This window comes from Cucumis sativus, chromosome 1, assembly GCF_000004075.3.
Source record: "Cucumis sativus cultivar 9930 chromosome 1, Cucumber_9930_V3, whole genome shotgun sequence".
In the NCBI taxonomy this organism is placed as follows: domain Eukaryota; kingdom Viridiplantae; phylum Streptophyta; class Magnoliopsida; order Cucurbitales; family Cucurbitaceae; genus Cucumis; species Cucumis sativus.
In genome coordinates this window covers 11,587,513-11,659,601 of record NC_026655.2, presented here as the reverse complement: position 1 = coordinate 11,659,601, position 72,089 = coordinate 11,587,513, and the positions used below count along the sequence as shown (strand labels likewise).

Below are 72,089 nucleotides of genomic sequence, written 5' to 3'. Positions count from 1 at the left end.
ATATTTAAGGAAGGTAGTGGAGATTTAAGAACACTGAGAATATTACAATAACATTATAAAATCAAATAAGGAATGTGATTAGAAATCAAAATTTAGTATTATTATATGTAAACCAACTCTACGACTTTTGTTCCAAAAAATATTGTACTCAACTTTTCCATATTCTTGAAATTGTTGGATTTCTTCTACAACTTCCTCCACCAGGTATGATAGTATTTATCACCTTCTTAATTTATGCACTGTTCATGTTATGCTATGTTAAATGGAGAGCAATAATAATGAGTAACTGAAGATTGTTATCGTTAATCACGCTTGTTAGATTCTCTAATTTTTATAGATTTAAACTATAACAAAATCTTGTGTTGTTTCACAAGTGTAAATCTCTACAAACCTACACAAATTCTTGAAAACAAAGAAAATAATTCTAAAGATTGCAAAGAAATCGGCACTAACAAATAATTGGAATGACGCCATAAAAAATAATTATGAAAATTTTGGTGAAGATTGTACAATTAAATAATTTCATGACTTAATATGGACGGGTGTTCATCTCTTGAATATTTATTTTCATATTAGATTTAGGGTCATTATGGCAAATATAATACAATACAATCCATAACTCTAATTGAAATAACATAAATAACTTTTTTTATTGATGACCGTAAATTATTTACATTTACTAACATAAACAATTTAAGATTTACCTGAAAGTTTATGAAATTAATTCTATTTCTAATAATTACATTAATTATTGAAATTAATTCTATTTCTAATAATTACATTAATTATTGAAATTAATTCTATTTCTAATAATTACATTAATTATCGATAAATTTACGTAAATATAACAAATATGGAAATTTAAGATTTAAGAAAGCCAATTGCTTTCTTTTTTTTTTAATTATAAATTTCATATTTTTCCTTGTTGAATTTTAATTATTGGTGTACTTTTCAATTCTTTTTTTTTTTTCATTTTTTACGATTTATTTTTCCAAGATTTAAATGATATTGGTACATGATAGAAATAGACCACAATCAAAATTGTTTTATATTATATAAATATTTCACGTCATTATCCTATTTTTAAAAAAAACCCTAAATTATTTGATATTTTATTATATGTTTATATATGCTTTTATATAACAAATTTTGTTGTTTTATTTTTTTCTCAGAATAATTTGTTTTTTCCTTGTTCAAGAAAAGTTGTATTGGTTTTTGTTGGTTCTTTTGAAATTGATTTTACTTACCAATACAACTTTTGTTGAACAACATATTTGATTTTATTATATAATCAATGAAATTTAATTTCATTCACATTCCACGCTACATTTCAAAATGAAAATTAAGCACATGGAATTAACAGGATACTAGTAATTCTAAAAGATACTCACACATTCCTTCTCTATCGCTATCTATTATATAATCTTTTTATTCAATGAGCATTGGACCTTTTTAGTACAATAAAACTATGACCAGAACAAATCCTAACATTGTTGAATATTTAAAAAGAAGACATTTTTGTGGCACCATTTTCTATAAAACAAAACAGTTATTTAAGATCCACATATTTTTGGATTGGATGCATTATGTCTTACCCATTTGATTTCTATCATTAGGTTTAACTTCAAGCAACATATATTTTAGTCACATGTAATGGGAGAGAGTGAAACCATATGCAGAGTAGTTGCCACCAATATAATGTTTCTATTTATTCAATAAGCAAAGGACAAAGATCCCAAACATTCAATAACCATTAAAAAGAAGAAGAAAGAAAGAAAGAGAATTAGCTAGTACACGTAGTTATTGATGAAATATATGTAAGAGAAAGCTTAGTTTGTGCTGCCATGGAAGAGGATAAGGTGGTTTTGCTTCTTCAGATCAGTGAACACAAGGGTCCCATAGGTTCTGCTTACAGTTCCCTCGAGGGCAGTTAATCGTAGATCGTAGTTTGTCCCAGCAACAATCTGCAATTTTCCACCGATCACTTTTTGGAATTTCAGTTCAGTTTTGGCTTGCTTATTGTGTTCATTCACTGCGAACTCCCCTAAGCTTTGGATGTATGGATCAGCTATGTCCTTTATTGGTTTATAGCCACCAAGCAAATCCAACTGTGCCCTTGTTGCTGCGACGGATGACATCGATACAATGAAGAGGAGAAGAGAAGCCATGAAAATAAGAGACCTAGCCATTGTGATCAAGGTTGAAACTGACGAAGCGTTATTTGATGGGTTGGTGGAGGAGGTTGGTGGGTATATTTATAGGAATGGATAAGTGCACATGAATGGGAGGAGATTACAAGTTTGTCCCTACAATAGGACTGTAAACGTGGGGATAGACAGATACGCATGATCAGCAAATTAAGTTATTTGTGTGCTAAGATGGCAGTAAATCATGAAAGGATTATTTTGCGGTATTAGAATTAACTATGGAAGTGGGAGATGACATTGAGCCAAAATGCGCAATTTACTCATTTCAACCAAAGCTAAGGCGAGAGACTTTATTTGGCCAAATGAGCTCCACTTGCCAACCTCAGCCTCAAAGGCCAAGGACAAGGCGAGTCTCTTTCTATCCCAAAAAGCTCGCTTCTCAACAGCCATAATCCATAAGTCCTTCTTCCTACTTTAATTAGTTGCTATGAACCCTACCTAATTACTGTCTTAAGCGTCCAACCTTTTGTGGCATACACCATACCCATGTTTTCCTTTATCTTATAAATCGTCTTTCTTTTAGAAATTACAATCTAATTCAAAAGGTTAGATGAGTATTCATGTCCATATTTTGTCATCAATAGTCACGGTTGGAATGAAATATTGGATTCGTTAAATGACACTACGAACAACCTCGAAAGCTCTTTAGTCTTTTGTAACGGTGTAAATAGGTAGTTATTTACGATTTTGACCCTAGGTTTTAAAGAATACTTTAAATGCTTTTCAATTAATTAAAATTCATTTTTGTTGAGATGCTGAGAATTATACGTTAGAGAAAAATCAAGGGGACTCGCAATTCTTATAAGATAAATGAGCTAACTCCTCCAATTTTCAATTGATTTTGAGATATAGGATCATATACTATCAAATATGGTATCAAAGTTGATAAAGTCCAAATGGGCGTTTGGTCCAATACAATGAAATTGAGATCCGATTAAGATTGATGAACTCTTTGAGACACGATCGATCTCGAGAAGACATATGTTGAGATGTAGAGACGAGAACTACCCCTCATACTTTCAATTAATTTAGAGATGGAATCTCATGCAATCAAATAATTAATATTTATCCAAAATTGTACTATCTTAAATGCTCGTACAAATGAATGAGAAAGAAATCTAAACATATTGAAAATGGTAGGAAATTACTTATTTCTAACCTTATATGACTTAATTTCCTTCCAATTATTTTCTTTCCAATTTCCCCTTTAAATTTAATGGATATTTTTTCTATTTATACGAGAATATGTTGCTTTGTTAAATTAAATATTAATTCCAAATGATAATTTTTTTCTCTTCAATTACATTCTCCGTTATTGCCACATGTGTTCTATCTCTCAACTCTTTTAAACTTTGTTTTTGACAATTTTCCTTCATTATTTGTCAACCTATTATTGCGATACAAAATTCATTTTGTTCAAAAGTTAATTTATATGTTATCTCAATGGCTATTCCTCCATGTAATATCATCCAAAGCATACATTTTATTTATTTATACATATAATCATTACGGATGTGGTTTGTTGTGTTCAATGTCTGAATCATGATTAGTCATATGGGTGTATATGATGCATGCACGTATATATTCTTCAATAAATTTTTACATTGGTTTACACATTAGGAAATTGCACGACTCATGAATTGATTACTTGACTCCATATGAACAATTCATGAGAGAACACAAACAAATTACTCTCTCATGAGGAGTAATGGATGAATAGAATTAGAGTTATATAGTCATGCCCAGTGGCAGATACAAAAGAAATTATTGATAGGAGGGTTTAGACTTTAGTCAAGATAATTTATAAACGAATGTGGTTCTAAAATTTAATAAATCTACTTTTCATATATTGATATTGATACATAACAATTTCATTATCTATCTTATCAAATAAATATCTCTCAATATACGTTACAAGAGATTCATTCATCCATTGGTCTCCCATTTGATTATGCAATTAAACTAAGTCTCTTTATAATGCTCATAGTAGAAAATTTCCTCTCGGCCACGATAGTCGTTCTAATTGGTAAGATAAATGCTAAAATGACCAACCGGTAAACCTTCATCTCTGAAAATATTCTTTGTTGCTTGAACCATGCTACATCTCTAAAAATATTCTTTGTTGGTTCAGAGATGAAGGCTTATCGGTTATTGGTTGTTTAGCATGGTTCAAACAACGAAGAATATTTTCAGAGATGAAGGCTTATCGGTTGATTGTTTATGCTTGTGCAGAAAACTCATGAAGTTGTCAGCTCCAATTGAACATACAAATACAACATGATTATCGATAAAATATTATTATGGTTTACATGTCTTGAATTTGTTCCATTTTAATTTTTAAAAACAAAGTTTTATTATAATTAACTAGAATTCAAATGTATGTGTAATATATAACGTTGAATATTCCATAGAATCTACTAAAAGAAAATTATTATGAATATCAATATTTATCTTATCTGAAGGTAAAATAAAAAGGACCCAACCTAAGGGGAAGTCGACCCCTATGCTTTCCATAGAAAGCTCTACTTTCAAACTGTACCTATGTATTATTATTGCATTGCGTTGCATTTTGTTTTGGAATTTGGACCTCTCTTTCTTACACATTTTGATCTCATTTCGAAACAAGGGACCATCCCACGAATTTCTTGCTTCTACGGACCCCTTCTCTCATTTGTCTCTCACTAAGTTATCGAGAGAGAAAATTGTGGTTTTAAAGGTTTATAAAATTGGAGTTTAAACTCTCCCTCTTAACATTATATAATAATATCGTGTAGTAGTTTATTTTCTTTGGCAAATAGTCTAGAATTAAGAAAACCTCACATAATGAATAGTATCATCGTGTGGATGTTCTACTTCCCAGTATATTTATGTGAGCAAATCATACATAAATCCCCTCTAACTTAATAATATAAATCCTCGATTTGTACTATATAAATCCCTTCTAACCATGAATCCGTAAACTACAATAGAGAGTTTTTTAGAGTTAAAATGATCCATACGAAGCTTGAGAGCCAAAAACTATGAAAAAGAGTCCTAAACCTCAGCACAAAAACTTAACATATTAACATTATCATTTTGATAAATTTGAATATGTCAAAGTCTATATAGACTTTGACATATTCAAATTTATCAATATAAAATATGCTTTAACAAAACATACCTTGAAGTCCTTCCAACCCTATTAAAAAAACAGATAAGTCTAACACTTTAAAAAATTTATAGTGCATATTATGCATCTCAATTGATCACAACAAAATAAAGATTGAACATAAATACTCATAAGTAATATCTTTTCAATGTTGCATTTTCATAAAAAAAATCAACAAGCATTGCCACTATCTCGATGATTCTTCAAGCCCTAAGTATGAAAAAAATGTTCAATGATTAAATCGTACTCCACTTACATGACAATTTGACAAAACTGAGCTGATAACTCTCATAAAGCCCTTATCCCATCTAATTTTTCAACAACAACCATACTACTTAATTGATAACTATTGAAATAAGCCCATCTAGCTACAGACACAACCAACTTATATTATCACAATAACAAGCGTAGAAAACTCAATGATCCAATAAATCCAATTTATAACTCTGTCAAAACCATTTAACTTAGAGTTTGGTAAAATTTGTTTTTGAATCACATAATTGAGCTTCTTCATATATAGTGTGTGGATTCTTCTAAAATTAATTAAAGTAGAAAAAGAGGCAACCATAATTTACTAATTAACCAGTATATCTTCTTTACTTGCCATTACTTAGTATAATCACAAAATAGAAAGGTTAGCTTGAGACACATAGCAGCCTAGAGGGAAAGGTAAAGGAAGAGTTGAATCTAAATCTCATACTAAGAAAGGAAGTTCACCTTCTATCTTTCTCTGTCAATTGAAATTAACTAAACATCTTAAAAGTGAAAAAACAAGAAAAGAATTATATCCTTGAAATAGAAACTCAAATTCTCTTTTTCTTATTCCATTCCTAGACAGTGAAGTACCATGAATAAGAATTGAGAATCGTTTTATATTTATTCAAGACATCAAATTTTGGTCTCCGCGGTAAAACTATAATAAGTAACTAAAAGAGAAAGGACCAAAGTAAATATTCACCTGTGACTTTCTCTCTTTTTCTTTCATTCCTGGCCCCCTCTCTCTCATCTCTCTCTCTCACCTTAATTGGTTTAATACCTCACCTCAATGCTACACAAACTTTCTCTAATTAGCCATAAATTATTTGAACACATTATATATTATCGTAGGTAACACATGCTTACACTTATTTGAATCTAGATTATGCACCTAATGGTTCCCAACCTTTTATTACATTTCTTACAATTCACTATTCTTTCTACTTGTCTTGAATAGAATAGATTTGATATTGAAAAACAAAATATATGGGTCCAATACCTATATCCACCTTTTTTTTTTCAATGAATTCCTACCTAAACTTTGAATTTTTCTTATTTGCAAAATATGAAGGCCACGGTTTTTCCTCTACGTTATTCATAGTTTTAATATTATTATTGTGCAAATATATATATAACAACAACTATTAGCTGCCTCGAATAAAAAGGTGAGATTTTTTTTTTTTTTTTTTACTTTACTTTAGGTACATTGTGTGTGTGTGTCAATATGTTATGTAATGTGACGTTAGAAAAAGAATGAAAATGATATCTAAAAAGACATGCATTTATGAGTTCATAGTTCAATTTCTAGGATTTTTATGAGTTTGAGAATCATTTAAAATGTTTTGTAATGTAAGAAATTATTGAAACTTAAAGAGAGTGGAAGATTTTGAAACAGGGATTCTAGCTTGAAATATAAAGGCGATGTAGCAATGAAGAAAATATCACACCAATTCAATTTATGTTCTTCACTTGTAACGAAAGCTTGTCCAAACCCCTCCACATCCCCTTCTCTATGCTATAGCTTTTTTTCTCTTCAATCGAAAGTTGGAACAATTTATGCGTTTCCATCTTCATTCTCTCCATCAACGAATCGCTCACTCCATGCTTCACCAACTCTAATTAATTTCACCAATTATTTTCAGATTTCTGTTATTAATTAAACACATAGAAACAAAGAGAGATGAGATATTATAAGCCTGAAAGAAACCCCAATTTTTGCAAGCAGAGTGAAGGCGAGACAATTCAGAGTCCATTGTATCATCGGAGCGGAAGTTGGAGATGCAATCATGGGGATTTGGGCACAAGAGGCGGTGGCGGTGATGGGATGAGGCGTCGTCCAGAGATGGCCTTCTTCGCATTTGGAGATGGCTTCTTCGCATTTGGAGATGGCTTCTTCGCATGAGTGATGGTTTTTGATTCGAGGGAAAATTTTGATTTGGGAAAAAATATTAATTGACCTTAATTTTTATTTAAATTTATTAAAATTAAAAAAATTATTTCATGTATCTTCTATGACATCAAATAACTGTCGCGAAAAGTGTAGTCCGAAAATTTCCGTCTTTTTCCACTAAAAACGTGTATTTTCACCTTTTATGACATTTTTTTTTCCTCACTTTCATTTGTTGATGTAAAGAACTGTGGTAGTAGATAGTTTTTGTTATAGTAATCCTTACATATTAATAAAATTGAGAGTGCGATACCATTTTAGAGATTGATTTAATTTGCAATTGTTTTTCTTTTGTTTGAGTTGAACCAACGAAGGATACGAGAATTTAAACTTTTAAGTTCTGGAATAATATCAAATTAAGTTATATTCAGGCTGAATGGAATATATGGATTGTGAAATCACATATGAAGTAGTACTTATATGATCAAGGACAGTAATATTTATTTAATAAACAAGGAGGAAGATTGTTGGTAAGAAACAAAAGGATATGGGTTAGTTAGAAATGGAATAGAATTTGATAAGGTGGTTCTCGTTCTTCAGATCTGTGAATACAAGAGTCTCATAAATTATGTTTATAATACTCCCCTCGAGAGCCGTTAACTGAAGCTCGTAGTTGGTCCCAGCAACAATCTGTAATTTTCCACTAATCACTTCTTTGAATTTCAATTCTGTTTTGGCTTCCTTATTGTGCTCCTTCACTGCGAACTCTCCTAGGCTTTGGATGTATGGATCAGCTATGTCCTTTATTGGTTTGTAGTCACCGACCAAATCTAACCGTGATGTTGCCGTTGCGATCGATGACATTGATGCAACGAAGACGAGAACAGAAGCCAGGAAACAAAAAGACCCAGCCATTGTCATCAAAGTAACTTAAGAGAAGTTGATGAGGATGGGAGTACTTTGTGGGTATTTATAGGGATAGATATGATGCACATGAATGGGAGGAGATTACATGTTTGCTTCAAATATGTTTTGAGTATTTTATACTTGTTGGTAATTAACTATTTCAATTTTTGCTTTCCTTACAAACTCAACATTATTTTCACCCATAAATTGTTATGTTCTATTGTGGAGTTTTTACAAATATTCTCATAAACCAAATCACGCAACTCTGCTCAAAACTAAAATCAAGTACAATAATTTGTTCATAAATAACCCTTTTATTTCTAAAAAATAAGTTTCATTCTCATCCATTGTCTTTCTTGTGTTCCCTATTTTCCCTACAATGATACTTCGTTTAAAAATTCAAATTCTAGTTGTTACAAACTTATTTTCGTTTCTGAAATTTAGTTAAATATGAAGGTGTATAAATAAGGAAAAATGAAAACTAGATAAAAGAACAAACAATATTGTTAAAAGAAAAATAGAAAACGAAATAGTCATCCTACTCGACACTAATTTTTTAATTGAACATTTTTAAAAATAGCAAAATAAATTAAAATATTTATAAGCGGTAGCAAAATTTTGGATTCTATCATTGATAGTATTCTATATATCACTATAGCATATCAATGACTATTAGTGATAGACTTTATTAGTAAGTTATAAATATTTTGTAAAATTTGTTATTTTTTATAATTTGTTATTTTTTAATACTATGTTTTTCTATTATTTGATTTAAAAATGAATTATCTTTAGTAAAATTGTTATTTAAAAATAATTTTCCTTCTAAATCAAACTGTTGATCGAGTTACCAACATTTTGGTCTCGAGCATTTTTAATAAAGGTTTACAAATTACAATGGTACATAAAGATGATAAATAATATGATTATTAAATAAGATTTTACTTTTTTTAATTAGTATAATAATTGTGCGAATAAGAGATCGAATCTCTCATTTCACAATAAAAGATCATATCAATTATTGAGCTAATCTCAAATTTGACAAACACAAAATTAGCTAATTATTACCTTGATTTCAGTATCTCATTTCACGATAAAAGATCATATCAATTATTGAGCTAATCTCAAATTTGACAAACACAAAATTAGCTAATTATTACCTTGATCTCAGTATCTCATTTCACGATAAAAGATCATATCAATTATTGAGCTAATCTCAAATTTGACAAACACAATATTAGCTAATTATTACCTTGATCTCAGTATCTCATTTCACCATAAAAGATCATATCAATTATTGAGCTAATCTCAAATTTGACAAACACAAAATTAGCTAATTATTACCTTGATCTCAGTATCTCATTTCACGATAAAAGATCATATCAATTATTGAGCTAATCTCAAATTTGACAAACACAAAATTAGCTAATTATTACCTTGATCTCAGTATCTCATTTCACGATAAAAGATCATATCAATTATTGAGCTAATCTCAAATTTGACAAACACAATATTAGCTAATTATTACCTTGATCTCAGTATCTCATTTCACGATAAAAGATCATATCAATTATTGAGCTAATCTCAAATTTGACAAACACAATATTAGCTAATTATTACCTTGATCTCAGTATCTCATTTCACCATAAAAGATCATATCAATTATTGAGCTAATCTCAAATTTGACAAACACAAAATTAGCTAATTATTACCTTGATCTCAGTATCTCATTTCACGATAAAAGATCATATCAATTATTGAGCTAATCTCAAATTTGACAAACACAAAATTAGCTAATTATTACCTTGATCTCAGTATCTCATTTCACGATAAAAGATCATATCAATTATTGAGCTAATCTCAAATTTGACAAACACAATATTAGCTAATTATTACCTTGATCTCAGTATCACTTATGCATGTGTTGACAAAAAATGATTGAGAGAGAAATATGTTTGGCACATCGAATGCTATTTGATTTTGTTTATCCATTCATTTCTACCATAAATATGATACTAAAACATAAAATAATTGGCATAGAAGTCTACAATTTTTGGAAACAAATCTACAAATTTTTAAATAGAAAATTGAATATGAATTTGGAGATAAAACTCTTAAAACTTTTTTGGAAAAATTGCCTTTTGGTCTTCATATTTTAATTTAAAGAATATACATGTGTTTATTCCAATGTATTATTAAAAAATTGCATAGGATATTATTTTGAGAATATGATATAGCAATTATAGTACATTATTTTATAATTTTGTAAATATGGCAAAATTTTCACTTCTCCATCTTAAATTTGTTATTATTCCTAAACTACCATTCAATAACTTATTTCTAATGTCATACTCATTATTTATTTATTTTCCCACTTTTTAAGGCATTAATTATTTGTTTATTCTTATATTAGAAAAATTATTTATTTTTCTGTCTTAATATTAATTTTAAAATACCAATAGTACAATAATTGTAATATGAAATATAATATAATGATTGTTGATCAGAGTAATTTAACTTCATTTGATTTTTTTTTTACTTTCTTCGATGTGTATTTTGAGTTGAATTTGATTCTAAACGACTTTGTTTTATATTCTTACATTAATTTGTTGGTTTTACTTTGTCTCAGTTTTGTATATCAATGTTGTGATATACTTATATTATATATGTATTAGTTGGTTAATATACTTACTATGTGATTTTCGTTTTTTCAAATTTTATATAGTTCATTAGAGTATTATTAAGTATATGAATTATGTAACTCAGTGTATCATTATCAAGTATATCAACAGTATATTGTTAAAACATATCAGTAAAATGAATCATTATCAAGTACATAAATCAAGTTTACAAGTGTATATCAATAGTATATCAAGTGTATAAGTAGGACTTCAAGCATATCAAGTGCATTTAATCAATCAATTGTATAAGTGAATAATACTAAATGTATATACAGTGTATCAGGTGTATCAAACATATATTAGTAATGTTTCAAGTGTGTATTAAAAGGTATCGAATGTATCAAAGAGTGTCAGGTACATCAAGTGTATCAATCAAATGTATCGGGTGTATCAAGAAATATCAAATGTATCAAGGGTGTATAGGTGTATTAGATGTGTATAAGATGTATCAAACATATATTAGTAACGAGGACATTTATGACATTTTACCTTTTGATGTGTGGGTTGGGCTTCGTTTTTGTCATTTTTGCAAATAATAAAGTTTTTGTCATTTTTGTGAGTGCTCCTATATTATTATAAGAATAATTATAATTTAAAGGAATAGTTTTAAAAATGACCGCCTCCCTAAAACTATGTTTAAGAAATTTTAATGGGTAGCATTTTAAATATATTATTTTGTAGGTGTGTCACCAATATTTGATATTTTGCAGAGATGGTAAAAAAATATCAAATCTTCATTTATAATTATTTTTTTTTTCATTATACATTTGATCTAAACAATCGATTGATAAAGAGAAAAAAGTGATTGTTCATCGAAAAATTTCGGCCAACCTCAAATTGACAGGTCATTAATTTGAATTAATCATCGACAAATATAGGACTAAGTAGCTCGTCCAATCAAATTGTGTCACGTGGAAATTGGGCTCCAAGCTAGGTCATCCAAAATTTATTAAAATACATTGGACCAAACTTAAATAAAAATGGGTTGACTAGAAAAATAGCAAAATTGAAGGTTTACTTTGGATAAATAGTAAAATTTAATTTAAATTGATAAAATAGTAAAATAAAAAAATATGAATAAAAAAATTGTTGAAACAATGTCTTAAATACTCATAATCTAGTGAAAAATACTAACATCTCAAATACAATTATCCCATAAACCACAAATACTCCAAAATTGACTCAAACTCCCAAAAACCAATGATTACACATCTATCTCTTAGTTTTTCTCTATCAACACAATCAAATAAATTAGAATTTATCAAAATCCTAATTTCACCCCAAAAGTTGAAATTAATCTCCATCAAAACTCCAAATTGAAAACAGAATTTGGACAGTTGTTTAATATTTTCTTCAACTCGTGTGCAAAAGAATGTTATCCTACATTAAAAACAATTCACATCTTTCAAACGTTTAACAAAAAGAGGTTCACCGAAAAAGATTCTTCAAACTCTTCAAACCCGAAACGATTTCATCTTCATCCTCTACAGAAACGATTCCAGCTTCTAGTTTCGTCCTCTTTAAACTCTTCATACATTTGATGCAAGGCGGGACAAGTATTCAGATCCTGAGGCTTATTGAAATTGGCGCTTGATAACACCTCTAGAAAACAACATTTAGAATAATAAAAGAAAATATCATGAATAATGATATTTCATAATATTATAAAATGAATACATATTTTTTGAATATTTGTTTATAGATATAAATAACATATATTTTAAAATAATGAGTACATTATGCCTATACATTTTAATATATGTTTTTTATTTTTACTTTAAATAGATATAACTTCGAAGATATAGATCCTAAAATTAAAAAATATTTATTAGTGAACGTATTATGCATACCAAATCTGCATTAAATTTTCATATTCTAATCTAAAATAGATCTTCCCTGTTTATTTAACAATATAATTCCAAACTGTTATTAAAAATATATATTATGTATTATTTAATTATAAATTACCGAAATTGTTAATAAATAGTTTATGTGATATAACAAACTGAGAATCTAAAAGATATATTTTTCATTATTATAGGAGAAGTTGCTACAATCTCGTCCAAAAACAAAATTACAGATTTAGTTAAGATTTACTAAAGTTGAAAGTTGTTTTTAAATACACTATCTTTGTCAAATGTGTGATATCCTTCCTCATGTTGGATCCATTAAAATACATTGTACTGCGAATTAACCAATTATCCTATAATTAGGGATAGAGTCAAGATTAATATAATTAAACCATGCCCATGACAAGTCGTTCTCGAAACTAAATTGTATTTTTTACTATACGAACTACACTGCAATCACGAGCATACCTCAAATTATTCGAGATAATGAGGATGTATTTAACTGTGTTAAATTCTAACACATTGCTTGGGTACCAACGTATAATCTTTACGTTCAAAATAACCAATACGTTATATTTACAATAATTAAACGCACAAATACAAAGAGACAAATGCTCGGTAAGGCAACACAACAATCACAAACTACACATAATGTATCTTGACTCTAAATGATAATATATGACATGAATTTTCGTTTATGACAACCCTAAATAATGATTCTACTATTGTCTTCGAAAACTAATGCTAAAGGATGTACTATAAATATTGTAATTAATCGACAAAAAAATGTTAAACAAACATAAAATTTACAAATTTTAAAAATACACATTTTCATAATTTAGAATCTTAAAAACAAATAACATGGATAATGTTATTTTAGAATCAATAATATAAAAAAATGTACATTTTTGGAATATTTTTCAAAAGTAGATATAAATAAGGAGAGTTGGCAAAAATAGCAAAAACAATTATGATAACAGAACTCATGTCACCTATATTTATTAAATTGCAAAAACGATATTTAAAAACAGATTACCATCTGATAACTGTCAATTACTAGTCATATTTGCCAAATTTTTAATATAAAAAAAAAAGTGTTATGAGCCCGTTTTTTTTAAAATTATCATCTAATACAATTTTCCTACAAATAACATACATTTTAAAATTTAAAATACAAATAACATCAATACAGATATTTCAAACTAAAAGTGCACATTCTCGGAATATCTTTAAAAAATAGATATAAATGATAGACACTTTAAACTTTGAAATTTTAAAATATTAATGTATCATCCATAAAGATTTTAATATATATTTTTTATTTAGTTTTAAAATATATATATAATTGCCACCAACATAATTTTTTAAAATAAAAAGGAATGAAAAATATTAATAAATGTAAGTTGCACTGGATTTAAGAAATGTAATTTAAAATATAATTTCAAATTGTTATTAAAAATATATATTATGTATTATTTAATTATACTATAATAAACTGAGAATCTTGGAGATATATCTGTCATTGTTATAGAGAAGGTTGTTGCAATCTTGTTTAGAAACAAAATTCCAAATTTAATTAGGATTTACTAAAGATATAGGTTGTTTGTGAAATCTACATTTTATCCTCGTGTTGCAGTCATTCAAATACACTATACTTTGAATCTATGAATTATCCTATAACTAGTGTAGATTCGAGATTAATATAATTTTAAAAAATGGGTGTGCCTAGCTTTTGCTATTTTTCTTATTCCTATCGTCTTTTGTCATTTTTCAAGTTACTATCTACAATTTTTCTATTTCTACCGTTATCTTAGTAAAAATCTATTTTAAAATAGATTAATCTAAGTCTAAGCTCAAAAATTGAGTTGTAATTCAACCAAGCTCAAGGGTCTCCCAAAACTCTATAAATAGAGAAGGTTAATATTCATTTGTGGAATTTAGGGAGAGATGGAGAAATCAAAATTTAGAGAAATCAACAAAGTGATCTTCTTCAACAAAATGAGCATCTTTTCTCCAACGAATAGATCATCTTGTCTTCAACAAATTCAACACCTCTTCTCCAATAAATAGATTGTCTCCTCTTCAAAAATTTCAGCATCTCATCTCTAATGAATAGATCTTTTTTTCTTCAACAATTTGAGCATCTCTTCTTCAAACGAACAAACCGTCTCTTCTTCAACAAATTAATTGTTTCTTCATCATCTACAAATTAAAGATTGATTTTAAAAAGAATTAACAATGTTGAAGACCGATTCTTGAAGAAAATCAAAACACCTAAAGGTCGATTCTCAAAAAAGATCATTAAGCCAAAAGGCCTATCGTCGAAGATGATTGACAAGTTCAAAGATTGAAATTTATGTATTTGAAAGAAAGCATTGAAAAAGAAAAGTGAGAGAATGTACCACTAATATTAGAAATCAATAAAATAAAATTCATTTCCACAAATTAAATTAAATTTGTTGAAAGATGACAGCTTCAATTAATTAATTTCTATACAAAGTCAGCTATGTGCATTCACTTCAAAGTTTTAAGGGCACTTTAGTTGCATGGAACTTTGTTCACATTCATTGTTGTGCACATATTTTGAATTTGATACTCAAATATGGTTTAGCTGTAATTTATGAAGGCACACAGAAGATCAGAGGTGTGATTCATTTCTGGACCATTTCTTCAAAAAAAAAAAAAAAGGGAAACGAATTCGTCAATTATAAATTCTATGCACTAAAAATCTAGATCTTGAGTGTGTTACAAGATGAAATTCAACATATGTAATGCTCAAAGCAACTTTGATGTTTTTTTTCCGTCTAAAACAACATGAACCACTATACACTTATCTTTTTTCAAAGATAGATCGAGACTTTACAAAAGAAATGTATTATAGATTAGAACCATCTTATTTGATGGTTGAGTTATTTTTTGGGTCAAGTTATGTAACCTCCAATGTCCTTTTTGAACAAGTTTTTTTTAAAAAGATATTGTGTCTTCACTTGATTTGTATCGGAAAAAAATATGATGCAATTCAAGGTCTCTAAATATGATGCAATTCAAGGTTTCTTTATAATAATTATAGATGGATCTATCAATTTTATGTATGGATGTTGAATTGTAGGGTGGATGTTTGAATTTTATGAACGTTCTAAATGGATCTTCTAATACTTGACTTTTGATTTTTATAAGTAAGGAGAATTTGACATTTTAATTACTTTTAATGGAAAATTGGTAATATTCTTTGAAAAGAAAACAACATTAGAGATGTTTCAATTAAATGTGGATTGGAAAAATATATATGTGATTAAAATTTTAAAAAATGGAGAATTTTTTTCATGGGAAAATTTGTGAGGATGGGAAAGGATATAGGGGCTAGGGACGGAGAGATGTGTCATATCGAAAATCTTTGGAGAATACAAGTACATGCATAAATTCATTTTACAAGATCAATTTTCAATGCCTCATCATGTGCTAAAAACATTAAACACCTCATTAGCCTCTACTTATTCCTTTCGTCAGGACATTGAACCATCACCACACATAGACTACTTGAACGACTCATTTCATCAATAATATCTGTGAAGATTCATGTTTAATTCTGGCTGCTTAGGCGGTCAACGCAAATGCTGACTTCTCAACGCATCTAGTCACTTCTTCATCGCCATATAGACCACTCAATGCATGGTTGCCTTGACTCTTATGTGCACATAATAGCTAGCTCATGATAGACATAAAGCTAATGGTTTACTCGTATACAAACATTTCATACAAGCAACATAAAATGAAATACTTTAACTTGAAAACATTTCAACAGTAAAACATTGTTTCAAGTGGTCATGCTTTTCTTATAAATTATAGACAAGCTTATAACATGCATTCTACTATACATAACATATCATAACTTTTGAAAGAGAAGCTTTAGAAATCTTTTATCTTGTAATGAAAGCTCTAGAAATCTTTGGGGGATATCAGAGTGAAGATCCCCATGCCCATAACAAGGATTTTTATGCAACATGTTCTTCCTTCCATTTGCCAGGCATTTCAATTTCGCATTTGATTGTTTATTTTGGTCAAGATTAAATTTAGATTATATACGTGTTATGTTTGTTTCTTTCAACTTAAATGTCTGATTAGTTTCTTATGCCAAAAATGGATTGATTTATCTTTAAATTCAATTTGTCACGTTAAAAACTAACCATAGTAGACAATTTAAGAATAGATATAATTATTTAACGGAGGATCTTTAAAAATAGTAAAATAAATTAAAATATTTTAGCAAAATTTTAAATTCTATAAGTGAAATTTTAAATTCAACGTTTCATTTTGTTTGCCGGCAAACCCAATTTACAAAAACGAAGCGAAATGCATGTTATGCATGTATAAGAAAAGTTGTGTTGAATAACTTATCATAAAGGAATAATCATCAAGAATACAGTGATATGAGTAATTTAGAATTACATCCACATCCCATTGCTACTTGAATAGTTGAAGTAATGAAAAGAAAAAGAAATCCAACAGATAAAATGTTCAACATCTCATGAATTTACCCAAGTATTCATCACATTCCTACAGCTTCAAAACCTCAACGAATGCATCCTTTATAAGAGGGTTGGAAGCTGCCACTCTCTGAGATGTTATGTCAAAATCCTTTCCAGATCTGCCATAAGAATCAATATAATATCCATCAAAACCAAGTTTCTAATTTAACTACATTTATTTGTCTCATTTAGCCTTAATAAAACAACTCTATTTACACGAGCATCAACTGATTGATTAAAGCTGTTTTTTCTTTATAATTTTTGTATTTCAGTTAGAAAATTGTTTGCTTATTAGAGTAGAGTTCAAATGAATAAACAGGACCGGGAATCAGGTTCTTGCTACTTACGGATCAAACATGAGTCCACCAGCTTCTGTAACAATCACGGCACCGCCAGCAACATCCCTGAATAATTAGTGAAATGATGTAAATATGTGATGTCTTAGAGAGCAATGGACAGATAGTTCATATACCATACCATGGGCCTCCAAAACCGGTTTCGAAAAATATATCAATCCTTCCACATGCTACTCCACAGAGGTTCAATGCACAGGAACCACTCATCCGGACTGATCTCACCTATAAGGAATAAGACATTGACAAATATGTGGAAACCACAGAATGTTGTAGGGAACTGAATTAAGTACTCATTATACCTTCAAAAGTAAACGATTAATTCTATCTGTGGTAGCATCTACGGTCAACTTGTCACGTTTGGTTCCTACCTGTACATCCATTGTGATCGAATTTTATTTCATCAAAAGTCTAAGATTGGCAACTCTATGATGATATATATTCAACATTAATATTAGCATGAAAGATAATTGCTATTGATAAAAATATGCATATGCTAATATATATGAACAATAGAAAATCGTTACTACACGTGGAACTCAAGGGCAGCATTTAGATTATGTTTTTTCCTACACGGACTTGAATGGATAAAATTATGGATTTCACGGATGGGAACTAAAGAGTAAGAAATTGTCAATGAGAAGACACTTAGAAGATGACCTTTTACAGTATTAAGAAAATGTTTCTATAATCTATAGTATTAGAACATGGTTTTATCCATCGTGGTTGTAAAGTTATTCTCAACTCCAAGCTACTACTTATAAGCATTTGACCGAAAGATAAATCATAACATGATAGAACATCAAGGTATATATCAATAAGAGAGTCAGACGAAACTTAGTAGAAATGTAACTATAGAGAGGGAAATGGTGTCAAAATCTATTCAGAATATTGAACACAATTCAACGAGCGTAAATTTATATTGCCAACATGAATATAGTTCAACTAACATAGAATTGTACTATAGCATTAAGATTTGAGGTTCAATCCCTCCACCGTATACTGTGAAATATAAAACACCAATTTATCCTCACAGCAAGAATAGCAACATAAAGAAGTGGCTGCAATACCCATGACAGTTTCATGATCAGTCAAAGAGACAATCCATGTTTGTTTTCAGTCCAAAGAAGAGTATGCAAAGACCATTGACTCATTTAATCGATTTTAACAAGATACCTCAGTTGCGAGAAGAGACTTCAACAATTCATCTTGAGAGGATACTGTAAAATGAGAAATAGAAGTATTTGAGATAAATGGATAATATAAACTTTCAAGGTCCAGAGAAGTTGAAATGCCACATACTCACCTTTTATAGGCCTACAATTAAGAAAGGCACCTTTTCCACGAACTCCAGTAAAAAGCTACAGACAACAAAAACAGATGAATACAATTGGCTGAGAAAGAAATTGATAAAATAAAACACTGTAACAAGCTCCCACCATAAAAAGGTAATTTGATAAGCCAACAGTAGTTACAAGCCAAACAGAACTCATCACGTGATCAAATAGTTATGAAAAACTGTGCTACTTTGTGTCCCTATTTGGTAATATAGATTATCACAAAGCTGACTTGGCCAAACACATGTACCAACCTGCAGTCTGGACTAGTGTCTAACATAATATACCGTTGTTAAAACAATCTGGTTCTCAGTTCTCACCTCATCAATAATTGGATTGTAGACAACTCCAACTGTGGGAACTTTTCCAATGGTCAAACCGATAGAAACACACACAAAAGGAAACCTACAAATTTTCATGTATGAAATAAATGTTAGCTACAGTTACAGATTCATAAAGGAAAGTAACCTAAATTGCAGGCAAGGATGGGTACCCATGAACAAAGTTAGTTGTTCCATCAAGAGGATCAACGATCCATGTTGGTTCATCAGTTAACTCAGTATGACCATAAGCAGCAGTTGTTTCTTCCCCAATGAACTGTGGTAGCCAGTTAGAATTAATTCAGGAGTAGGAAGAAATGTCTACTTTTTCTTCGTACAATAATGGGTAACTTAAAATGAGTTAAAGAAGTAGACCTTGTGTGAGGGATAATGGTCCTTGAGATAATTAAATATTAAATCTTCACAAGCCTTGTCAGTTTCAGTGACCAAGTCAACCTGCAATCGGTGTCAATATTAATAAAAAGTTAGAAATGTAGGCATGGAGCATAAATCGCTCCCAAATGTTTTAATAGAAAGATGCTACTTCACATTGTTAATATCAAAGTCATCATAATACTATAGTTAGGAATGTAAATCAATACTCATATTCAGCTCCATTTCTACCCACTTCCCTTGTTCATAATAATACCATTCAAATATCTCACAGCATTTCCAAAGAAATTTTAATTTCTAATAACATTGCAATAAATGAGAAATCTCAAGAACAAATAACTTCCTCATAACTTCAATCATTGCCAAAATTAATGACAAGTCACTTCATCCACAGCTTAAAATCAGAGTGAAAACCTTCAGAAACAAGAATTTGCATACAGTTGTACAACCCAGTCAAGAAAATAAAATAAGAAAGATTCACAAAAAAGCATTTTCTTCAGTACATTAAGAAATTTTGACCAAAAGGAAAAAAAAGGAGTGAGGGCATTGGATTTATTACCTGGCCTTTGTGCTCAATATTCTTTGTGAGATAGAATCCCTTACGAATTATCTGAAAATCATCACAGAATCAAATGAAATTGAAGAAATGATTAGGAGACTGAATAAAGCAAATGAAAAGAAAAACCTCTCCAGCTTTCTTGGCAGCATCTACTGCAGTTGCAAGGTATTCCTCGAGAGTCACTAAAAGAATCAACCAAACAAAAATTTGCAGAAAACAAACAACAAATGAATTTAACCCATCATCTCGAATGGAAAATTGGAGTAAGTAAAGAATTAGATGACGGCGGAAAAATTAGAGTGAGATTGAAAAAATGGGTTGATACCATTTTCCGCCATTATTCCTTCTTGAAGTTTTATCTTCCTCAGAAAGGTTGCAGTAGGGAGAGAGGAGATCAGATTCGGATGATTGGATCAAACAGAACGAAAGAAGAAAGAAGAAGGATGTGAAGGAGAAAAGTGGGTGCAGAAATTGTGATAACTGTATTTGAAAAGATGGCTACTTTATATAGTTTTAGTTTATTCTTTATTTATTTTGTTCATGGGAATAATTTGTTGTATTGTTCCTTCCACGCATCTCATGCTTCTCTAACTAATTTTTTTAATTGGAATGTTAAATCATTTCTTCTTTTTTTTTTATTTACTAGGTGCTTTATTTTATATTGAATAAATTTAGATGTATTAGTTTTTTGGATGATTTTCTGATTTATAATAATTATATGAACTGTTGTGTTATAAATTAAATGAAAAATGAAGTGATTAATAGGTTTTGAAATAAACAAATAAAAGGTGAACTTTACACGGAATGTGGTGAAAGGGTGTATTAGAATATGCCAAAAAGATGCTCTCACGTACTCCAAATCTCCAATTTAGGTTTTGGTTTCATTTCCGCGTGCTTCTTATATCTCCTCCTCCACTTAAGGATGCTGGGGAGTGGGCTGGGGAGTGGCCATGCATTTCACTTCTCCCTCTCTTGTGTATGATGAACCCACACTGTTACTCCAAACATACTGTTTTTCACGATTTTGTGGATCCCTTTCTAGGGTTGTTCTTTTTCTCATACAAACAATTTTTATTCTTTCTTAAATTTTGTGTTTAGGGTTTCTTTTAACTCTCAACACTTCATGTATTGTATGCTTCTCCTTCAGACTTTTACTTAGTTCCTTTAATAATCTACAACTTCCTTATGTTTATCTTGTTTACCCATCACCTTATTCAATGCCTAGTTCTATTCTAGAGAATAAAGTAAGTATTAGGAGTTAATTGCTCTTGAGTACTTAACTCAGACCTTCCATTAAAATAAAGAATGAAATGTGAACACTATGACTTGAAGGATTTAGATATGAATTATTTAATGATTTCAGTATTTGCATCTCAAAAGACAAGCAAGTGCACTGAATGCATCTAATCCTGGATGCCTTCAAACACAGATTACTCTAGTACCTTGAACCAAAATCAAATGTTTGTCCAATATCAAAGTAAAAACCCTACTCTAATGTTTGAAAAATCATTTCCTCGGCAACGATGCAAAAAACTTGCTTGGGTTCAAAAACCTACTTAGAGGTTTTTGTTTTGTTTATGCAAACCTTGCTTTCATGAAACTCTCACCCAAAATGTAAGGATTGTGAATGTGATTGTTTTGAAATTGGAATTGTGTTTCAAACTTATATAGTAGAATGGTTGTTTGTTTGTTTCTTTAGTGGTGTGATGACGTGTCATTGAATACTGGCATGCAAGATGCTCTCCAATATTCTCTTCATCATGCGAGTTGGCATGTCCATTACATGCAAAATACTCCAAATGTCTCCACCACCTACTACTATGTCTGCAAGTAAGTTTTCCTATTTTGCTTGTCCAAGTGTAAGCAAAACAATAAGTTTACCTAGGTGATCCAGGGTCGAACACAAGGAATTGATATCAAAGGTTAACTCTAGGGTCTACTTATCAGCTAGGTGTTATGACAAATGAATTAAAAGAATATAAAAATAATTAAAACTACCTAACTATCCTAGAGATGTTGTAAAGTTAATTAAATGAGCTGGTTGTGCAATGGAGGAGTGAGTGAACTAACTTGTATGGGGAAGGTGGTGAAGGAATGTTTAATGCTACGAGGCGATTAAGTTATATGACCACCTCAACACAATATACTTCGCATAACTAGTTTATGATTAAGGTGTGCTCTTCTTAGAGTCATTAAACGTCATACTTAGTCTCCTTTTGGGATCAAAATGACTAAACCTAGTTAGACGAGTTATATATAGCAGTGTTCACTTATAATACTTGGAGTGCTTCACATTTAAGACAACAACCTCTCAGCGCCTAGTGTCCACACTTATTCACCTTTCGGGATACAAATGAAGGAAGTCATCTAGCCAAAGTCAATAAAACTCTTCCTTGCTTGTGTTAGCCACATGCTTGCTACTTACCCTTTTGAACAATTGGCGACATACACTGGCCAAGTGTAGAATGTAGCTCGGCTAACGCAACAAGCACTATAAGCTAAACTACTTGTTAAACAAGAATTGTAAACCTAAACTATAAACAACATATATACAAATGAACAGGAAAGAGATGGATGGATTGAAATGTGTAAATGCATACATTGTATTAAAGAATATAAACAAATATAATGTAATGAGATAATAAAAATGGAAAGAGGAGAAAAAGGAAATACAAGTTAGGGGGAATGAGGGATGACATATTTTTCACTCAAACCACAAGCTCTCAATTTACAAACGGAGAAGAAAAGAATAGACTTTACAACCAATGGTAAGATTAATCATTGCCACCGACTCTCTAGGAACCGGTCAATCCAGACATCTGGCCTTATGGTCCATATATGCCTTTCTCTTTCCTTATGGAAATGGAGCTCTTTTATAGGCAGCTTTTGGTGGAAAATCTATCATTTTGATCACGTCAGCACCAAAAATTGTCCTTTTCGTCAAGTCACATCACTCCATCTACCACTTTTGTCTTCTAGCAAACCTCTTCTCATGTAATGATTTGGTCTTCTCGCCTTATCTCTTCGCGAGTTCCTATGTGATTTGTCAGCTTGTTCATTTGTTAATAATTCTGCGTTTAGACAGTAAAAATGGGGTAAAAGCAAGGATGAAGTTCATGTAAATTGCATTTCTAAATAATTATGTATTTACAACATAAGTTACACATTTTGGCACGTTTATCTTGCGTTTTGATCCCATTATTCTACCTAAAAGGTCATAAGAACTTGTATTTTTACAAGTTATCACAAGTGCAGCGAAAGCATTAAAAGGTTGCCTATCTTAATTCAAAATTAGTTAAATATAACTTATATCTCCTTAGAGGTATTACAATTTCCCTCCCTTATTAATGTAAAGAGCTTTCATTTAATACTTTCATTTAATACTTTCATTCTCTAGACATAATTAGTTCAACAACATGCACAATATTCCACAAACATTCATCTTTCGCTACACATCAATAGTGTACATAATAATTGTAATTAAATACATGATACTATGCATATCAAACATTTGTTATAGACATTGCATGAGTCTTCGATAGACAATATGATCTAAAGTACTAAAAAATCCTTTTGTTTGATCTTGACTTATCCAGGAAACCTCTCTTTTCGCTTACATTTGGACAAGGGAGAGGAAAACTTGTACGAAACACGATAAATCACTAGAGTTAAACAACGAAAAAGATTTAGTTCTGCACTTTTTATCGTATGAGCTTAACCTTGTCACATAACTTAGTTGCATACCTAGAACTAAAATGTTAAGTCTACAAAAGAACAAAACATGGTAGACATACAAAAAAGTAGATATCAATATTAATATTACATTTAGGGAAACCTAAACATAGTAAATGTGAGGGAATCTCACTCTTAGGGGGAGCCTAAGCATATTGTATTGACGGGATCTCATACAAAGCTTGAATAAGCATTTTTGTGTGCGTGAGGGGAGCTCAAATTTAGGGGAAGACTAAGTTGAAACGTGGAAGAGCAAGTTATATGAGAATCACTAAAAGAATAAGTCTGTCAGATAAGTCTCTTTATATTATAAAATTTTGTTCCACCAGACACACTATCCTCTAGATGTATAAGTCGTTTTGCATCAAACTGGGTTATGAATTTTTGTATCATTATTTTTCTGCTTGCTTTAGTAATGGCTTTTTTTATCAAAATACATTGTCCGTGACATCATGCTTGACATTGCATCCTTTGTTAGATCCACTAGTTTTTTCAGCTCCTTCCACTTTTCCAAAGGCAATTTCTTTGGAGAACCACTCTTGCTTCTTCACCGCCATCAATGTAAAGCACAACACCATCTTGAACAACTTATGTTATTTCATCCACCCTTAATCTTTTACATTTTTTGTTTCTTTATTGTCAACTATCTTGTAACAATTTTTTTCTCATTTTAAGAAACGTGCTTGGTGGAGGCAAACAGAATGTTATCATGTTTGCCTATATATTAATGCATTAATGATGAGCTCATGGATCAGAGTATTCATTAGAATAGGATCTCTACCGAAATTTCTATCTTTTATCTCCTCCACCTTCAATTCATCGAACAAATAGTTATTAAACCAGTGCAATCAACATTTGGAGCCCAAGAGAGCAAGAAATTGATAGATAGCGAACATGTCGCACTTCTTATTTATCGTTTCGTATTCACTGTAGAAATGTCTCAAGGTCTTAGATGGCACATACATTAAAGAGGACTTCATTTTCGTTCTATCCGACTGGATCCGTAGCCAACTCTCGCATCCTGCAAGATGCCATTTTACATAAACGAAAAATCCACGAAAAGCTCACGAAGCCGGTAAAATATTTTCATAAATTTCATATTTGTCCTTGATATTTCAAACAATTTGTCACTTCTCTTACTTCTCTTTGCAATTTATTATTCATATTCTCTTTAAGATTTGTTTAGCTCCTCTTCCAAATTTCTTCAACTCCTCTTCTAGATTTTGTTTTTTCTTTTTCTTTCTTTCAACATCTTCTATTTCTTTCTTCCAGCTCCTCTTCCAGAATATCAAAATCGCTTAAATATCATTTTGATATAATCTAAACATCGCTTACCTAGATAACACGATCATTTAGCATTATCAACACGATCGTTTAGATTTGAAACTTATTCCATCCATTAAAAAGAACTACATAATCGTGTAGATATGATCTAAACAGTCGTTTACCATAGTCAACACAATCGTTTAGATTTGATATCTTCTTCCCATTGTTTAAAAAGAACTACATGATCGTGTGAATATGATCTAAACTTTGTTGACCATAGTCAACATGAACATTTAGCATAGTCAACACAATCATTTAGATTTAAAGCATTTTTTTCCATCGTTAAAAAAAACTACACGATCATGTTAATATTACCTGCACAATCATGTATCATGATCATTTAGAAGAAGAATACATGTGCACATGTGACCAATTAATTGCGTGTTAACTGGGCATTTTAAGTATTTCACATTGTGAGTTTGTGAACTTTTTGCAGTATAAATATTTTGTCAGTTTGTTATATATTTTTAAATAGACATTTTTAAATATAGTAAAATAAATTAAAATATTTAAAACATATAACAAAATTTTGGATTATGTGAATGATAGACATTGATAAACGTCTATCAATGTCTATCAACATAACGGATAGAAATATATCAATGTCTATCATTGATAGAATCTGAAATTTTACTATATGTTGTAAATATTTTGTCAAATTTGTCATTTTTTACTATTTCGTTGATTTAAAAACTTAAAAAAATATATAGTTTTAAATTATATTTTAAATTATTTAAACATTAGAAATGTTGTGAAAACTATTTACAAAATATAGGACAAATAAAATTAAATGGACTACAAAGAGTTTCATAAATTTCAATATTTTACTATATTTTAAGATGTTTCTTTATTTTAACTTCATTTTCAACTAATTCCATATATTTGACACATCATCCGTTAAAACAAGCCTCCACAATAAATAGCATTATGTTAACTTAAAGTTAAAGGACCATTTAGAACCATTTAGCAAATGTGAGGATTTAAGTGTTTGAAACTTCGAAGGCCAAATAGACATAAACTTCATACGTCGGGTACCAAAAGTGCATTTTATCCAAAAAAAAAAATCACAATAAACAAACTCAAACAAATAATAATAATAAATAAATAAATAATAAAAACTTACTAAACCTGATTTGTTCCTAGATCAGGTCAGTTTTTGTCGTACAGAATCGTGTTGCTTTGGGTCGGGTCAATTTTGAACAAAAACCGACCCAACCAGCCAATTGCATCCCATCTAAATAGTTTTTAATCTTTTAAAAAGCTATCTTAGTAAAAAAATTATAAATAAATTATTTCTCTTTTTTTAATATAAAAGTAATGACAAGTTCATAGTACAATAGAACTATACAATAAAAATTATTTCTCATATTCGAGACAATTAAAATTCAACAATCTTCTCATTTTTAAGTTCTAACATTTATTGCAATTAAAAGTTCAATTGAATGGCTCAATCAATTATGGACTCAAATCTTGCTGCTAGGTCTTTGATTTATAAGAGGTAATCTAACTGTAACATTTGTTTTGAATTAATCTAATTTGTAGATTCAAAGTTCCTCCCTCCACGTTTAGAACTTTTAGCTGAAATTCCAACCATGGTTTGATAACACCTCACACAGTCTTCATGGTTTGATAAAAAAACTAAAGATTATTTATGAAAGTTCTGTTTACTTTGACAACATAACATGTGGGTTGGGAAATTGAAGTTCTAACTTCAAGTTACTGATGTAACACAGCTAGTTAAGCTTATACTCACTTTGGCACTATTTATGAAGGCTTTATTGAACAACCACATGAACAAAATTTTAATTATAAACTATAATGAGTAAATGATAATAATAAACTATGGAAGACAAAATTCCAAATTAAAAAATCAAATTAGAGGTGATTGAAGAAATAAGACGAGAAAGGAGGAGATAGAGAATGAGAAACTCGAGATATTTCCCAGGGCCAGCTGAGATTAAACTTCTCAACCAATTTCCGGATAACCTCGGAAGGAAATAATTTTGGAAAGAATCCGAATGTGAGAATCAAATAGCTCGATCATTTTCGTATCTTCCAAAACAGTAAAACTCAATTTATCATCTGAGATAAAACTAAAAAATGATACGTACCGTTTGCTAAAATCAGCAGGGGTTGAACAAGAAAATGACTTCAGTCATCCATGCCAGTTGCAATCGATCAACTCAGCATTCTATGAAGTACCCAAGTTTCAAAACAAAAAAAATATCCATTTGCATGCACCTCAACCAATCTCAATCAACAACCAGCTGGCAATCGGGAAACATGGAGCTCAAAATTATCAAATCAAAAGAAAATGTTATAATGATAAGGTGCAGAAACAAATGAAAGAATTGGAATCTAATATCGAACGACATCCTGAAGGCAGTCGAAAAAGTGAGAGATCTTAATCTTCTGTGAACCAGAATAGATGGCTTCTGCTGCTCCACCACGTTCACCTTGAGCAGCCATCTCAATTAACATGTACAGCTTCTTGATGGGCATCTAATGGCAGAGTAAAATCACACGTTTAAAAAGGTGTCATAAACATGCTGAATTCTTCTACCACAATATAATATAACAAAATGATGGCCAATTTCAAAAGATCCAACAATTCAATTGAAATAAATATACCAATTCAATTACTTGCAATATTCAAACAAGGTCTATTTTACGTTGATTACCAAATTAATGAGAACAGTTCATTCAACAATGAGGAGAGAGAATATGATCCTGTTAGGTTTTTGTTAGAAAAAATTAAAGTTATAAGATCCCTAGTTAGGGAAATAATAGCATAGTTATTAGAAGGGACAAATTAATAAATAGCTTGTAAATTGGTTAGGATTTTAGTTATAAATAGGAGTGGGTTGAGGGTGTGAAGTATTTTGTGGGATTTCCAAAATTGAGAAATTTGGGAGAGCCTAACCTTCTCAAAAGACTAATGATTATATTGTTATTTTCTTCTAAGATAGCATAATTCAAGATATTTCCATATTTGATTCTTCTTGAGTTCATTATGTGTTCTTGAGGTATTTCTTGGGAAGGATCCTAACACAAGTCCCACATTTCATCAAATGCTGTGTTAAATCACCATGGGGCGCAGCTCATTACCATATCTTGAAACTTGAATCAACGATTTGAGAAAAATTAATACAATAACGATTCAGTTATTTTATCAATAGTCTATTTTCCCACTTCTAAGATATTTTTAAAATTAACAAAAAAATAAAGATTTTGTTGGTTTTTTTGAGAAATTATTCTTTCTATTGTCTTTTCTTTAAAGATGTGTAGTCCTAGGCAAATTTTAAAAGCAAAAGGTAGTTGCCAAGGAAACTATACACATTGTTAGGAAGCTGTCTAATTTTTAGGAACTACGAAAGAAATCGCTATCAAACAGCCTTGTTCTCGAGCAAAATAAAACCAAAATTTCCTAAAAGCTTCTATTGTCCTAGGCAATTAATCATGTGAACAGTGACTAAGGTCGAACTTAGTACATCTATCTAGTTTTGGTATTTAACAAAACTCAATAAGGGAAGGATTATGTAAAATAAAAATATAACTGCAGAAAAAGTTAAAGAAAGATTAACATACATCACTGACGGCCTCGGCAGCAGCATCCACATCATGCTCGGCAAAAACATTCAGTTGTTGCATCACCTAAGAAAAAATGAAACAAAAAGCATTGCATTCTCACATGTTCTTATGTTTTTTCAATGTCATTAGAAAAATGAAACAGAGGGAATTAAGAGTTCAATGGAAGTCTAAATAAGTTAATCCATAGAAGGGAACTGCGTAAGATATATATATTTTCTCTTTGCTTCTTTTTTTGAGTAAAATTATATTATAATTTTCTAAAATTATAAAACCAAGTATCACCACTATACTAAGATTTCTCGAATACGCACCGAATAAGAAATTTTCACTCTTGTCTTAGCACAACTTTCTATGACTATAAAGAAGTTTCTGAGACCAAACGAGAACCAGAAAATAGCAATTCAAGCCACATGGTACAACACCCAGCCCATTTAATAGCACGAGAATATAACAAATGACTGCAGTTAAGATCTGGAAAGAAACAAGTAGGATGGAAAGAGTTCTCAGTACTTACCTTCTTTGCATCATCCGTTTTCAATGTTGGAACATGGTAAGTGACTGAGAAGGCATCACAAATACCAACTGAATCTAAAAAGCCAACTTCACTAGTTGTTCCAATTACCAGAAGCTTTTTACCCTACATATGTAGTTCAAATGATAAATAGATTAGTGACTATATTATAGAAGAGGGCCACAGTTGAAAAGCCAAAACATGAAAGCATGATTAGTACTTCTGTATTCCCACGGAATATAAACTTGACCCACAGTTTCAGGTGGCTATGTAAATCACTATCGTGTTCTAATGAGAACAAAATAGATGTGAATTAAAAACTTCAGGGTCAGAAAATTGACAGAAACCTTGGGAGGAAGTCGTTTGAGAAGAACCATCAGTGCTTGAGACATCAAATTTGAAAAACGAGGACCAATGGCAACATATTCCAGTAATCTGCAATCGAGCACTTAATGAAAAGAGGCTCATGGCGAGAATACTAATAAGTTAAAACTATGATGATTGTCGGCATTAGCAACAGTTACCTTTCAATGTCATCAAGAATGATAATGCTCAATGGAGACTTGTATGCATCCTCAAAAACCTATCAAACAGTGACACGTCATATAAGTCCCTTCAAATAGATTCCATGGGGCCATTGGCCAAAAACATAAAATAACTCTCACAGAACTTTCTGCAGACATAATTATCTAGCAGACATAAATTTGCTTCAGTATAAGCTTTGTTTAACATTGAGGTGAGAAACAAGCTAGCAGCCCTAGAAGCACAGACAAACCTTAACAATCTGTGCACATTTTGTGCTCTCAAGAAGACCAATCATTGATTCAGCTGATATCTGACCAACAAGAAAGGAAAAGAAAAAACAAAAAAGAAGAAGGATTAACCAACTGAAAACCAGATAATGAGACAGTACAGAAGGATGTAAATGCATGGACAGGAACAAAGATCTAAACACCAAATTACAATAACTTACAATTTTGACATATGGAAACTCACTGTCAATACCAACAGTAGCCGCCATCGCACTTTTGCCACTGTAGATGGAAGAGGTCTTAGCAAAAACTAACTAATTGAACTGTTAGAAATTAATAAGCTAGATACATCTTGTTCCACACATTAATAGATACATTTTTAGTTTCAAGATACATATGCATTTCTAGATACATGTAATTATTCAAGTACATGAATGGTATGTATTCATGTACTTCATTTATTTTGTGTCTTTTAGGAAGTGTCTCTTGAATACTATATATAGAGATCATTTCCTTCATTTGTATACAAGATAAAAGAATCAAATCAGTAGAAGCAAATTGAGTTTTAGAAAGTAAGTGAGTTTCAAGAGAACAACATTCTTCTCTTGTGTGTTATTGAGTTTTCTAAGAGAACAAATTTCTTCTCTTAAAAGTTTGTGAGATTTAGAGTAAATTTAGAGTGGGCTTGTCAACGCCTCCAACATGAACTTGTGTATAACAAAAGTTGCGTTTAAAAGAAAAACTTGATAACGCATACCTGCCACTTGGGCCTTCGAGAAGACAAGTAACAAGTGGACTTCCCTTGCTGACTTTAACTTGCTCTACAAGCAACATTGCCCTTTCATAAATGTGTTTATGTCGTCCACCACAATCCACCATACCATTAAGCCTACAAAGAACATAATAAATTACATTGATTTCAAAGAACATAATAACAAAAGATAGTTCGTAAAATAACCTGCATCTTTCAAGGTCATCTGTTGAAGCACCAAAAGCAGGAATAATTTCTTGGACTGCGTTCAGAAAGTCATCCATTGTAACCTTAATGTTCTCTTCATCAACTGGCTTCGTAAGATCATCAAGACTTAATTGTCTATTTAAGGCGTATGATACTGCACTTTTTACAACCCCTTCAATTTCAGCACCACTGTAGTTCTTTGTACGGGCAGCTGTCAAAATAAATTTTAATAACTCAGAAACCTTCAAAATTATGTTCCTCAGCAGCGTACATCATGTGGTCAAACAGGACAGGAGAAACATCACCAAAGCTTTGACATGATAACCCCCCTTGCCACTGTCACCTCCTACCTCAGTGTTTATAAAAAGGAAATCCACTCACATTTCACTATGCAAGATTCAAGGACTTCTCTTACAGAATTTTTTTAGTTCAACATTGTGGGAGGATCAAAGTATCAACCTTTAACATGATAATTGTTGCCTTTAAATGTTCAACTTTATAGTGAAAATGTCGATTTTTCCACTAAAAACTCAATAATGTATTAAAAAATAATGACGTGATAGGTAAAAATATTTCTTTCCTATTATCTGGCACCAAACTTTCTATTCCAGCCACACCACCATGGAAACCACAGTGCAACCCCGTCATTAACCTAACCTACTCGATCCATCCACATTGATCGGAAAATATTCACATTGCAATGTGACAAAGCAACAAACAGCCAATCGGTAATCATCACAGAACAAAACAGATCGTCCTCCCAGTCCTTACATATCTCTCAACAAGATCTAGACAGGTTGGCTTCATCATTTAATTCCCTTCAAAGAGACCCTAGTAACTTCAAATTCTTTAAGTTCACGGGTGTTGATGCAACACTCTGGCTAGAAAAACATAAGAAGAAGAATGGCTACTATGCTGAACTTACCCACCTCTACCACACTGGTCGGCGGACAAAAATTTTCATTCCTTCCAAAAACACGAACAAGGTTGGTTTTTTTTCTTCTCCTTAATCTCCGACTACAAGACAGCACCCATCACTCAAACCATCAACCCACCGATTTACAAATCAATTGTACAAACAAAACCCGTCCATCAAAGCCACCAATCCCAACTTCCTTTAGCAATTCTTCCTCCTATCTCCGAAGATTTGACTCACCCGATTCACACCTCATCTGAACATCAACAATCTCTTCATCCAAACCCAAACAACCAAACGGCCTCTACACAGCCCATCATCCCCTTGCCTGATTTGGCCTCCCTACTTGCCCAACATGGGCTCTGCACATGGGCATTCCCTCTCTTCCTCCTCCAAAAGCTACTAAAAGATCTCTCCACCACGATCAAACGTAATAAAATGCAAAGAGAACTACAGAACCTACATTCATCAATCCACTATGACAAATCATGGAATGTTTGGGGACTAAACTCTTGGAAAAGAACGTACCTTGGTCAAAAGATTGATTCAACAACACAACATAGACATTGTTTTTTATAGAAACTAAAATATCGGAAACTGACTCTTCCATTATCAAATCTATTTGGAGCTCAGCTTTTATTGGTTGGTCGGCGCTTGATGCAATTCAGTCCTTCTGGTGGTATTCTTATTTTATGGAGACCTCCTGAACACACAGTTCATGAAGTTGTTCATGGTATCTATACTCTATCTATCCATATTGAATTAGCTGATGGTTTCTCCTTCTGGTGCTCTCCGGTATATGGTCCCTATGACGATTGTTTTCATCTGGATTTTTGGAATGAACTTCATGATGTGGCTGGTTTGGGAGGAGAAAACTGGATTATTGGTGGGGACTTCAAAATGTTACTCGCTGGTCTTGGGAAAATCTCATAATCAGTCCATCTCAACTAGTATGTGTGAGTTCAACCATTGGATAAATAACTATCAATTGTGTGATATTCGGCTGAATAATTGGTCATTTACTTGGTCAAGTGGCGAACCTACCCAACATTCATCTTTGATTGATTGTTTTCTTCTCACAAATACTTGTATTGCAAAATTGGGGACCGTTAAAGTACAACGATTAGACCTTATAACATCAAACCATTTTCCTTTGTCTCTTGTTTCAGGTTATCTTGTTTGGAGTCGATGCCCCTTCCACTTTGAAAACTCTTGGCTACTGGAACAATCTTTTCGCCTATTAATTGAATCTTGGTAGAATAATAGTCCTGTGGAGACCAACCCTGGGCAGTGTTTGATCATGAAACTGAAGCGTTTGAAATTCTTTCTCCGTTCTTGGGCCCAAGCCAAACGTCAGTCTGTCTCTTCCTTTATCAGCACTCATTGCCCAACTAAGGGATCTAAACAAATTGGTGGATGTTGGTCAACTTAAGAATGAACGCCATATGCCTACTGAATAAATTGAAACCATGACGGTCCAGGAACATATATGTTGGCGACAGCGATGTAAACTTAAATGGCTTGCTGAAGGGGATCAAGACACTAGATTCTTCCATCGTGTTGTGGCAGCCCCAAAAAGGAAAAACACTATTACCGAAATCATTTCTATGGATGGTCATAGCTGCTAACAGGGGATGGTATTGAAACTCAATTTTGTCACTTCTTCTCTCGATTGTTCACCAAAAGACAGGATCGGTGTTTTCTCCAAATAAATTTTGAGTGAAGCCCCATCAGGAACATACAATCTCCTTGTCCTGATGGCTTCACCATGGAATTCTTCAAGTTTTTTCTGACCTAAGTTGAAACATGATATTATGAGCATGATATATGATTTCTTCTCTAGTGGTATTGTTAATGCTTCCCTGAGTGAGATGTACATTTGCCTTTAAACAAAGAGAATTCATGCAAAATCTGTCTAATTACCGCCTATTAGCCTCATCTCATGCGCCTATAAGATCATTGCTCGGGTATTGTCCAACAGGCTTAGGGTGGCTTTACCCTCCACCATTTTGCCTAACCAGCTTGCTTTCGTTGAGAACAGACAGATTTTGGATGCTTCTCTTGTGGAAAATGAAATGATTGCAAAGTGGTCTCAAAATAAAAAGGAAGAAGTGGTCCTTAAACTTGATCTAGAAAAAGCCTCTGACAAAGTGGACTGGTATTTTCTTGACACAATACTTCACATCAAATGCTTCGGCCCCTTGTGGCATATTTGGATTCGTGATTGCATCTCTAGTTCAAATTTTTCAGTCATCATTGTTGCTCGGCCATGGGGCAAGATTATTCCCTCTCGTGGAATCAAACAAGGCAATCCTCTTTCTCCTTTTTTATTTATTTATCTTGGTAGCTGACAGTCCCAGCCATCACATGGTCTATAGTCACTTGAAAGGCTTTACCAATTCTTATCCCGTAGGTGTTTCTGATTTTTCTCTGACTCATCTCCAATTTGCTTATGACACTCTGCTTTTCTCCTCTGTTGACCACGCACCTGAAAACACCTATTTAAGACTATTCAAATTTTTTAGCATGATGCAGGTCTATCTATTAACCTATCCAAAAGTGAGCCCATGGGTATCAACATTGCATATCCTCACTTAGAATGGATGATTAAAACTTTCGGTTGTAAACAGGGTCGTCAGCCTACCACGTATCTCGGCTTGCCTTTGGGTGGGAACTCTCTCTCAAATAGATACTGGCACCCATTGTTAAAAGGATTCAGCAGAAACTTCATAACTGGAAGTATGCTTTCATCTCTAAAAGGTGGCGGAAAACTCTTATTTAGGCTTCTCTATCCAGCCTTCCCATTTATTACTTATCCCTCTATTACACTCCTACTGATATAATTAGGGCCCTTGAAAAATTGATTCGTGATTTCTTCTGGGAACGGGCTCACGGCGTGATGTAAGAAGGCTAATTGGTAATTAGGTAATATTTTAGGTTAATTACCTTTTTACCCCAATTGTAATAGAAATCTATAAATAGGAGTCTTCTCCTCTTGTATGAAGCGTATTATTCATTCTAATAAAAAATCCATAATCTTGGTTCTTGGAGAGGATGGGATTTATGATGTGAACAGGGAGATCACACAACGGTCTAAACTGATGGGTGGTGTTCGTATTGGGAACCTTCAACACCATAATTAAGCCACTTAGCTAAATGGATTTGGTGTTTTATGCATGAAAAAGATGCTTTATGCGTAGCCTCATCGTGGCTAAATATTATTCCCCCACTTGCACATAGCCAAGTGTTGTTTGTGGTCACCCTATCCCTAAATCCCCATGGCAATTCATTCGTCAGACTACTGATCTGATGGCCAATCGTACCCGTATCCAAATTGGATTTGGTAGGACAATTTCTTCTGGGAAGGATTCCTAGCTCTCTTGTAGTGCTATCCGTATGGCTTTTCCATGGCTATTCAGACTTACTCGCTCCCCTGATATCATAATTGGGATTCAGAATTCTGAGATTTGCAACTTCTTTGAAATCTTAATAACTTGGAATCTAATGAGCGGGCTTCATTATCTCATCTACTATCTACTGTTCGTCCCCGCCTCTCACATGATTCTTAGATCTAGACTCTAGACCCTGCCTCCATGTTTACTGTTAAATCTCTTATGGATGATTTGATGGGATAATATAACCCCATACCAAAGGAGGTTTATTTTGCTATTTGAATGGATCATTTCCCAAAGAAAATTAAAATTTTACTTTGGGAACACAGTCTGGGTGCAATTAACACTGCTAATCATCTCCAACGACGCATGCCCTCTGTGTACACCTCCCCTTCGTGGTGCCACATGCGTCATAAACATACAGAATGGGCTGCACATCTCTTTATGCCTTGTCCTTTTAACTTGCAGTTTTGGTATACCACATTGCAAGCCTTTGGTTGGTCGACTGTCTTTTAATATAAAATGCTTGACAAACTCGCTTCCTTGTTGGCCGGTCATCCTTTTCATGGAACAAAGAAGACGATCTGGTTAGCTATAGTTCATGCTTTTTTCTGAACCTTGTAGGGAGAACGTAATAAACATCTTTTCAGAGATGATCCATCAAGTTTTGACCTATTTTTAGATTATTATACTCTTCTACTGCTTTGTAATTGTGCAAAACCAAGCCACCTTTTAATCATTTGAGTTGTTCTTACCTTGTTTCCAATTGGAAACTTCTATTGTAATCACCTTTAGGTGCTTGGCAATTTCCCCTTTTTACTTTGCAATAAAATGTTTCTAATCTAAAAAAATATTGAGTAGAAATTGGAATAATTTAATTAATCTTTATACAACTTGATGATCCATGTGAAACCTTTGGGATATTAGAAATAATTTTGTATATGAAATTAGATATAAAATTTAAAAACGGTGAACACTTTGGGAACCAAATTGTATATTTACCTTAAAAGAGGGGAAAAAAAGGTTAACTTACCAATTTCTTTGAGGTTCACATCAGGAGCAATAAAAGAATTTTCTTTCATTTTGTTAGTATGAATTTGAAGAATCTGTAAACGGCCATTCTCGTCTGGCAGGCTGATTTCAACCTGAACTTCCAAGCGACCTGGTCTGTAGAAGTTCATGTGCTCAACTATAGAATCATTAACAAAATGCTTCATGGAAAGAAAGAAGAAAAGCAGTAGAAAGAAACCTTAAAAGGGCTTCATCAAGCAAGTCCTTTCTGTTAGTCATGCCAATAAGTAGCACATTGTTTAATGATTCTACACCATCTATCTGCAAAGAAATTATGCTTCTTAGACATGATATCATCATTGCGATAGAGGAAATAAGTATAAAAGAAGTTCCACCAAATGTACCACAAATACTACTTTGCAACACAAAATTTACACAAACCTTCGTGAGTAACTGGTTGACAATGCTGTCATGAACTCCAGTTCCATCTCTAGTTGATCCCCTTGCCTGAACGCATGAATCAAAAAAGTGAAATGGGCAACTTTTGGCTCAAAACCTTATAATGTATAAACAAATACTAAAATGAAAGAGAAACAGGATTGTCAAATGGGTGAAATCCTGATTACAGTGTGTTCATTTACTATCCTAACGATTGAATTTGATTTATTCTTAGTTTCATCCTGAAAATAAAATTCAGAAGAAAATTTGATTCAATAATAGCCAACATCATGAGCCAGATCTTCATTCTAGCCAACTTAGCTTTTTAAACTATGAGAAGAGTCAAGAAGATCTAACAAATTTCACTTCGGACATTAATTTCTTTGTGAATCTTCAAAATAAAAGAAACAAAGCTATAATATACTCAAAGAAACCACATACCTTACAAATAGCATCAATTTCATCAAAAATTATGACATGCAACTCACTTTGGTCTCCTGTCTTGAGAAAAAGCCATCTTGGAATTAACAAAATTGAAATACGTTTGTTGAAATATCATAATAGCTATATCACCCCAATTACCGTGGGTCCTTTGATCATTCTCAGCATCAGCAAAAAGATCTCTCACATTCTTTTCGGTTTCACCAACGAACTTGCTCAACACTTCAGGGCCATTGACAATCTAAGAAGGTGGAGAAAAACATGTGGGTGAGAGCATGAGAGCAAATGAAACTTGGCTAGACCTCAATATGGTTTATGATAATTCACAGACTATGTAGAAGAAGTAGCATTCAGAGATCATAAAAGATTGACAATGTAAAGGTGTAATTATTACTAAAATTCCAGATGCAGGAAGAAAATTGCACATGCAAAATCAAGAATAAAATTGGCTGAAAAAATTTGGCCATAATGCCTTGGAGGTTTTAGTTCTTATTATCTGTTGCTTTTCATTTTGTCAAACCAGCAACAGTCAACTTCAATAAATAAGTCAGCTTTTCATCCCCGTACTACTAAAATTCAAGAGATCTTATGCATCTAAAGTGGAAATTGAAAAAGATTGTAAAAGAGAAAATAATTTGGATGCTAAACACAGATACTGATATGAGCCTATGATGCAAAAAATACATCAAACATATCAAAAGGTAGAGTTATATATTAACCTTCGGCTCTCTCCCATTCAACATTTTTCCAATTTGACGGGCAATAAGAGTTTTGCCAGTTCCAGGTGGCCCATAAAGCAGCATTCCTTTTACATGTTTAATGCCCAACCTATCGCAGGTATCTGATTAGAAAGCATGATAACAACAACAAAATGATTAATTATCATTATTAGATTCTTACTTGCTGGTCACATGAGGAGGAAAAACACGAGACGCAAAAGCTCTTCGAAATATATCAGCAAACTCCTCACTTAATCCTCCAATGCCAAGTGCTTGAAGATTAAATTCTTTTTGCCTAAAAATGTTACTACTAGCAGCTTCACGTTGATTAACGATCTGCAAAGTGCATGCATATGCATGTGATTAAAAAATTGCTCATCCAACAATACTGCACTCTATAGAGAATGATTATAGACTACTATCACATCAACATCATTAGGATTCTTCCTACACAAACAATAGTAAGCAAAGAAAAAATAGAAAACAAATGTGAGAGAAGCATGGAAAATTTCATTGTGAGAGCATTTAAGCCAACACATCAAAAGCAAGCACCAAGAAAGGTCCAGCCTACTACAATATATTCGACCTTTAGTCAGTAAAAACTATTGCAATCAAATATATCCATAATGAGGTTAGTCTAAGGTTAAACTAGACTCGTCATGATGTCACATCACATAGAAAGAAACTACTGATATTCGTATTTACATTTCTAGACTACAATCCTGTCTTGTTGTGTTAGAAAGAATTACTAAAGCCTGCAGATAAACTCCTATAAAATACAAAAATGCAGGATTGAAAACTTGAAGCTGCTTCATGGATCTAAACGCAGCTAAATTTAAAGAGAGCTACAAGTGTTGGTTGATTAACTAGCACAGGGTAAGGGATGAGAAGAAGAAGACGATAAGCTTACAACGAAATGGGTGCAGTATTCTGGAAAAAAAAGTACAAGGAAACAGATGAAATTTCCAGGCATCTACCTTTATTCCACTTCCATTTGATGTTTCAAACACAAAATAGGTATCCTTTGAAATCATCCCTCTTTCAACACTATTGGATGTATCTCGCCCTTCCACAACGGCTTGATTAACTGTGAAGATATAGTTAGTACCATGGAACTCGAAAGAAGCTCTCTGCCCTGCCGTCATTATCTGCATGCAAGCATAACCAGAAGGTATCATATAACCAGCAACCTTTGTCTAGAAGGTACCGTAACTAAACACCAAATTAGGAACCAAAGAAAACCTACATTCTAGTTAATCAATTTTGCTGTGGGGGACAAGATATCTGTTAATAAAGTACAAACATTTTTAAAATAACAGATTCATCAAAAAAAAATCTATAACTATCACTTATCAGGGGATGTTTCACATAACATCTGGAATGATATGTCATAAACATAGCACTGTAGAAAACTAATGAATTATAATATTGGGGCTAAGGTAAAGATAATACAATCTACAGAAACAAAAACAAAAAAGAGAAACAAGCAAACAATTAGAAATACGGGTACCAGGAAGAATACCAAGTAACAAGAGCATGCATATCAGTTAAGTTAGGCCTCAAAATTCTACCTGGTTGATAAATCTATTCCTCAATTGATTAGCCAAGAGAACAGCATCGACCTACAAAAATATAAAAAGGAATAAATCCTTGATAATTAATTGCTTGATGATATGCTTGGAAATTATCCCAAGACAGCCATAAATAGTTCAACTTTGACTTCATTCTGCATACCTGTTCACTTTTGGATCCCTTTTTAACAAACTCTAAGTCCAATCTAAGTAGCGCCAGGTTGAAATCATCTGGCGGGATAAATCTATGAAGAGATCATGTAAGTATTATGATTACTGAAATAGATACAAAGAATAAGTGTACGGTATAGACAAAGACCTTGCCACAGATATCTTGTCCCCAGTTGAAACTCTAGCATGACGACGTTGAATAGCATTTAAGGCAATATGGCCACTGCTTATGCTTCCATGAGCAGTAGTTATCAGTTAAGCCCACAAAAAAAGAAGAAAAAGAAAATGATAGATAATCCTCAACATAGAATACGCACGAAGTCTCACTTTTAACATAATATTAATGGAATCACCAGTCGCCAATTTCTATAAACACCCCTATATAGCATACTTGAGTAGATAAAAAATGCATTTACGAACAACATTGAACGAGCAGTACCACAAATGTCCAAATATTCATACAGAATCAAGTGGTTTGCTCAATGAACAATTAACAATCCCTAATAATATGGAAGTAGGACAGTTCATGGTCTCATACACTAAAAATTAGCCTAAAAAATTGCCCTCGAGACGAACTTGAAACCTCACCAAGCTAAGGATTATGCTCATCGAAAAGATGATGCAAAATGGCGAATTAGAAATAAAGAAAACGTAAAGTACAGCTAAAGAAAAGAACGGGTAAAATTAAAGTAATGAAAAGGATATGAGAGGGAGAGGACAAAGGAATCGCCAACCAAGGCAAGGAAGAGCTTAGTGCCAGGGACGGCATAGTTTTGAAGATCAGAAGCGGAGCAGTAAGCAAGATTAGTGACGGCAAGGTCCTGAGCCGGTGTATTAGTAACGATCATGGTGGCCGGAGCAGTTGACGAAAGGCCGAAGCGACCCGCCATTTTTTTGCGGCAAGGTGTTTAGATCTCTGCGATGAGGGTGGAAGAGAGAATCCGTGAATCTGAGGATTCCAAATTGTGGTATCGTAAATTTGAAGTAGTGCAAGAAAGAAATGAGAAGTTGTAAGAGAAAGCAGAAAAGGAAGGGAGAAAACGAGATCTGGAATGCTAACGGAATTGGAATTGGAAGGTGTGATGGTGTGAATGATGAAGAAACGTAGCGATGGAGAGAAATGGGGAGAAGTTGAAGATGGAACAAGTCGTGGAGAGATGGAAGATCTTGCAATGCAACAAAGGATGTAGAGAATAGAGACCAAAGCTTAGTAGTTAAGGCTTCGTTTTTTAAATTACCAGAACAAAACCTCCTAAGAATTTGGTGTTTTTTCTTCTTTTCTTTTTTGTGTGTAAAGAAAAGCTTTAGCTTTAAAATCAATAAAAGGGTAGAAAATTAACAATGTCCATCCACCATCCACATTTTCTCAAATATTTAAATTTTTCAAATTATGATTTTTTTAGTGCCATCACATATTCTATATTTTATTGAATAGTTTTTTTCTTTTCCAAAAAATTATTCAACTCTTCCACAAAATCTTTTACCAATTTCTTCAACTATTTTCTCTAAAGTACCATTTTTCTTTTTCTAATTCTTTCCGTTTTTAATCAATTCAACTATCCTATCATAACTTCAAACTGAACACCAAGAATTTAGAAAAAAGGAAAATATGTAGGAGAAACGATATGATTGATGAGAGGTGGAAGAATTGGTTGGGCAGAAGAAAGAGAGGGAGTGGCCGCGTTTGTGGTTGAGTAATGTGAAACAAGGTTTTGGGTTGAGGAATAGAAGAATTAGAAAAAGGAAAAATGGTAATTTACAAGAAATAGTTGGAAAAATTAGCAAAGAAGGTTTGAATAATTTTTTTGAAAAATAAAAAATAAATAAATAGGATTTGAAAAGATTATAGAACGTTGGTCTAATTGTCTGCCACCCAAAAAATCCAAAACAATCTATTAGTTGGAAATTTTTAATATTTTAGGGAATTCTCGGTCACGCAAAATTTTACTAGTTTTATGAGTTTTAAAAAAATGTGCTACTTTTGAAAACGAAAACTAAAAGTGTGTTACTTTTGTCAATTTTCCAATTTTATTAGAAGCATCAACGGAAAACTAAAATATTCTATATACTCTTTGTGTTTCTACATTGCATTTCTCTGTTTCTCACAAGAAGAAAAGAACTTGAGGAACTTTTCACATATTTTATACGTAATTTATAAATACATATCTCAATTCAGTCATCAAACACGTACATAGCATTATCGGTGTTCATGGTTCGTTCCAATATGGAGTTAAACATAAACAAATTGAATTGCTAATTTTTTAAAACTTTGTTTCCTACAATTCACAATTTTTTCTTATATTTTATATTTTCTAAAATACATTAATGGAATTTTTAAAAACTTTGTTTCCTAAAATTCACCCTCTCTTTTTACATTAATGTATTTTATATTTTCTAAATGGATTTGTACCTGGTAGCAAAGGAAACTTCCATATTATAGTCTATGTTACACATTTTTTCAATATGGCAAATATGACAACAAAATAAATAAAGATCTAAATCACTTTAATCTATTTTTTAAAATTTAACCTCTCCTTCTCAATTTGCCTTCTCTTTCCTACTCGTAGTTATTTTATAAAAAAATATTCCAGTGGTTGAGGATTGTAGCTTGCATAAAAGTGTGTGGTGGAGGATTGTCCCCTGGAAGGTAAAAAACACTCTTCCAACGAAAAACGTAACATAGGGTGGACATATGTGAGTGAGTATGCTAGACCTTCTTAATCACTTGATCCACACAGGAACCAGACCAATCCTAGTCCCCGCTACTTTAGGTGTCATTGTCTAATCAAGTATAACTTAGTCCTTCGGTCTTATTAGTGTTGATGAGAATAACCCCTGAATTCTGGATTCTAGCGCCACTGATTATTTAATTGGTTCCTCTGAACATTTTATGTCTTATATTGCATGTGTCGGCAACGAAACAATTAGAATTGCAGATGGATCCTTGACTCCCATTGCTGATAAGGGGAAGATTTCTCACTGTTTAGGGCTCTTCTTACATAATGTTTTTCATGCATGTGTCCATAATTTCTTATTTGCTTTCAAAAAGCAAGATTATTCATGAGTTAAACTGCAAAGCAATATTCTTACATGATTCTGTCTCTTTTGAGGACTTGAGCTTAGGGAAGATGATTGACACTGCCCGACATAGTGGGGGACTTTACCTCCTTGATTATGACACTTATTCTAGTAGCATTTCTAGGACCAATCTTTTATCTTCCTATTTTTCTACTTCTGAACAAAATTGTATGTTATGACATTTTCGTTTAGGTCATCCTAATTCCCAATATATGAAACATTTATTTCCTTATATTTCTCTAAAATTGATGTATCTAGGGTTTAGGGTTTAGGGCTCCTTGTGATGTATGTATTCGGGCTAAACAACATCAGATTTCTTTTCCTTCACCACCGTACAAACCAACCTACCCTTTCACTCTGATTGTGGTTAATTGAGGTGTTTGGTTAAATATTTTTAGTATATCTAAAGATAACTAACTAATGTATCTAATTTGAGCATTTAAATTACCAATTATGTGAAACTAAATCTAGCATCAATTAAGCATAATTAGTGTACATTGTTGTGGTTTCTAAAGAAGAACTCCAATGTATAAGTTAATGATTATTTAATATTATATGAAAATATATGTTGTATTTTTAAGTTTATTTCTCAAATCAATAGTGTATAAGCATATTTATTTTGAAATCGCAACATCTACTCCCGTTTCTCTTCATTCACAGGTCTATAATCAAGTTTAATGGACTAAATTTCTCTAATTGGTTCGAACAAGTCTGATTCCATCTTGAAGTTTTGGATCTTGATTTTATACTCTTAAGTGAGAAACCTACTGTACTTACTTCTACTACCAATGATGATGATATATTTTTCTATAAAGCTTGGGAAATATCAAATAGATTGAGCCCTAATGTTTATGCAAATGATTGTAGTAAACAATATCAAGTCCATAACTATAATACTGAAAATGTCAAGGATTTTATAAAATTTATGAAAAATATGATGAGAAAGCACATTGTTTTGACCCATTTGCTAAATTCCTAGAAAGACATGGTACATGTGCTTAATACATAATGCCAAGAACATCACAACAAAATGGTGTTGCAGAAAGGCATAATCGTACATTAATAAATATGGTTAGAAGCATGTTAATTAATTCGTCTTTACCTATGTCCTTGTGGATGTATGCATTAAGAACGGCTTAATATTTATTAAACAGGGTTCTAAGTAAGTCAGTTCCAAAGGCACCTTTTGAATTGGTGGACAAAAAGGAAACCTAGTTTAAGGCACCTGCATGTTTGAGGTTCTCAAACAAAAGTAAGAATTTATAATCCATACGAAAAGAAACTATATTCAAGAACAACCAATGGTTTCTTTATTGATTATCCAAAAAAACCAAAATGGTATAGATTTTATTGTCCTAACCATAGTATGTGAATAGTTGAAAATGAAAATCCAAGGTTCATTGAGATTGGCGTAATTAGTGGAAGTTTATGAAACCACGTAAAGTGGGAATTCAAGAAGTTAGGGTGGAAATTCCTTCATCTATAACTTCTTCTCAAGTTTTTGTTCCTGTAGTTGTTGAGTTTATGTTAACAATTCACAGGAAGAACAAATTAATGGTCAAACACCACATAATGATGTTATAACAAATGAACCTATAACTGAAGAACCACAAGAAACAAAGTTAGAAAGGTCTGTAAAGTAAAGAAGATCAACTATTTTCGATTATTATGTGGATTATTTGCAAAAGAGATAATTTTATTTAAGTATTAATAATGATCCAGTTTTATTTTCATAGGCTATCAAAGGAGATAATTATGCCAAATGGTTAGATGCCGTGAAAGAAGAGTTAAAAATCTATGAATGATAATAAAGTATGGGACTTTGCATAATTGCCTAAAGGAAGTAAATGAGTTGAGTGTAAATGAGTCTTTAATTAAGACCAAACGTGATTCAAATGATAAAATTGAACGACATAAGGCTAAACTTGTTGCCAAAAGTTATACTTAGAAGATGGCATTAACTACAAAGTGACCTTTTCTCTTATCTCGAAAAAGGACTCATTAAGAATTATTATAACTTTAGTAGCTCATTATTATTTCGAGTTTCATCAAATGGATGTGAAAACTGCATTTCTAAATGAGAATTTAGATGAAGAAGTGTTCATAGATCAACTAGAAAGTTTTATGGTTGAAAGAAAGGAATATATAATGTATAAATTAAAGAGGTCAATATATGGACTTAAACAAGCTTCAAACAATGGTATCGTAAGTTTAATGATAACATCACATCTTTTGGTTTTAAAGAAAAAATCATTGGTCGATGTATATACCTAAGAATTAGTGGGAGTAAGTTTATAATTCTTATTTTATATGCTTACTTACAAGAGAACTGATCATCTTGAGGTGATTGGATATTTAGATTCATATTTTGTCGGGTGTGTGGATACACAAAAATATACTTTTGGCTATTTGTTTCTATTAGCTCAAGGAGCAATTTCATAGGAAAGTTCAAAGCAATCTATCGTCGCTACATCCACTATGGAGGTTGAATTTGTAGCATGGTTTGAAGCTATATATAGTTTATGGTTTATGGTTATAGAACTTTATCTCAGGACTTGGAATTGTCGACAGTATTGTCAAGCTGCTGAGAATTTATTGTGATAATTCTGCAGCAATTTTCTTCTAAAAAAACAAGTATTTTAAAGGTGCTAAACATATGAAATTAAAATACTTTGCCGTTAAAGAGGAAGTTCATAAACAAAAGGTGTCAACCGAACACATTAGCATTAAACTTATGATTGCAAATCCACTTACTTAAGGATTGCCACCAAAGACATTCAATGATCATATTGAACGTATGAGCATTAGTAGATATCATTATCGAAATCACATTATGTTATTTAACACTTCGAGCTCATTTATTTATTGTTTCTAATTGTCCCATAGTTCTATTCTTATGATTAGTATATACATAAATGAATTAAGTGAATCAAATAGGACACCGTCTTTGATAAAGACACTTATTGTTGGACTGTTATTGTTTATCTTTATTGTAGATCATGTTAAATCAGGAACAATTTCAGTTATATATGGAATGGAATATGTTAATGCAATGATGTATGATCACCATGATTTTTTAGTAGTTTTTTTTACTTGACATGATGTATTATGAAGTTTAATTTTTTATTTATTTGCGCATTATGTTTATGACAATGAATGGTAAATAATGTCAACGAGCCAAGTGGTAGAATGTTAGATTTATTTTAAATATAATATTATTATTAAGGGATAGTTGCAAATTTAGCATTTAGATTCAAAATAATTAAGTATACAGCAACATTTTAAAAATTTTACAAATATAGCAAAATTTGTCAAATTCTATCAATGATATAAGTCTATCATCAATAGACCATGTTGCAAATATTGGTTTATCACTGATAGACCATACGAAGTCTATCAGCGATATAAGTCTATCAGTGATAATTTTGTTATATTTGTAATTTTTTTAAAAATATTGCTATATTCTTAATTATTATTTATAAACTGGTGATCAATTGCAATTTTTATCTATTATTAATGTGACCCATGTGCATTATATGCTATTTTATCTTTTTTGAGTCTATTATTTTAGGATAATTGTAATGGATGACCATTTGAAGAATAATAATTAAGGATATAGCAATATTTAAAAAAATTGCAAATATAGCAAAACTATCGCTGATAGACTTGTATCCGTGATAGACTCGTATGATCTATCAGTGACAGACCAATTTTTACAACATGATCTATCAGTGATAAGACTCTATCATTGATAGATTTTAACAAATTTTGCTATATTTGCAATTTTTTTTAAAATGTTGCTATATACTTAATTATTTTGAATTTAATTGCTAAATTTGCAACTATCCCATTATTTTATTAGGCTCATCAAATAAAAAAAGACAATGCTCTAATTAAACACCATGAGAGGTAGTGTCTATAAGTGGAACCTTAGAGATTGATCTCTCGCTGCCTCATTGAAGTAGCTAGTTCACTCTTCCGTCAAGAAACCTAATTAAGTTCTAAAGGAATGTCAAAACGTAATCCCTTAGAAGATCATTGGTGGATGAAAGTATGTTATTTATCTAACTAAATTTAATTTGTGAAAACCATTTAGTTCAAAGGATATTAACATTTATTATTTTATACAATGTTAAAGTTTTATTGTATAGTCATGAAAATAAAACTTACATAAATGGTATGTGATCGAACATGTAGAGTTGCATTGTTCCATAAATGAACATGTTTTTTAGAAAATAAATAACTTGAAGAATAGACGCGACTATTCGAATGATCATGAATAATCTATAAATACACATTTTACTCAAATTGTTTCAAAGTATTATTTTTCGTCATTATTTTACCCTCATAAAATATTACTTTTTTTTGTAAGCTTGTTCAAATTTGATTTATTTCCACGAAGTATAGTTTTCGAACCTTTGGAATGGGGTGGTTGTTTCTATAAGAAAGTTAATCTAATCATGAGAGACAATTACTCATAAAACATAGTCATAAATTGTGTTAAGAAAGAATGTGAATGGTGATTCGTTTTAGATTCTTTTTTAAATATCTAAATTTTTATTTTCTAATTTATTTTTATGATATTATTCATATAACAAGACCTTGGTTATGTCTAGATCAACGAAAACGGCCACTAAGCAGACCCGCAAAGATGCACGCAGGATTGGATGAGTGACCTGCAAGAACCACTTTGCGATCCAATCCTTAGCTCTACTTCATCCACGGCTAGCACACACATACCGTTAACAACCCTTTTCCCTACACTTTTCAAATATAAATTAAGACAAAGATAAAAATGCACGAAGTGGGAAATGCTGTACTAAAATAATAATGATAAGAAGAAGATCCACACGTCTGGTGTGGGGCGCCATTTTCCTTCAACTTTCCTAGAAAGGACGATAGAACTAAAAGAAAACAAAAACAAAAATGGGACGCTTATTTTTCTTTCATAGAAATGTTGACCACTTCAAGCCCAATTTGGTGACAACAAGTCAACATTTTAAAACCCCTTACAGAGTTTGTGAAGACCAAATTAGCCAAACAAACAAAACAGAGATCTCTAATTGATGGACGACTTTGAGCAAGTGCTGAATCTCTTCGATTCTTTTTGGTTCAAGCGTAAAATCTTCAACAAACACCCCTTTCCAAGCAAAGAAATCGCCGGAGCCGAGTCAAGGAGGAAACCTAGGGGAAGAAAAACGAGGGGGGCGGAAAATAGGAGCCAATTGGAGCTGGAATTTGAAGAGCTAAAAGGGTTCATGGATTTGGGATTTGTTTTCTCCGAGGAGGATAAAGGTTCGATCTTGGCGTCCATAGTTCCTGGATTGAATTGGCTAGGAAAAAGGGAAGAAGAAGAAGAAGAAGAACAAAAGTTGTGTGGTGAAATTTCTAGGCCTTATCTTTCAGAAGCTTGGGAGACTATGGAGGAAGAAGAGGAGGAGGAGGAGGAAGAAGAAAAGGTGGAATTGAAGAAGCCATTGATGATGAAATGGAGGTTTCCTTCTAATGAAATTCATATGAAAGTTAATCTCAAATGGTGGGCTCATGCTGTTGCTTCAACTATTAAATGACTCTACTCTAATTTTTTTTCTTCATACTTTTGTTAGGTATAACAGCGATTCAACCTCCAGTTTTTAGGGAGTAAGGTCATCTAATTTATTCTTCTATCTCGTTTTCTCAATTAAATTGTAAGTTGTTGGATTTTTTTTAATCTCAAAGTTTGGGATACTGAAAGCTAATGTGTAAATGTATATTCAGAAATTGCTTGGAGCTTCTTGCTTCTTTCTTACGATTCTGCTACTTGAACATGTGGTTTAACAATAATTCTGGAATTGTACAGAATTAACTAAAAAGGAGTTGTGATAAGGATAAAGTAGAACATGTATTATATTTCGACGAGCATACAGAATACTATTAATTGGTAGAAACAGAATCCAAGTCTTAGAAAGAAAAAGAATGATTAACTTTTTGTATTATCTTTTACATATAAAACGCGTTTTAGTTTTTCTTTTTCTTTTTCTTTTTTAATAATAACTATAATAACGTTGGTCACGTATAATTTTCATTTTTAAAAATATTTCATGATTGTTATGTCTTATTTGTTCTAAAAAGGGAGAAAGAAATATGTCTTGTTTGTACTAAATAGTCAAGACTTTTGTGACTTGTATACCATGGTTACCTTTGGGGTTGCAAACTTAGAGAACAAATCTCTTTACTCAACTGATTTATTGCACTCTGTTTCTTGAGATTCAATACTTAAATTTTGTCCATTTTATACTACTTGTCAATATTTGTATACTTAAACCTACCGATATTTTGTTCCAACCCCCACAAGTGTTTAAGAATGAATACTACATTATTAATTTTTCTCATTCACAGAGATTGATGACCATTTTATATCTCAAATTTGTATTTCATTCCTAGTTTCTAGGCCTAGTTTACAGACACATTTATAATTGTAGAAGTCAATAAGTGATTGATAACTCCTATCATTTAGCTTTGTTTAGGTGGTTGTTAGTTTATAGACTACCATTATGACTGACTAATATAATAGCCTTTTATCACGATCAAAAGTGTATAAGTGGAAGTGTTTTATTGTCACGCCTTACCCTACACGCATCCTGAACCTTGCTATGTGGCACACGATGGGACTTGAGCAGCCTTGGCGCTTCATGTGAATTGCCAGAATGCTCACTTGAGTCCTTATACTTAAACTTAAACTTTATCGAGCAACGAAAAAATTATTAAACTTCAAATAGAACTAATAAACAAATCATTTCTTATTACTTGAACCAAGTGTTCTACAATTACACTTTCCTTTCTTTTCGTACCAGAGTTAAACCTAAACTTAAACTTAAATCTAAACGTCTTGCTTAGTTCTCACAAAGTTGAGATGCATCTCTTTCAGTACAAAGGCTTCCAACAAAATAATTTCTTACTTACATAAGTTACAAAATAAAAGAACTTAGATTGCTTGTTCAGCTTCCACATGTAGCAACTCATCTTAGCGTTCCTTACTTGGCCAAAACACATAATCACCTAGGGAGGGAATGTTTGGAATTTTTTGTTCTAAAACTCGTAGTTTGTAATCATATTCTGTTCAATAAAGTTGTTATTGAAAAATTGAATATTATAATTGTAAATCCAATAAACTAAGTCCTGAGACTATTTCTGAGTAAACTTGAACTTTATGTGGAGAGATAAATGTGGATCAAGTTCGAGTATATAGCCTAAATAGTCTATAGTATATGAATAATGGTTGGACGCCTTATTTAGAGAAATTATGGGTGTGACCCGCTTTGTAGTAAGTACAAACGAAATGATCCTGAATCGTTCATGTGGAGACATGAAAGTGGGGGCATCCTATGTAAAGTGTTTACAAAAGACTGAACCATGAAATAGTCACCTTTTACGTTATAACACCGTTTACTGTTTAAAACTAACTATCTCCATTATTGATGACCTAGGTAAACTTAATCTTAATCATGAGCTAACTATGAACTCCTGTTCACACGAGATTATCTTTAGATCTGCATAGGTGAAGGTAGCTCATCAGCGTTGATCCAACAAGCCTCCCATTTTAGAGGTAAGATCGGGTGGATAGCTGAGGACATAGTATGCAAGACGGAATTCACTCCTACCCGTTTTAGGGTTAGTAGATAGGTTGTTCTCTTCCAAGTCTTGAACAAGGGGTCTCACCCTCTCATTGGCCCGAGAGGGATTAAGTTTATAAGTTGGACCTTAAACCAATTGTTTAATAGTGGATTAGTGAGACTTGCAAGATGTAGTCTTGGGGTAAAATGATGTTTTGACCCAACTAAGGTTACGAAAAACCACAAGATAAATTTATTGATTATGGTTTTATCAAATGGACGCAAATATATCTATAGTGAGGGGAGTGCAACTACGAGACTTTAGTGGAATAATCTGTTAGTTAACGAATGTTCATTAACTCGGTCTAAAAGAGTTTAGTCAATTAATCTTGAATCGTTGGAGCCTATGATCTATAGGTCCATTAGGTTTCCCTGCTAGCTCATATGGAATAAACTTATAACAGTGTGATGGAATAAGTCGAATTGTTCGAATTTAAAGAAGAGAGAGAAACCGACAAGTATATGTGATATAGCCGTCGGATTTCATATTAGAAATAGAGATTTATGTTTAAATGAGATTTAAATACTATGAATATGAATACAGATTCATACTAAGAAGCTCGAAATTGATGAAAATGGTCAAAGTTGTAAAAAGTCAAAATGTTGATTTTTTTACTTCGAAAAATCAAACTTTGATTGGCCTTATATTCAAATGTGATTTGAATTTTGAAAAAATGAACGTGGATTTATGCTCGGGAGGTCAAAACTAGTCAAAACAAACAAAATGGTAAAAAGTCAAAATATTGACTTGAAAGGTCAAATGACCCTTTTACCCTTGGACTAAGTTAGTGGAAAAATCCAACTTTTTGTTGGATAATCCCACGAACACCTAGTGGGATACGTGGCTACATGAGATGTAGACACCAAGCCCAATAAGTTCCACTTATTGTTAGTGGATTATTATGTGTTGAGATTTGACTAATTAATTACATGCAAAATTGCATGTAATTAGGTTATAAATAGGGTTTTTTTCATCTATGTTAAAAACTTTTGCCCTTTTCAAGTAATTTTGGAAATTACAAAATCATTACTCTCCAAAATCTCAACCAAAATTCTACCTTCCAATTTTCATACATCTCCCTTAGTTCCTTCAACTAATTGGTCCCACAACCTGGTTCTAAATCCGAAGATTAGCGGGTCATCTTTAGTGGTTGTCTTGGATTAAGTTCGTGAGGAGATATCAAGGATTTCAGAAAGCTTCAAAGGTATATTTTCTTCTAATTAGGGTCTTTTCAAGCATGTTTATCACTAAATAGTTTAGTTGCATATAGAGTAAAATTGATCAGTATTTTCCTCTGTGTTTGTATGCTTTCCATTATATGGTATCAGAGCATGCTAATTTTACTCAATTGCATATGATGGGTGTGTAATTTATTTGATAAGTTATGGTTGAACTAAAATGGATATATTATGATTTTGGGTGAATTGTAAAATCATAAACTTGTCATTTATTATGTTGAATAAGAAGTTTTGAGACCAATCACAAATTGCCACATCATTTATTAAGTTAATGATGAAAAATACAAATAATTAAATTTGAGACTAATTAAAATTGACATGTGCCCCAAATTAAAAAAAAATTGAAAAAGAAACATAAATTTGGCTATTCTAATAATGCCACATGTTTTCATCTTAATCGTTGGATTAAGTTAATCATTTTGGTTCAATTAAATATTATTTACTTGGACTAAGTTCAATTAAGCTAAAAAATAAGTTTAATTGAGCCCAAAAACTAAATATAACATAAATCCATATGGTTAAGCCCATGGGTCTGGTCCATCGATCAACCAGGTTTAAGCCCATAAAGCCCACTAATGAACTCTATAAATAGAAGAATTATTCTCATTTGTAGGGGTTGAAAATTTTTTACTCCAGAAGATCTAGAGAGAATTCTCCCAAGAGCAGACTCCCTAACTCCTGAAGTCGACCATCCTCGAAGATTGAAGCTCTTTGAAGATACAAACTTTTGGAAACTCCTGAAGTCGACCATCCTCGAAGATTGAAGCTTCTTTGAAGATACAAACTTTCTTCCAAGACTCCAACTTCAAGAACATCACGTGCTTCGCTTCCTCAAATCAAGCGTAAGTATTCAACCAACTTGAAAAACATCACGTGCTCCGCTTCTCCAAATCAAGCGTAGACGTTCAACAAACTCCAAGAACATCACGACAAGTCAACTTGATATCCTTGACTTATGATATCAAGGATCGTGTATCATAAGTCATTATAATTTGTTTTGATAAAAATGAAAAAGATATAGAAAAATGTAAAGGTATACATTAAACTCATAAAAGTGAAACAAATTAAACATTAAATAATCCTAAATATAAAATAACAAGAAACAAATAAAAATGGTTTAATCTGATTTAAAATTATAAAAAAGAAATAAGATAAAAAATAAGATTTTTTAAAAAAATATAACAAACCGACAAAATATTTCCACTATAGAACAATTTTGAAAACATAAAAGCACATAGGTCCACAATCGAAAATACAAAAAATGCCTCAATTAACACGCCATTAATCGGCCACATGCATGCATGTAATTCTTCTTCTAAACAATCATGATACACGATCTTATAGGAAATGATTCACGATTGTGTAGGTAGTACCAACACCAACCACATGTGTGCGTGTAATTCTTTTTATAGACGATCATGATATGCAATTGTGTAGGAAATTAAATAATACACGAATGTGTAGTTCTTTTTAATGATGAAAAATATGTTTCAAATCTAAATGATTGTGTTGACCATGCTAAACGATCACATGTTAAACGATTGTGTTGACTAGGTAAACGATCATTTAGACCATATCAAAGTGATATTTAAACGATATCGATATTTTGGAAGAGGAGTTGTATGAAAGAAAGAGAAGAGTTGAAAAAAGGAAGAAAAAAAAGAAAAAGAATAAAAATAGAAGAAAGGAAGAAAGAAAAAGAAAGAGAATAAAAATAGAAGAAATAAAATGTTGAAGATGAATTGAAGAAATGTAAAAGAGAAAATGAATAAATGACGAAGAAGAAGAAAGAGAAGCAACGAATCGTCTGCAATATCAACGACAAATCTAAGATTTATGAAAAATTTCTATAGACTCGTGAACTTTTTGATTTTGTTATCCGAACGGTAAATATGTTAGTGTTTTATTATATTTATAAAAATTAACAAAAAAAAATGCAAAGAAATATGATAATGCAAATTAAAGATTGAATAATTCTAGATATTGTAAAAAATGAGTTATATCAAAACAAAGATGATATAAAACTGAAAATTCGAAATTAAAAAATAGAGAGAATTTGAGTCTTGATTTTGTTAGATAGAAAATGTCACAAGTAAGGACGGTATTTCGATTGAATCAAAGTGTATTAAATCACATAATACAAAGAGTACAAAAATACAAAATATTTAAAGAAAGAAAGAAAGGGTTAGAGAATGGTTTGGTTTGTTATTGGGCCATTATAGCGTTGATGGGCCAGAGTGATGCATCCCCCTTTTGCCAGCTTCTATTGAATCCCAAATTGGAAGGCCGAAGTCCCCTTCAGATTTATTACTGTTTCTGCTTCCTCTTCATCAATTTTCCGTTTCGAACAAATCACGATTCACATTCATTACTGCTCATTGCTGTTCCCTTTCCATTATCCCACCAAACTGATGAGCGTTGACGAAGCTGCTTCTTCTTCTTCCTCCTCCTCCTCCTCCTCCTCCTCATTTCCATCCCTACCCTCTCCTCTCTTTTCAGGTATTTCCATTCACTTTTTTTCTCCTCTTTCACCCTTCACTTCCTCTTCCCTGCTCTGATCACTACAAATTTATTTCAAATTTCAGCACCAGCTTCTCCCATTGCTTTTACTCCGCCAGATTCCACCTTCATTTCCTCCAAATCTAACACCCCTTTTTTCCCCCCCTCTCATTTCTCAAGAACTAGTAAGATTGGAGTTTTGGGTTCTTTTTATTTCTTGTTTATTTCTTGTTCTCTGACTTTTGCTTTCTGCGAGTCTGGCTTTTGGTTGATATTGGGAGGGAAAGATTGTTGTTGGTTTCAAATGGAGTAATTGATTTATGGAAATATCTTTTGATTTTGTGCTCGATTTTGGGTGTGAACTTTCTGTCCCCTTTATTGATTGTGCTGTTCTACTCCAACCTTATTATGATTTACGGGTTTCGGTGCCATTCTCAGGACTCCTCTTTATTTTCTTTTACTTTTTTTGTCTCTCATATATTCTTGAATTCGATTTCTTCATTGTAGATAGGGGAGAGTTGCATCTTTAGGTGGAATTTGACTTCCTGAAGGATCCAAATTTCAGAAGGTAATTTCTAAGCTAGTCTGGTTTTATAGAGTTCTATTGGGGCTTGGCCGATGGCTTTTTATCCAAAGGAGTACTTGAGGATTATCTTTTCAAGACTGTTTTAGTTGGAGATTTAGCTTGCGGAGTAATTGAGACTTTTTTTTTTCAAGATTTGCTAGAGACTACCCTAATTTGAAGTCAACCACCTGAACTATCTTTTATTAATGTTTAGTTCTTTCAGAAACATTGTTAAACGGACCAAAAGTCTTAGTTCATCGGAGTCTAAGATCATTATTCTTTTTGAGAATTCTTGCAAAGCAAGCTTTTTAGCTGGGAATATTGGAGATGGTAGTGATCCAATCAAGATGAATGTTGAATCAGAACCTGCAACTGAATGGGAGAGTTTACTTGAACCTTTTGATCTCACAAAGCTTAGGAAGTCTCACATTCTAATTACTCCTGTTCAACTTTGTAAACTGCTTGAGCTCCCACTTGATGTTCCCACATTGTTGGAAATATTTGAACGGGTGGGTGGCCAGAAGGGCTATTGCCATACATTTGATGTATACTATGTGTTTATAAATAAGCTTGGGGCAATTGGAAAGTTCAAGCTTATAGATAAACTTTTAATGCAGATGAAAGAAGAAGGGATTGTTTTTCGAGAGTCCATTTTCATGATAATTATGAAACATTATGGAAAAGCTGGACAACCTGGACAAGCAATTAGATTGCTCCTAGATATGAGGGCTGTCTATTTATGTGAACCAACTTTCAAATCTTATGATTTAGTTTTGGAAATACTTGTGACCGGTAATTGCCCACAAGTTGCTACAAATGTTTTCTATGACATGTTGAGTAAGGGTGTCTCTCCCACTGTTTTTACTTTTGGCATTGTGATGAAAGCTCTCTGTATGTTTAATGAGGTTGATTCTGCATGCTCACTCCTTAGAGATATGACAAAGCATGGATGTGTACCCAATTCTATTGTTTATCAAACTTTAATACATGCACTATCCCAAAAAAACCAAGTTAGTGAAGCCTTAAAGCTTTTGGAAGAAATGTTTGTTATGGGATGCATGCCTGATGTTCAAACTTTCAATGATGTTATTCATGGCCTCTGCAAGGTTAATAAAATTCATGATGCAACAAAATTGGTTGATCGAATGCTTCTTCGAGGTTTTTACCCAGACAATATGACGTATGGTTTTCTGTTGCATGGTCTATGTAGGATTGGAAAACTCAATGAAGCAAGAAAAATATTGATCAAAATCCCTTGTCCAAACAATGCAATCCTCAATACTTTAATCAATGGGTACGTTATGAGTGGACAGCTTAAGGAAGCTCAAAGTTTTCTTAATGAGACTATGATAAATTTTGGTTTTCAGCCTGATATTTTTACATACAACATCTTGATGCATGGTCTCTGCAAAGAGGGGAGTCTTAGTTTTGCTCGTGATTTGGTCAATGAGATGTCGAGGAGGGGTTGTGAGCCGAATGTGATCACATACGCGATACTGGTTAATGGGCTTTGTAAAGCAGGGCTTCTTGAAGAAGCTGGACTTGTTTTACATGAGATGTCAGCAAGGGGATTGACTATAAATTCAGTTATATACAATTGCTTGATATGTGCTCTATGTAGGAAAGAGAAGGTTCATGTTGCTTTAAATCTGTTGAGTGAAATGTGCACGAAAGGGTGCAAGCCTGACTTGTTTACGTATAATTCTCTAATCTATGGATTGTGCAAGGTTGATAGGATTGATGAGGCCTTCAGGTTGTTTCATAATATGTTATTGGATGGTGCAGTTGCCAACAATGTGACTTACAATACACTGATTCATGCACTTTTAAGGAGGGGTGCATTCCAAAAAGCACTCACACTTGTTAATGATATGTTATTTAGAGGATGCACTCTTGATAAGATTACTTACAATGGTCTGATTAAAGCATTTTGCAAAGTTGGTAATATTGAAAAAGGATTGGAACTATATGAGCAAATGATAATGGATGGACTTGGTGCTGATACTATATCGTGTAATATTATGATCAATGGGCTCTGTAAAGTTGGAAAAGTGGACAACGCATTTGAATTTCTAAGAGATGCAATCAATCGAGGTTTTGTGCCTGACATAGTTACTTATAACAGTGTTTTAAATGGACTTTGTAAGGTTGGACGCATCAAGGAAGCTTTAAATCTATTTGATAGATTACAAGTTGAAGGTGTTCGCCCCGATGCTTTTACCTATAACACTTTTATCAGTTGGCAGTGTAAAGAAGGCATGGTGAATGATGCTTGTTTATTTTTTTATAGAGGCATAGAAAATGGTTTTGTACCCAGTAATCTTACTTGGAATGTGTTGGTCTATACTTTGTTAAAACAAAGTAACCAGGAGAATAATTTTTTTGTGTTAGACGAGTTATGGTGATAAGATGTACTTGTGAAATAATTTTTCACTTTAGATATTTCAGTTTCTTCTTGTGAAGCATACATTTTGCAGAAATTTTAAAAATGTTAGTAGTTTAGCGAATTGGTGGCACCCTGAGAAACAAAATGGAGAATCATGAGGCTTAATTTCTTGTCGCTTGATTGAATAAGTTTTGTGCATGTTCATACCTCATTCAAATAGGCTTGATTGAGTTTCTTACTTCACTGTTTTGCTCATGTGCTGGTTCGTTTGCATATATTATGGTTTGATAAGTTAATGTGTTTACTTGGTGTGGTTACTTTTGTTTACCTTTTTTTTTCTTTTTTAAATGCAAGAAACAACAGAAACTTTTCAACACAAAGCTCTTCTGATTAACAGAAAGATTAGAATTGCACCTTGAGCACCAATCATTACATTTTTACATGATCTTGAAGAGGATTTGCGACATAGATTCTTCTATTTATTTTCCACTTCAATTACCATAACAAGAAAAAACTATTCTTAAATGATCACAAGATCTTCCCCTCCTTTTAAAAAATGATAACTAAGAACATAAAGGATGTGGGTGATACTATTGGTTGGAAAAGCTATTGAAAGGAAAGGGGGATTCTTTTCTCACATGTTGCCACAAAAAACGAGCAAGTAGGGGAAAAATCTGATATTGTGGTTGTGCTTTGTTGTCTTCTTTGCTCAATTGCTTATTGATTCATAATGAGAGATCTCCTTAAAAACCCTGACTCGATGCCACATGAAATTGTGTAAATTAATATCTGTGGTTTGGTTGTAAAGAGACTGCAATTGTCGCAAGTTGTTTATCATTTATTTATTTATTTTTTATTATTTTCTTTGCTTTTGTGCATATGGCAACGTTTCACTTGAGCAAGTCATTCTTTGCTGATGTGAAAATCTTTGTTGTTTCGACTCTCTAAAACCACTTTCCAAGTTGATATTCATTATCAAGAGTCAGCCTAGTGCCTTCTATCAACTTAGACTGCAGAAAATAATAATTATAAATTTTTCTTATCTATGTTGGGTGATATTCGTTATATTTTCAGTTTATATTGGTTTATGGATGATAAAATTGGGTTGGTGGTCCACTGGCCACGTGCAAATGTATCACAGAATTGAATTTGAACTTGCTTGGAGCTAGTATCAATATACGTAGATTGGTCCATCGGATGATGTGCAATATACTTAGCATCAGCATAATTTAATTATTTAAAAATGTTGTGATGCAGTTACTCATCTGTCCTAGAAATTGGATGGTTGATACACCTGGCTACTTAGCATCATGATGTTGATTATTAAAGGCATTACCGTTTCTGTGTCTATACTTTTATGAAAATGATTATTTTGACAATTATCATCCTTATCGTCATCTAGTTTCTTAGTGTAATACCTTTCATTATTGTATTACTGTTTGTTATCAAATGTTCAGAGTTGTAATTTGCTTCTGTTAAAATGTTGCAACAATTTACTGTGCATACTTTCTTCTCACGCTATCTTCCGAAAGAAATAGCAGCACCCATCAAAATTATTTCCTCTCCTACGTCTTTAGATTTTTTGGTTAATTGTACTTTTGTTTTAGATATAAATTTCTCCGTACATTTGTTTTGGTTCTTGGAATGGCCAGGCTGGGTTCGATATTGAGAAAGCACCAGAATTTTTTACTCGATCTGTTGAAGCTAAGGCGGATTGACACAAGATTATATTCTATTTCCCTTTTTGTTTCCTTCTCACTTCACCAGCTATTAGCTTCAGAATATTGGTACTCTCAGATTCTTTCCTTACTCCATCAAGTAAGTACTCACACAATATCTCTGGCATATTTTATACCTTTCCTTCCTTTCAAGTTTCCTCTGTCTCTTATATTCCTGAATTCTATTTCTTTGATTCTGAGTAGGGAAGAATTGCATCCTTAGGTGGAATCGACTTGCTGAAGGACCCAGAATTCAGAAGGTATTTTGAAACTATTATGGTTCTATAGAGTTCTGTGAGGCTTGGGCAATGGCTTTTTATTCCGAGGAGGAAAAAACTGAAGATTATCTTTTCAAGATTGTTTTAATTGGTGATTCAGCCGTGGGAAAATCAAATTTGCTCGCTAGATTTGCTAGAGATGAATTTTACCCTAATTCCAAGTCAACCATTGGAGTGGAGTTCCAGACCCAAAAGATAGAAATAAATGGAAAGGAAATCAAAGCTCAGATATGGGATACAGCTGGTCAAGAGCGATTTAGGGCCGTTACATCTGCATATTATAGAGGAGCTGTTGGAGCTCTCCTCGTATATGACATTAGTAGGCGTCAGACCTTTGACAGCATTGGAAGATGGCTGAATGAACTTCACAGTGAGTATTACAAAGATGTTATCTGATGTTTCTTGATAATAAAATCTCCAATACTAAATTGTCATGCCTTTTTATTTGATTCTTGTTCAAGTTATTGAACTGGTTTACTTCTCATTATTCTGTCATTTGTATTACCGTTTCCTTTTTGTGAATGTGGTGTAGATAGTATCTTATGATGAAAAAAATTAAGAAACAGTAATTTCCTTTCTGCATGAGTGTTGGAACTTTTAGAAGGCTTCAAAGATTTTTATTCTATAATTTGCCTTCACCAGATCGTATTCTGGAAACAGTAGAATTTTCAACAAGGAAGAAAGTCTTAAGTAATGAAGGGTCATAAGTTCGAATTTCCTCGAGAGCTGCATCTGAATTGGAAATGTAAAACAAAAGGAGAAAAAAACATTATGTAAAGTTTCTTGGTTGTAACTATATCGTTACAGTGTTGAGTGAACACTGTTAAAGGCTCAAGCATTTGCCAATTTTTTTGTTTGATGTTTCTCTATGCCTAACTTCTTGGATCAGTTTATCTCTTAGTTTCTTAAGGGACTCTCTCTAAGTTTCTTGTGGTTCTCAGTTGAAGGGTTTCATCTTTTTGGCCTGTGTTCTTCGGTTGTTGGGTTTGTCTCCTTTTTTTTCTTTTTTTTTTTTGTATTTGAAGATGTATTTTGGAGCAATATTTTCTTTTTATCATATAATTTTTTTGGGGAAAAATGCCTTTTTGGTCTAGTTTTTATTTAGACCCTAAATATTAAAATGTTATGCATTTAGTCCTTAGATTTTGATTTTGGTTTCAGTTTAGTTCCTAAGTATCAAAATTACAATTTGAAACCTAGCCACCTAGGGGACTAAATTGAAATCAAACTCAAATCTTAGGATTAAATAGTAACATCACTCAAATCTTATGATTAAATACGTAACCTCACTGATATCTTATGATTAAATATGTAACATTTTGAAACCTAGGGATTAACTAGAAGTTAGACCCAAAACTCAGAAACTAAAAGACATTTTCCCCAAATTTTTGTTCTTTTTTGTTTTCCTTTAAATTAAAAGGGCTCAAGAAATAGGTTGCATCTGTGCCTTTTTTTATGACCTAAAAGGACTGATTGGGTAAATCTTTGATTGAACAGCTCATTCTGACATGAACGTAGTAACCATACTGGTTGGCAACAAGTCTGATCTCAAGGATGCTAGAGAAGTACCAACTGCTGAAGGCAAGTCTTTGGCAGAAGCTCAGGGTCTGTTTTTTATAGAAACCTCAGCCCTCGATTCTTCGAATGTGACAAACGCATTTCAGACAGTCGTGAAAGAGATCTACAACATATTGAGCCGAAAAGTAATGATATCTCAAGAGCTTAAGAAGCAGGATGTGAGCTGGATGGAGAATGGAAAGACTACTGTAGTTATACAGGGAGAGGACCAAGTAGAAGGAGAGCCCAAAAAAGGTGGGTGCTGCTCATCCTAGTAATTTACATATTGGAATCTGTTCTTTCATTTATTCTGCTCATTATATAGCATCATTTGCTTAACAACTTCCACATGTATCTTCTTCTCCATCTTGTTGAGTTTTCTTCAGTCGATGAATCTGCTCTCTCTATGTTTTTTCTTCTGCAATTCTGGGTAACATTTGATTTGATGCGTTCTCGCATGACTGATGGATTAGAGAAACATGGGGGGAATTGAAAAATGTAAATGTGACCTGAAAGGGTTTAATTTTCAAAAGTAATATTTTTTACCTCTGTTCAAATTTATGCTCAAAATCCTGTCTGAGCTTCTAAAGAATATCATTCCAACATCATCATTGTATGGTTCATTATTCTCAAACTTTTATCTTATGTCGTCCTCTGAAGAATATTCATTGTAGTACTTGAAAGCAAGTATAAGTTATTAGATTGATACGATTTGGTAAAGGAATCAGGTCTTCCAATGACTACTGTTGTCTGGTTAAGAGTTTAGATATCAGTTTAATTTGATATATCAAACTAAATGAATGCATATTTGTGATCATGGTTGGGTTGTGAACTTGTTTATTTACTTCTATGGACGACATGGGTTGGGTTGATGAATGCTACTCGACCCTTTGACCCCAACCTCACTCGTTTGGCATTAGAATTTCAACGGAAATGATTTCAAATGACAATTTTAAATGCAAGAATGATTTCAAATTATTACTTGTGTTTGGCACATAACTTATTTGAAAAAGTGTGACATCTAACCTTTTTGTCCTTATATTTTTTATAATTGGGTATTTTAAAAAATATAACAAAGTGACAAAATATTTATGTTGTATAAAACAATTTTGAAAAAGGAAAAAAGTTTGTAAGCTCACGGTGATTTTTTTTAAAATTATCTCGATTAATTAGCATTAAGAATATAGTTGGGAAACCATTGTTCAGGGCCCGTTTGGTCACTCTGTTCCATGTTTTTGTTTTCACTTTTTTTAAAGAAAAAACGGAGGTATTTGGATACGTTCTCCGTTTCTCGTTCTAAAAGAAAGTAGAAACGTTTTTCTTTTTATTCCTTTTTCTCCATTCTTTTTATCGATTTCCTTTTTCTTTTGCTCAATTCTTTTGATTGGTTTTATTTTTCATTTTTTTCAATTCTTTTTCTATTTCATTTTCCTTTTCCTCTTGTGGAAGACCTTTCTCTTCCTCTTATAATCTTCTTCCTCAAATAATCATTCCCCAAATAACCACTTTCCACATGGTTTCCTTTTTCTTCCTCTTATCTCCATCATCTTCCCAAATGACCATACTCTTCCTCTTTCTCTCATCGTTTTCATTGTCTTCCTCTTCGCCTCACATCATCTTCCTTTACACGATGCATTCCTCTTTGCTGAATTTTGGTTCTCCTCTTCCTCTTTGCTTGAATTGTGTTTTTGCTGTGGATTTCGCCTAATTTATGAGTTTTTACTAGATTTTTGTTTTAGCCGTGAGTTTGTCTTCCTCTCACCGACTTTGTCCTTCATATCTCAATCTTCATCTCAGTTTCTATAAGATTACAAGAAGATCTTATTTTCTAAGTTTGATATATTTTTTTTAATGTTTAATGGAGGACATATTTTTGTTTGATGTTTAATTGAATTAAATGTGAATAAAATAAAAAATAAATCTCAAATAAAATCAAGAAACAAGAAACAATTAACAAACACATTTTCTGTTTCTGTTTCTTTTTTTTCAAGAAATAAGAAATAGAAACAATTATCAAACACATTCCTCTTTCTTGTTCTAAAAAAAGAAGGAACAGAAAACCGGGAACAAAGAACAAGGAACAAGAAACAGGGAATGAGAACGTTACCAAACCGGTCCTTAGTATTTAGGGTTTAGATTTGATATCTTTAGAAAGTGATCATTTAGTATTTGGGGTTTAGATTTGGCTATTATTTCCTACACGATCGTTTATGTTTGGGTTGATCGTTTAGATTTGGATCCAAATCTGAACGATTTTTTAAATAATTTTTTAATACATGATCGTTTAAACTTAGATATGGGTTGTCAAATCTCAAAGATTTTTTTTCAAGATTTTTTGGAAAATCATCGTTTATATTTGGTACACGATCATTTAGATTTGTTCATTCAAATGTGGTGCACGATCCTTTATATTTGGTGCACAATCGTTTAGATATGATCTCAAATTTAAACAATTTTTTTTTAAAGATCTATCATTTAAATTTGTCTATTTTTGTACTTGATCGTTTAGATTTGGCTATCCAAACAACCAAATAACCGTTTGAATTTTTTTTTAAATAAGATCTTTTATATTCGGTATACGATCTTGAACCAAATAATAAGTTGAAAAAATTGAAGAGAAAAAGACGATGGAAAGAAGAAAAAAAATCGCAGAAAGAAAGAGGAGAAGAAAGAATGAAAAGGAAGAGCAAACTTGGAATATTTTTTAAAAAATGACGAGCTCAATCAATTTTTTCCTTTTGTGACACACCGTAAATATTTTGTGAGTTTGTTATACTTATAAAAATTAATCTATTATAAATTACTTTTGTATCAAATAATGGTACTAATTGTATAAATCCATTTTAAATTGTGTTATTTTCAAATACGATAAAAATGAATTAAAATATTTACAAAATATAGCAAAATATTATTATATATATGTGTGATTGATTCAAATAGACTACTATATGTTTCTATCTGATTCGATCACATATAGATCGTGATATTTTGCTATATTTATAAATATTTTAAAAAATTGGTTTTAAATTTTGCTTTATTTACCTTTTCCTCTTTCGATGTCTCAAGAAGATATTTATCTATAAATGTTGTCCAGCTTATTGTATATATCTTTTTATCACTCACAGTTTCTATTTCTTTATCGTTCACAAAAATTGAAAAATTCACAATTAAAATTAATTGTCCAAATCAAGTCTAGCAACAAAAGTTTATATGACAAATAATAATAATAAAAAAAGATACATACCAATATTAAGTTCTAGTTGTTGAACAGAGACAACGCTTCAACTAATCCTCACCAAGTTTTTGGCTCCGTTGCCAGAGAATTGGTATTTCAAATATTAGAGTAGAGTTTTACTTTGATTTTGGGCAAAGCATTTGACCTTGGTGAATCACGCATTCAGTCGAAGATCACGTAAAGAGGTTCAAGGTATCAGAGTAATTTGTGATTGCTTGAACCCACCCCAGGATCAGTGTATCTTTCGGTAAGTAGTCAGGACGAGTCTCAATGTATGCGTTCAATCGCAAATGAAGATAAGAACTTCCATGTGGGCTTCAAAGAAGGTGTCCGTGCGTAAAGCTGATGAAATTTGTATTTCATCTAGTCATACGATAAGAACTAAGAAAGATCATTTGAACATTGCGATGAATGATGAAGAGTAGAGACTTATTGCAATAAACAATCAGGATGTAGAGAGTTATGATGGAAATGATCTACGAAGTTCAGGAATGATGCGGTCAGAAAAGCTATGCGGAGCAGAAGCGATGATATCACAATCCTTCCTCGCCAAAGAACCTGAACGCATGAATGCATTTGTAATGTATAATTTTTCCATCTTTACTAAGGACTGTATCCCTATATTTTTGTATATACTCATACTGGTATACCTTTGTAATTATTCTTATACTTGTAAATTAGTTTTGTATTTTCTTCATCTAACACCAAAGATTGCATGTTAAATCACAAAATTATTGACTCATAGGATAAGATAAATGCGATAAATCCAGTCTATGAGAAAGGTCGAGTAAAAACAAATCGAGCATTCTGAACTTCTTGTACGACATGGTTGATTTTACATTTCATTGGGAAGCGTTAGGGTTTTTAGGGAGTATGAAACGTCTCATCGCCCTTTAAAGTTCTTAAAGTTCCAAGGAGCAATGGATATGTTGTACCTCGGGCCATGAGTTGCTTGTCAGGATTATCATGCCACATTTTATACGACAAGACTTTAATCGTGAAGTAACCAACCCTTTAACCCTAGTTAAGACTGTTTATTTAAACTATAGCGAAACCTTAAACTTTAACCACTAGCTTAACAAATTTCTCTACTACACATCAAGATATATGTTGCTCAATCATCATTATGTTTAAGTCGTTTCTCTCCCTTCCCTCTCAAGTGGTAAGCACTCGCTCTTAAAATATCCTGTACATGAGTAAATATTCTCATTTTAGTGGATGTGTATGGGAAGAGAAGGGGAGATACGCTTAAACTATTGATGAACCGCAGAGTAAGAAGCTTTCAGAGGACTTTTAATTGGCTTAACAATTCAAGCAGTTTTTCAATCATAACTACTTTGAATTGTATTTCTCTCTCTTTTCCTTGCTTCATGTGGTCCGTTATGAATAACAGTCCTCCTTGGTTTGTAATTTCTTTTCTCACCATTAGTTTAAATTGTATTTTTCTTCTTTCCTTTTTCCCGGACGTGGTTACCCAAGCAAGCCAATCCAACACACTAGTTGAACATCTTCAATTTTGGTGGACTTGTATGGGAATAAGAAAAGAGAAAAATACAAATCAATAACCACACAACGAGTTACCAATCCATACAACAATCATAATTGCAAGCTCATTCTAAGACTTGAGAATCTCCCCTCATTGACCTAAGATTCGCTCTCGCCAGTATCACGTGAGTTATCTGGAATATCCAACACCGTCTTGCCACATTCACATTTTTAGATCTGGGAGTTACATTCCACCAGCGTCTCATCAACGTCTTTCTCACGGTGAGCCCTACAACGACATACACTGTAATCGTTTCACAAGAAGCCCATCCCTAGACTTGAAAATCTTCCCTCACTTAGACTTGGGATTTGCTCTCACCAGTATCACATGAGTTACCTATGGTATCCAACAGTGTCTTCCCTCATTTCTTTTTAATTCTTCTTAAACATCTCTTGGAGAGAGTCCATGATCTAACGTGCAATGACCATGGTCTCATGTTTCTTGCTTAGTATGTCAAACATACTAGACACGAGATAGACGCGAACCTTGTTATTGGCCTTTGTCCAACGGTTATATGCATCTCTGACATTCTGAGATGCATTTCGAGCAGGGGAATGAGGACATTCCTCCATTAAGACGAAGCGTAGATCATTATTAACCAGAATCTTATTCAGGTTTGACTTCCACGTCACATAATTTTTATTGATTAATTTATCATTTTTAAGCAGTTGAAAAATTGAAAAAGACACGCTGAAACAATCAATTGGTCATATTATTTATCTTTGTCTTAACCCATCAAAATAATCCAATCAATTCAGCAAAAACAAGCAATCATAGAACTCTAATCAAACAAATGATTTAGTTTTTGCAACGATACTTCAGAAGTTTAGAGCAAGAGCCACCGAAGGGTGATTAGCTACTCCTCTCCTGAATTGAGACAATCTCAGATAATAACTAATACCAGAATAACTCATATTCCTATAGTTCTTAGCTATCATTGTTCGGTCAAGGATTCATGAACTAACTTAATTCATCCTGTAAGTGTGACCCTATCATTTTCAGATCCCAGAGGTACGCTTCAACAGGCTACCAAAAGGAAAGACAACTGTTGAAGATTAACCTAAGAAACCCTATCCATTTATAGAGTTTGCGTTGTTCCGACTGCTACAAGTAGGCCCTCCAAAGGGATGGTCAAGCTAAAACGACACGCAGGCGGATCATAGAAATCTCACGGTGCAACCTAATGGAGGAGACCGTAGGATACGGTGACACTCGTCCTTCTCCCACTTACTATGAATATTTCCCCTATTCACCATATTATTGACCCATACAAACACTCTCCGAAGGAAGGCCGCTCCCAGGGCGACACAAAGCCGAGTATGAATCTCACGTGTGAACTCTTAGGGATGTGAGAGCTAAAAATTGATATATCATATATACCATTTTTCTCCCACTAAAACGTTCTATTAATTTAGGGTTTGTTGTACTTAGATAAATTCCGGCTAAATGCATCTATCTAAGTCTATTCTTATTATAACTCTTATAATAAAACTTTACTATAAAGTTTCTAGATGCACTAAACTATTTATTTTACCTAGTGACATCTCATTCTTAATAGGAACAAGGTTAATTCAACGCCAATTTCGAGTCAGTTTCCAGATAGGAGATGTTCCGTAAACTGTCAATTTAAGTACCCCTAGCCTTAGACAGAACTTTACCAGTGGAGTTCCCTTATAACCTTAAATCCTATTCATTCTTAGGATTTCTAGGTGTATTAAATCATTTAATTTACCTAGTGGCATCTTATGCTAATGGGAATAAGATTAATTCAACGCCGGTTCCGACTCAGTTCTCAAGTAGGAGGTGTTTTGTAAACCGTCAACTTAAGTAGCTCCATCCTTAGACAAAATTTTACCAGTGAAGTTCCCTTATAACCTTATCCTATTTGTCCTATTTAGTTCCATTAAACTAAAAATATAATTCTAATCCTATTAGAATTAATGTGATCTTAGGTCCATTTAACTTTAAACAATTTAAGATTAAATGAAATTAATCCTAAAATCCTAAAATATAATTATAATCCTAAGATCTTTATTATAGGTTGACGGTTTCTAATTAAGTAATTTTATAATATTTATAAAATTACTTAATTAGTCCTATAATATGTACACTATGGTTTAATTAATTAAAAAATATTAATTAAAAAATATCCATACAATATGCAAAATATTATATTAACATAATAATTATATTAATCTATGGATGTAACATGCTCAATGCAAATTTGATTTTTATCTTAATTAATATAAAATTTATATTATAAAAACTATATAAATTAACCAAGCATCCATAAGACATTAATTTAAATAGAATAAATTATATTTAACTAAGTAATATCATCCGTCATCATTTTCCAATTTCATATATTTAAAACATCAAAATACTTTAAATAATTTATGAAATTCAACATACAAAAATGGATGAACATGCTTAGAAAATCATCCAAAATGATGCATGATAATTATAATCGTAAGGTGAGATTTTAAATTATATGACATACATTATGCACATAATTAATTTAATCAAACTTAATAATAGATTAAATAGCAAAATAAACCGAATTTGTCACCCCTAAAAATTAATCAAATTAATATAATCATATTAATTAAAATAAATTAAATAAAGAAAATAGAAGAACCGAGAAAAACACAGCAGTAAGATTGGAATTCATGACATCCTTCTTTCAAGGTAGTAATTTAACCACTGCACCAAAATCGTCAACCAAGAATATTAAAATGCGTACGTAATGTATGTTTATTTCTATTTTTTCTTTTTTATTCAAATCCGCTGGTGCACCCAAAAACGTCACTTCACACCAAATCTTTTCATCAAAAGTCATCGAACGACACGTATTTACATACTTGATTACAGAATTAAAATGTCCAAAACAACGGACCCTTACATTAATCAAATTAATGAAAAGTTGTAATCTAAGGTGCCAATATCGAAAACATCTATTTTGCAAACCACATTCATAATGCAAAAACTAAATCCCACCTAAACCAATGCAAATTTTAAAATTTCCAACTAAAATTTGAGATGACTCTGATACCAATTGAATGGATAAAAGCCCTATGACAGCGGAAGAATTTAAAGAACCATTGCTCAAATTAATTTGCGAATCTTAAAACATCAGTACATTGGCAAAATTTTAGAATAGGTCATCCTAGTAAAATAGAAACCTAACTAGTTAACGGAGTTACATCTAGTGGTTACTATTTCGCGGTCTGGTCTTATGCAAACTCATTGCATATGATACCCTCACTCGCATGTCAACTACACGAACACGTTGGATCATTACGTTTGTATCAAATACAAAGTGAGTCGTATCAATAGTAATACTAAGATAAGGTACCCAACCTTATCCCTATACTATAGACCCTTTAAGCTGATCTTGAACATTGATCTCTGTATGTCTCTACATACTATTCAAGACTCATTAAACTGTTTAGGATGTTAGTTTATTGGATTTGGGTTATTAAGAAAAAACTAATAATTTAATTAATAACATTTTATTAATAATGGTCAATGGATTATATTTACAATCTACGAGTTTTATGACATAAATCTCAACATGAATTTGTTGATTGTATTGTATTTCCAAAAATGTTTTCCAAAATATAACTCACTAAGTATTTGTTTTATGTGTTAAGTTTTCCTTCCCCAGGTTATCAGACATTAAGGCCAAGTTGATAAGAGTAAGGTGAGCAAGCTAGGTCTTTTAAGTGTGAAGTTGTTCTATACAAATTGGAAGCCTTATTTTATAGCTTTTATATTTAAGAAAGCTTGTATTATGTATTGTATTTGGAACACACGTTGTTAAGTAATAAAGAAAAGTTGTTTGTTCTATCTTGCATTGTGAAAGTTTGAGTTTAAAGTTCGACCCATGCTTAAGATTGTTGTGTAAATCCGCTTACTAGGCTTTCAGTGTGTTGTCTCGCTAGGAGATACGCGTTGAGTGTCTAGGCAGTCATGCCTCCACAGGATAGTATGAAGTGATTTTGAGGCGATGCGTGACAGAATCTTTACTTGACGGAGGAAAAATAGCGTCTATAGGAGGCTTCTAAAGAGTTGTCTCAATATGCTTTTCAAACTTGGTTATCTTAATGACACTTTGAAGAGTCACTCTCTTACTTTCTAAAGAACTTCTTATTGCCTAAGCCAGAGGTATTACATATTAAAACTAAACATACGATATTGGTAGATGATCAACACATGTTTGACATGTACTCATGGGGTAGGCTAGCATTCAAATTATTAGTCAACTACGTGCAAACAGCATTGAATATTAGGAAAAACATCAACAAGGGAGTTCATATTTCCTACTCATAACTTGGGCATATGAGATACTATCTACCTTGAGTATATTTAAAAATTTCTTTGCTAAAAAATATGCAACCAAAGTGGATAGGAAGAAAAAGGTTTTTGACTCACCAAAGGTACTTACATAACCTACAACTATATATTAATTGTCATAAGACACAGTTATAGACTAGTTTAATTTATTAAGTGAATTGACAATAGAGCTTGAGATATGCCCATTGTTGGTAACCAATGGAGAAATTAGAATGTTTTACTTCCAACATTTTTTTCAAGAAGAAGAAGCAAACAAAATTACAAAGAGAATTATAAGATAGGGCATTGATGGAAAAAAATAAATAAACAATTGTAGTACAATAAGGATGATGAAGGTGATACTAACAAAAAGAAATCACACCAAACTAACTCAACTAACATTGGTCCAAGCACAAATATCACAATGTAAAAAAAGTCAATAAATGAAGAGAGCTCTGAGACACCAAGGAAATAATTATAAGTAGAAACGAAGCAACCGTCGAACTAAAGAGAAAGAGTAGCGTAACCATCAAATTTGGGAATGGAGAAGCAATAGTACCACCTTCGAACCTGAATATGGAAAAGTAGTAGCAAAGCGACCATTAAACTTATAGATGGAACAACCAACAACAAAACATCCCTCAAACTTAGAGATGGAATAAGCAGCAACAAAGCAACCATCGAACTTAGAGATGGAAAAGTAACAACACGACCATTGAATTTGGTAGGAGTGTAAATGGATTGAGTTGGGTTGGGTTAAGGAGTATTTTAGAACCAACTTGAATTTTTGGGTTGGGTGGGTTGGCAACCCGAATGACTCGAGAAACATTTACAACCTAACCCAACCATAAAAATATGGGTTGAGTTAGGTTATCGAGTTGTATAATTTTTCTTTTCATTTCTAATATTTGTTAAATTTTAAAAATATTATGACATCATATCCATAAATCCACACATCTAAAAACATCCATAGAGTACGAAATTAATACAATAATACTTAGCAAAAAGTTTTAAAACATCTAGTATTACTTATGGAAAGTCAAATATGAAACAAACTTCTAAAAGAAAAAACACATTCCTAACATCATATTATAAAACTTAATAGAAATATATAGAATATAATTAATTCCGGTTGGGATAGGTTGGATTGGACCAAAATTTTCAAACTTCAACCTGAGACCCAACCCAACCAAACTCAAAATTTAAAATAACACATCCAACCTTATAATATGGGTTGGGTAGTCCGGGTTATTCGGGTTGTTGGGTTATTCTTACACTCCTAGAATTTGGAGATGGATAAACAACAACACAACCATCAAACTTGAAGATGGAAAAGCAGGAACACAACAAACATGAAATTTGAGGATGAAACTAGTTGCAGTACAACCATCAAACATGAGAATAGAACTAACTGGAGCACAACAATCAAACTTGGGAATGAAGAAGCAGTAGCTCAGTTCTTGAACATTGAGTCGAAAAGCAACAACACAATTAACATTAAACTTGATGATGAAACTAGCAGCAACACAACCACCAAACTTAGGGATGGAACTAGCACCAGCAAAGCAACCATCAAACTTGAATATAAAGAAACATTGATGAAGCATTCAGTCTTGCATTTGAAAATGCATCAATGAGACCTTTGAGGTTGATTTTGAAGATTTTTTAAACTTGAAGATTAAAAGTGTTTAACTTTAGATGAGTGACACCTTTATAAACATACTTATAGTGTCTTGCACCTAGTGTTACACTTCTTTGATTTGTTGTATTACCCTCACCAAGGCACCTTCAATTCTAAGTGAAAGAATGAGCACCATCAATTTTCTAGTATTCTGTTTATGTGATTATGATAGTACTTTATTTGTTTGTTGAATTTTAAATTTATTTTAAGCAGGTGATATACCCATATAGGGGGATGTCACGCCCCCACCTGGAACCCATCCCTCCCTCACATTCCAAGTGCAAACGTGCCTCAGGCAGCTCCCACACACCAGAACGCCCAAACTTAAACTTTTACTTAAATTTAAACTTTATAAGAACTTACTTTGTGAC

General features: G+C 32.3%; 7 protein-coding genes and 1 long non-coding RNA gene across 12 annotated transcripts; 3 read left to right on the top strand and 5 right to left on the bottom strand.

Moving 5' to 3' along the window:
- Positions 1-1,829: 1,829 nt before the first annotated feature.
- On the bottom strand, positions 1,830-2,189 carry LOC101214281 (cysteine proteinase inhibitor 5). Its single transcript, XM_004151203.1, has one exon. The coding sequence runs from the start codon at positions 2,187-2,189 to the stop codon at positions 1,830-1,832; it is 360 nt and encodes a 119-aa protein (XP_004151251.1).
- Positions 2,190-8,050: 5,861 nt separating this feature from the next.
- LOC101214038 (cysteine proteinase inhibitor 5) lies at positions 8,051-8,413 on the bottom strand. Its single transcript, XM_004151202.1, has one exon. The coding sequence runs from the start codon at positions 8,411-8,413 to the stop codon at positions 8,051-8,053; it is 363 nt and encodes a 120-aa protein (XP_004151250.1).
- Positions 8,414-17,298: 8,885 nt separating this feature from the next.
- Positions 17,299-20,917, bottom strand: LOC101217972 (inositol monophosphatase). The gene is made up of 12 exons (XM_004139488.3): positions 20,746-20,917; positions 20,547-20,602; positions 20,421-20,471; positions 19,844-19,924; positions 19,642-19,745; positions 19,469-19,553; positions 19,118-19,172; positions 18,988-19,031; positions 18,114-18,182; positions 17,936-18,036; positions 17,806-17,862; positions 17,299-17,577 (listed from the first exon to the last, which is right to left on the bottom strand). The coding sequence occupies exons 1-12, from the start codon at positions 20,756-20,758 to the stop codon at positions 17,487-17,489; spliced, it is 807 nt and encodes a 268-aa protein (XP_004139536.1). The 5' UTR covers positions 20,759-20,917; the 3' UTR covers positions 17,299-17,486.
- A 2,080-nt stretch (positions 20,918-22,997) lies between these two features.
- Positions 22,998-25,982, bottom strand: LOC116404456. Its single transcript, XR_004217303.1, has 2 exons — positions 25,116-25,982; positions 22,998-23,491 (listed from the first exon to the last, which is right to left on the bottom strand). It is a non-coding gene; the product is annotated as an uncharacterized LOC116404456 (long non-coding RNA).
- A 1,660-nt stretch (positions 25,983-27,642) lies between these two features.
- Positions 27,643-41,227, bottom strand: LOC101217734 (vesicle-fusing ATPase). The gene is made up of 21 exons (XM_004139487.3): positions 40,655-41,227; positions 40,098-40,193; positions 39,942-40,023; positions 39,779-39,829; positions 39,185-39,355; positions 38,389-38,543; positions 38,208-38,316; positions 37,630-37,729; positions 37,489-37,544; positions 37,051-37,116; positions 36,848-36,930; positions 36,632-36,765; positions 31,291-31,501; positions 31,090-31,221; positions 30,554-30,614; positions 30,356-30,415; positions 30,105-30,163; positions 29,928-30,015; positions 29,584-29,706; positions 29,067-29,132; positions 27,643-27,980 (listed from the first exon to the last, which is right to left on the bottom strand). The coding sequence occupies exons 1-21, from the start codon at positions 40,837-40,839 to the stop codon at positions 27,837-27,839; spliced, it is 2,232 nt and encodes a 743-aa protein (XP_004139535.1). The 5' UTR covers positions 40,840-41,227; the 3' UTR covers positions 27,643-27,836.
- Positions 41,228-48,093: 6,866 nt separating this feature from the next.
- Positions 48,094-48,597, top strand: LOC105434476. The gene has a single exon (XM_011650165.1). It carries the CDS (start codon positions 48,094-48,096, stop codon positions 48,595-48,597), a length of 504 nt encoding a protein of 167 aa, XP_011648467.1.
- Positions 48,598-54,227: 5,630 nt separating this feature from the next.
- Positions 54,228-61,641, top strand: LOC101217500 (ras-related protein RABA5a). Of its 5 annotated transcripts, XM_031887098.1 has the most exons (6): positions 54,228-54,417; positions 54,504-54,602; positions 54,925-54,985; positions 59,021-59,186; positions 59,291-59,734; positions 60,862-61,641. In XM_031887098.1, the coding sequence occupies exons 5-6, from the start codon at positions 59,395-59,397 to the stop codon at positions 61,194-61,196; spliced, it is 675 nt and encodes a 224-aa protein (XP_031742958.1). In that variant the 5' UTR covers positions 54,228-54,417; positions 54,504-54,602; positions 54,925-54,985; positions 59,021-59,186; positions 59,291-59,394; the 3' UTR covers positions 61,197-61,641. The 5 variants fall into 5 exon arrangements, with proteins under 5 accessions (XP_031742958.1, XP_031742953.1, XP_031742957.1 ...); XM_031887093.1 differs by lacking the exon at positions 54,504-54,602; XM_031887097.1 differs by lacking the exon at positions 54,925-54,985.
- Positions 54,992-57,538, top strand: LOC101217894 (pentatricopeptide repeat-containing protein At5g64320, mitochondrial). Its single transcript, XM_004139566.3, has one exon. It carries the CDS (start codon positions 55,189-55,191, stop codon positions 57,385-57,387), a length of 2,199 nt encoding a protein of 732 aa, XP_004139614.1. The 5' UTR covers positions 54,992-55,188; the 3' UTR covers positions 57,388-57,538.
- Positions 61,642-72,089: the final 10,448 nt, after the last annotated feature.

Coding starts and splice junctions, on each gene's coding strand:
- LOC101214281 (XM_004151203.1), bottom strand. CDS start 2,189: ATGGCTAGGTCTCTTATTTTCATGGCTTCTCTTCTCCTCTTCATTGTA.
- LOC101214038 (XM_004151202.1), bottom strand. CDS start 8,413: ATGGCTGGGTCTTTTTGTTTCCTGGCTTCTGTTCTCGTCTTCGTTGCA.
- LOC101217972 (XM_004139488.3), bottom strand. Junction 19,746..19,843: donor ACCATTATCCCTCACACAAG/GTCTACTTCTTT, acceptor TGGCTACCACAG/TTCATTGGGGAAGAAACAAC. Junction 17,863..17,935: donor ACCGGTTTTGGAGGCCCATG/GTATGGTATATG, acceptor CTAATTATTCAG/GGATGTTGCTGGCGGTGCCG.
- LOC101217734 (XM_004139487.3), bottom strand. CDS start 40,839: ATGGCGGGTCGCTTCGGCCTTTCGTCAACTGCTCCGGCCACCATGATC. Junction 38,317..38,388: donor CCTCCTCATGTGACCAGCAA/GTAAGAATCTAA, acceptor TACCTGCGATAG/GTTGGGCATTAAACATGTAA. Junction 29,133..29,583: donor AAACGGATGATGCAAAGAAG/GTAAGTACTGAG, acceptor ATTTTTTCTTAG/GTGATGCAACAACTGAATGT.
- LOC105434476 (XM_011650165.1), top strand. CDS start 48,094: ATGGACGACTTTGAGCAAGTGCTGAATCTCTTCGATTCTTTTTGGTTC.
- LOC101217894 (XM_004139566.3), top strand. CDS start 55,189: ATGTTTAGTTCTTTCAGAAACATTGTTAAACGGACCAAAAGTCTTAGT.
- LOC101217500 (XM_011656675.2), top strand. CDS start 59,395: ATGGCTTTTTATTCCGAGGAGGAAAAAACTGAAGATTATCTTTTCAAG. Junction 59,735..60,861: donor ATGGCTGAATGAACTTCACA/GTGAGTATTACA, acceptor TTGATTGAACAG/CTCATTCTGACATGAACGTA.